The sequence below is a fragment of the Poecilia reticulata genome, chromosome 17 (assembly GCF_904066995.2).
Source record: "Poecilia reticulata chromosome 17, P_reticulata-male-v2, whole genome shotgun sequence".
In the NCBI taxonomy this organism is placed as follows: domain Eukaryota; kingdom Metazoa; phylum Chordata; class Actinopteri; order Cyprinodontiformes; family Poeciliidae; genus Poecilia; species Poecilia reticulata.
The window spans coordinates 3,614,600-3,673,565 of NC_088846.1; the positions used below are offsets into that span (position 1 = coordinate 3,614,600).

General features: G+C 39.9%; 4 protein-coding genes across 5 annotated transcripts; 2 read left to right on the top strand and 2 right to left on the bottom strand.

The window, feature by feature from the left end:
• Positions 1–18,299: 18,299 nt before the first annotated feature.
• pif1 (PIF1 5'-to-3' DNA helicase homolog (S. cerevisiae)) lies at positions 18,300–29,706 on the top strand. The gene is made up of 12 exons (XM_008433387.3): positions 18,300–19,188; positions 20,073–20,196; positions 20,298–20,423; positions 20,786–20,939; positions 22,273–22,387; positions 22,716–22,822; positions 23,991–24,130; positions 24,675–24,781; positions 24,863–24,950; positions 26,130–26,275; positions 28,981–29,172; positions 29,310–29,706. The coding sequence occupies exons 1-12, from the start codon at positions 18,637–18,639 to the stop codon at positions 29,346–29,348; spliced, it is 1,890 nt and encodes a 629-aa protein (XP_008431609.2). The 5' UTR covers positions 18,300–18,636; the 3' UTR covers positions 29,349–29,706.
• Positions 29,707–30,923: 1,217 nt separating this feature from the next.
• LOC103479132 (cytochrome b-c1 complex subunit 6, mitochondrial-like) lies at positions 30,924–34,183 on the bottom strand. The gene is made up of 4 exons (XM_008433383.3): positions 34,025–34,183; positions 33,641–33,694; positions 31,935–32,096; positions 30,924–31,235 (listed from the first exon to the last, which is right to left on the bottom strand). The coding sequence occupies exons 1-4, from the start codon at positions 34,070–34,072 to the stop codon at positions 31,203–31,205; spliced, it is 297 nt and encodes a 98-aa protein (XP_008431605.1). The 5' UTR covers positions 34,073–34,183; the 3' UTR covers positions 30,924–31,202.
• nsun4 (NOP2/Sun RNA methyltransferase 4) lies at positions 33,630–40,061 on the top strand. Of its 2 annotated transcripts, none has more exons than XM_008433386.3 (8): positions 33,630–33,760; positions 35,129–35,342; positions 36,556–36,736; positions 36,832–36,986; positions 37,089–37,249; positions 37,325–37,449; positions 38,555–38,687; positions 38,805–40,061. In XM_008433386.3, the coding sequence occupies exons 2-8, from the start codon at positions 35,162–35,164 to the stop codon at positions 38,946–38,948; spliced, it is 1,080 nt and encodes a 359-aa protein (XP_008431608.2). In that variant the 5' UTR covers positions 33,630–33,760; positions 35,129–35,161; the 3' UTR covers positions 38,949–40,061. The 2 variants fall into 2 exon arrangements, with proteins under 2 accessions (XP_008431608.2, XP_008431607.2); XM_008433385.3 differs by lacking the exon at positions 33,630–33,760 and adding an exon at positions 34,261–34,447.
• Positions 40,062–45,492: 5,431 nt separating this feature from the next.
• dmbx1a (diencephalon/mesencephalon homeobox 1a) lies at positions 45,493–56,486 on the bottom strand. The gene is made up of 5 exons (XM_008433382.3): positions 55,571–56,486; positions 52,162–52,331; positions 50,978–51,156; positions 49,560–49,950; positions 45,493–49,157 (listed from the first exon to the last, which is right to left on the bottom strand). The coding sequence occupies exons 2-5, from the start codon at positions 52,313–52,315 to the stop codon at positions 48,715–48,717; spliced, it is 1,167 nt and encodes a 388-aa protein (XP_008431604.1). The 5' UTR covers positions 52,316–52,331; positions 55,571–56,486; the 3' UTR covers positions 45,493–48,714.
• Positions 56,487–58,966: the final 2,480 nt, after the last annotated feature.

Sequence of the window (58,966 nt, forward strand, 5' to 3'; positions counted from 1 at the left end):
GGGAAATGAACCTCATCAGAACGCTTATTCTAATTTATTGAATGTCATTGTTCAGTCCAGGTGTTCAAACACATTAACCTTATTTAGACCTTAATACGTTTCTTCTGTTGATAGCTGTTGTCGAACATAGCTGAAACCATCCATTAATTTCCATGCATTATATGATTAAAAAGCAAAGAATAAGTTCTTGGAATAGTAGAGGCTCCATTTGAGTCATTACCTAGTCAGAGTCAAGAGCAAGCTGCTGTTCGCTGCTCAGTGAATTTGTGGTGGAATTGGAAAAACCATTTATCCACCTCCTGCTTAGGAAAGAGCAAGTGAAGAGCTGAGCACAAGAGTGATTGACAGCAGTAAAACCCTCCTCCTGCCTCTGATTGGTTGTTTTTCACTGAAAGGTACATTTCTTCACTTACTACTGGGAGCACTGGGTGAAGGCAGAGGAGCTAGATCTTTTCACAGAGTATCTCTTATACTGTCATGACATAATTATAATTTTAACAAATGTGTAAAATATATACATATACATTTAAATAAAAGTTACATACAGCAGCTTTAATGTGAGGAAATATGGTGTTTTTGTTCTATTTGTCGGGTGAAAAGTAGAGAGATTGAATTGTTTCTGTGGGCAGTTTGTTGGATAAATGAGTGTTATTATTAACAGGTAACTTCATTTTCTCTGCAGTGGAAAGACTGATAATTATTACTACAACCTCAACAGTCTGCAAAACCGATGAAATGCTAATTTCTCTGTGTGACTTGGTGTATCACTTTCACCCACTCTGAATTAGTAGGAAACTGATAGGAAGTAATGCAGTTAGACAGAGATATTTGACAAGTTTTAGAAGAGAAGCTTAACAAAACCAACCTCATTAAGGATTAGCATTGTATTTCATACCTATTATAAAACAAATTTATCACCATTTGTTGCATGGAATGGTTCTTTGTAGAGTATTTACACATATCCACAGATGGTGCACACAATCTATAAACACACACACATATTGCCACATGCGTATTGCATATAGAGTGGGCAGTGTGTGGGATGTTCACATTGGATCTTAAAAAGCCATGACTCCAGGTTAAGACGTGAATTTAGCAGCCAAACCGAGGCTCAGTTGGGCTGATATTGCAAGTGTGTGAGCAGATTTGGTTTTCCAGCTCTTCTTTTACCCTCTGGACATATTAGATGGAACTGATATCGTTGCCTCTTCATGAGCTCTATCATGTTCAGTGGAGGAGAAAGTACTCAAATAATTTACTTAAGTAAAAGTAGAAATACACAGACAAAAATGTACTCAAGTAAAAGTAAAACTAACACATTAACATTTTTACTTAAGTAAAAGTAAAAAAGTACTGGCTTTTAAAAATACTTAAGTATTAAAAGTAAAAGCACTTGCTGAATGCATTACCTAATCCCTAATACAATATCATTCAGTGAACCAATCGTATTTAATTTTAATACATTAGAAATGTGGCATTTTAATGAACAAGGCCACAGATAAAGCATGTTTTTATTATGTTTTATTATGTTATTATGTTTACTTATGTAACATAGATTAGACTTAGATATGTGACTTTATGCATCATAATTTCAGGGATGGAAACATCTTGTCTCCTGTCCTAACATAGCATAAACTTCACTTTTTTTGCCACTAGTGGCTTTTATTTTGAAAGAAAACCAACTGGCAGGGGAGGACATGGAACCAAGGAGCCACGTAGCAGAGTTGTAGTCAAGACCACCTACCCAAGACCAAGTCAAGACCAGCACCCTGCGCTACGTGACGTGAAAAAAATTACGTTTTACCTATCAAAACTGCTTCTCAAATTGATCTGAAAGATCCACATTCCCATAAAAAACTAGATATTAAATACGTAGAGCTGAAATAAATTTAATCAGTAAAGATCCGTCCAGAAGAATCGGATCATTCCTGAATGTCATATCAATGCAGACTTTGGTCACAGCGTTGTCCCATATTTGCGACACCTCAGTCAACACCTCCACACAATAATTCAGTGCATGAGTGACAACTTTTGTTCATCGCAGATGCAACATGTGTCTCAGTACAGCTAGCTTTGCTGGCGTCACGTCCACGGAGCTTACCTTTCTTTAAGCTTTCCTTCCAAGTGACGCTAAAAGTTGGGCGCAGTCCCCACCGTCTGTGAAAGCGAAGCACTGCTGATTTTACATGTCGCCATATCTTATGATTTATGCAGTTATTACATTCCTGACGATTTCCTTTCCACTTTTTAAATCTTTAGAACTTAATAAAATCTAATTAATTTTAGAAATTGAAAACAATTCTGTTTACTGCTGACTGATGCAAAAATAGATCAAATATTTTTATGTATTTTTGAATATTGAAAAAGTTTCGTCAGACTTCAAATGATTAGCAAATTAATTTACTTTTATTCTCCTTCCTGCACTGCTGCCAGTGATCTCATCAGTATACTTTCATAACTCACCTGGTTCTGAGTAAATTCAGGTTCAATGTTGATCTTGAACTGAATTGGTTGTTGGTAATAATTTATATTTATGCGTAACTGTGTATTTTTATAGTTTTGTTAAAATATTGAGTCTTAAGTCATGTAAACAAATATATAATTTAATCATAATTAAAGTGAACTGTCTGAATTACTGTATGGTGGTACCGGTGTTAGTCTTGGAGCAGGAAAATGCAGAGTTTGCCTGGGATCTTTTAGCTCTTTCTGCATGCTGTTAGTTCTCTTTGTGCAAATATGAAGAGAACAAACAGCAGGTTTGCAGGTTTGTAAAAATGTAATTTCATGAAAATAAAATAGCAATAGCCAGGAGAATTCTGACTGGTCCTTTAGGATTTATATGTAAGTTACTTTTCTTTTCACTGACAGCCTCATTCAGAAGTTGCCTGGTTTACTGTACATTCATATATAATGTACCGTCAGTCATGAATGCTAAGCTAAAGTTTAGCTTTAGCTGCTAACCATACCTGACAGCATTTCATTAATATAATTTGCAGGAGAAAAATTTAACTAAATGACAAAATCTATACTTGTATAAAAATGACACATGTTACATTTTCCTTTATAGCAATTATTAAACAGATATAAAGTTTCACCACGTTTGCATTAGAACAATAGGGAGCTGAGTTTTCTTTCAGGTGCAATTAAAAGTTGTCTGAAACATCTGATTAACAGAACAGGTCTGCGGTTTCAGAGGCGCATTGAGGTTTAATTAACGGATAGGAAAAAAAAAACAGCTTGCCTGTCACCTCCCCCACATGAGATCATCATCTGCACCTTCAAATTTATCAGTCGTTTAAGTTCTCTAATTAAATATTTAGAACTGCGAAAACATTTGTGACATGAGCCACAGACAGATGACATTCCAGTGTTTCCTGAGTAAGTTTCTGCTGCTGGTTTCCTTAAAGGCTCTCGAACATCCAACTCTCACTCTGCGTGTGTTTTTATTCCTCTGCTGCCAAAGACTCTACATCCTCTAGCTTTATTACTGCCAGCTCTTTGACACCAGCTCTGCCAACTGGAGAGGAGAAAAAATATGACAACTAAACAATTAAATAAAAACTTGGTGTCACAGCTCTGAGGTTTGTGACTTGTGATTGTACCTTTTAAAAGTTTGATGTGGATATGTTGTCATGTTACAGCCACAACCTTTAATTAATATACGTTTGGAAATATTTTGTGATCAACAAACACAAAGTTGTTCACAACTGTGAAGTGGAAGAAAAAAAGATGTTCAACATTTTTACAAAGAAAATCTGAAAAGCTTTGTTTTCAGCCCCATTCAAACCTAGGAAACCATTTTTCTTCAACATGAAGTACTTAGTAAATAGAGTCCACCTTTGCATCATTATATTTAATCTCAGTGGTGGGCACTGCTAACTAAAAACGTAGTTGCCCTAACCCTAATGCACCAATCCTAACCATTAGTTCCACTAATGCTAAAGATAAATAATATTTCATGGAAGCTAATGCAGAACATGAAATTCATCCATGTTGATACCAGCTATGTGTCAGTGACACATTTGCTGCATCAGCATATATCACTCTCAATAGAGTCAGACTTGTTACTGCACACCGACCTGAACGGTTGCGCTACAGTAATTAATTCTTTGAATCAGCTCTCACTTATGCTAACAGTTCTTGAGTACTGACCCAGACAGGGTTTCAGTCTGAAAGCAGGCAGGACATCAGTAGATTTTACACTGTTTATTTATTTGACAGTTTTCTGACTGTAAGGGGCAGGCATGCAGCAAAGGAACTGAGGGGCGACTGTGTCGGGCTCTGTAGCCTCCTTCGTATTCACGGGACACCGTCTCTTTCCACTGAGCCATGAGACACGCTGCTAGCTACTCAAAGAATTCTTAACCAAAACTTCCACTACCCTCATGCCAAGAAAGAATACTTCAGATGCAACTTCTGCTGTAAGGATACTGATGGAGATGTACAGAAAGACCAGAGGGAGCTTGTTGTGGAAAAAAATAATTGCCAAACACTGTCAAGGTAAAAATAACTGAGTTAGGTTTATTAATATTCTGCACAGGATATGAGAGCTCACAAATGATACACCAGTGGTATCAAACTACATTCCTCGAGGGACATAGTCCTGCAACTTTTAGATGTTTTCCTTGTCCAATATGCTTGAATTAAATGACAAAACTGCAATTAAGCTCCACAGAGCTGTGCTAATGAGCTCATATTGGAGAAAGGTTGTGCTGAAGCAGAGGGACATCTAAAAATGCAGGACACCAGCCCACGAGGACTGGAAGTTGAAACCTCTGTGGGACACTGTTGGTCAAAGCAAGAAGTTCTGTCAGCAGGATGAGAACACATCTGTCCATCCATCCATTTTCTTTACACCCTTGTCCCTCAGAGGGTCACTGGTGCCCATCTCCAGCTAACGTTCCAGGCGAGAGGCGGGGTCACCCTGGACAGGTCGCCAGTCTGTCGCAGGGCAACACAGAGACACACAGGACAAACAACCATGCACACACACATTCACACCTAGGGGCAATTTGGAGAGGCCAATTAACCTGACAGTCATGTTTTTGGACTGTGGGAGGAAACCGGAGTACCTGGAGAAAACCCATGCATGCACAGGGAGAACATGCAAACTCCATGCAGAAAGACCGGGGCCAGGAATCGAACCCAGAACCTTTCTTGCTACAAGGCAACAGCTCTACCAACTGCGCCACTGTGCAGCCCCGGATGACAACACATCAGTTTAAAAATAGTTTAAGTAAGCATTAAAAGAAAAATATGACAAGATGACATAAGCATCAGATGAACAAAGTTGTGAGATACAACACTGAGGGTGTTTTCACACCTGATAGTCTGTTAGACTCAGTTTGATTGGGGACCAAAATTGCAACATTTGTTATATTTTCAGCTGTTGCGTTTTGTTTTCACATTGTACTGAACCAGACCTTTCGAGCAACCTGTTCCTCCAACCTTCCTGTAGTGGCACTGCACCAAACCCCAGCGCATCAGAGTTCACTTCAGCCAAATTGAGACTGGTTTATAGGTACACCAGTTACCTTTTTTGATCCGCATCAGTGGTAACTCTGTTGCCTTACAGCAAGAAGGTTCTGGGTTCGATTCCCAGCCGGGGGGGCTTTCTGAATGGAGTTTGCATGTTCTCCTTGTGCATGCATGGGTTCTCTCCGGGTACTCTGGTTTCCTCCCACAGTCTTACTTGGTCTCTCTAAATTCTCCTTAGGTGTGAATATGTGTATGCATGGTTGTTTGTCCTGTTTCTGTGTTGCCTTGTGATGGACTGGTGACCTCTCCAGTGCGTAACCGCTCCTCAGTCTACGGGCCACTGCTGGAGATAGGCACCAGAACCCCTGGCAACCCAGCAAGTATAAACATGTTAGATAATGAATGAATGAATGAATGAATGAATGAATGAATGAATGAATGAATGAATGAATGAATGAATGGAATGCAAGCTCAATCCATTTCATCTGCTCTTGGCAGGAAACTCTCCTTAACTAGGAGGGAGTTTCAGTAGCTGATTTCCTTTACAAATGTGTGCAAAACTTTGTCGATATCACACTAGTTTTGAAAAAACACAAATTTGCAATTGCGGTATTTCCATTGAATAAGAAATGCAATTAAAATTGCTCATGAATAAGTTTGTTCACAGGACAAGTCATTAAAATACATGCCACGCAAACATTCACCAACTACTTTCTGTCGTCTTCTTCTTCGTGGTTTGCGTCAGTGGCAACGTCCAGTGGTGGATCATGTGACTGGTGTGATGTGAAAAAGTATTTGAATTGCAGTTTTGTGAAATAAACCAATTTGGATATGGCCAAAGAAATCACTTCATCCTAGAGGTAAAAAATGTTTTGTTAAATTGGTGTGTTTCTATTGAGCAAAATTATTTTCAAAATGTTAAATTGCAGCATTATATGGTTAATGAAACAAAACTGAAGTTATTATCTTTGGACCTAAAGAGGAGCGAACCCGAATCAACGCACAGCTTCAGTTATTACAACTAAAAACCAGTGATCAGCCCGAAACCTGGGAGTAGTGATGGACTCTGACCTGAACCATCAGAGCCACATTAAGACAGTCACAAAGTCGGCCTTCTATCACCTGAAGAACATCTCTAGGATTAGAGGACTTATGTCTCAGCACGATCTGGAGAAACTCATCCATGCATTTATCTTTAACTGCATTGATTACTGCAACAGCGTCTTCATGGGTCTCACTAACAAATCAATCAAACAGCTGCAGCTGATCCAGAACGCTGCTGCTCACGTTCTCACTAAAACCAGGAAGATAGAGCACATAACACCAGTTTTAAAGTCCCTACACTGGCTCCCTGTAGCTCAGAGAATAGACTTCAAAATACTGTTGTTAGTTTATAAATCACTGAAGGGTTCAGCACCACAATACATTAAAGATCTGTTATTTTTGTACCAACTGTCTAGACCCCTCAGATCTTCTGGTTCTAGTCTGCTCTGCAACCCAGAACAAAATGAGGAGAAGCAGCATTCATCTTCTACACACCTCAGATTTGGAACAAACTTCCAGAAAACTGTAAAACAGCTGAAACACTGGGTGCCTTTAAATCTCAACTTAAAATCCACCTGTTTAGAGTTGCTTTTGGCTAAATTAGGGTTAAAGTGCGGGTTTTGATGTCTTCCATGTTTTTATGTCTTTAATGTTTTTAATTTCTTTTAATTTCTTTTCTACGTTTTAATGATGTATAGCCCCCCGGAAAATGTCCCAGTTAAACGACGTTTAACTAAAGTTCTACGGGGTTTAGAGTCCCAGTTGACGGAGTTTCAACTAAAAACCTAGAGGTTGGAGTCCTTGTCAAACGGTGTTTTTGACTAAAATCCCTGAGGGTTAGAATCCCAGTTAAACGGCGTTTAACTGAAGTCCTAAAGGGGTGCGGGTTTTAATGTTTTAATTTTTTTTTTTGTTTGTTATTTTGTTTTTTTTAAATCTCTTTCTCTTTCTCACTGTTTATTTAATGTCACATGCTGTTTTTATTTTAATTATTTAAAGCACTTTGAAATGCCTTGCTGCTGAAATGTGCTATACAAATAAAATTTGATTGATTGATTGATTGATTGATTGATTGATTGATTGATTGATTGATTGATTGATTGATTGATTGATTGATTGATTGATTGGAAAAACAGCTAATTGGGGTCAGGAAGCCAAGCAGAGTAAATGAAATCTATCCCTTCTGCTGAGAAGAGAAGGTTTTGTTACAATTTTGAAAATTTAGATTGAAATATTTTTGCACTGGCTACATGGCAGGTTATTTCTGACATTGAATTTTAGCCATTCTCTTGCAGTCTCCTCTGTTTCAGTCAGCCACTATTCTCTACATGTAAAACCAGCCTGAGGGTTATTTTTGAGAGGAGCAGATTTACCCTGAAACCTCTTTTTTTTAACTCTTTGCTTTCCATATTTGAGGATTTATTAGTCTCACTTTTAAAGATCTCTACCACTGAGCTTCCTGCATTAATGAGGTGGGTCTCCATCTCTTCGCTGTCTCTTACAGTGAAGATTTCCATATAAAGGCCTGACATAACCTGCAGGGAGTTGGCAGGAGTTGAGGCTGGTGCTGCTGCTACACTATGGAGGTAGAAACTGCATTAAAATCAGAATCAGGAGAACTTTTCTTCTCTTCTGGTCACAACAGAAAAAAAATCAGAGGCTTGAAAGAACAGACGGAAAATATTAGCCTAATTATAATGACTACCAGCATACTGTGTTGCATCTGTTGGAAGCTCCAAATGGGTGTCCTTTAGAAAAAAAACGTGAACAAGAATGTATACGGGGCTTTTTCACTCTACTTAAAGGGTAAAAAGGAATCTCAGTTGCCTGCTGTCAGGATTTGATGGGTGAGGAAAGCTTCAGGTGAATACTGATCTCCAGCATTGGCTGGAGATCAGTATTTGCCTAGATCTTTAGTTGAGATCTAGGCAAATATTTTTTCTAGTTCTCAAAGAAGGCCTCCTATTTCCCCTCTGTTTTCATGTAGGGTGGATATGAATGGAAAACTTTCTGCAGAGATTTCTAACTTTATTTCAAGTGCCTCAAACCATACCCTGCATTCAGAGTCATCCCAGTGACACGGGGTCTTTTCAGATGAACTCGTTGTCCACGACACCAATGCCATCCATCCATCCATCCATCCATCCATCCATCCATCCATCCATCCATCCATCCATCCATCCATCCATCCATTTTCTTCACACCCTTGTCCCTTGGTGGGGTCGGGAGGGTTGCTGATGTCCATCTCCAGCTAACGTTCCGGGCGAGAGGCACCAATGCCACTTTTTATATTTCACTTTCTCAGCTTTTCTTAAAGGCAACTAGAAAACAAACAAATGAATTCCTTAAAGGTATAACAGTATTTTCACCCCCCCCCCAATAAAATCATATGATACTATTCATGTTAATTTTCAATATGTGTAAACTGCACAAAAATATGTACATCAGAATAAATGATTTAGTTGAGTTCCATTCTCACTGCCATCCTGCCTAAACATGGCAACCTATTTTCACTTTGTAGCACAAACGTGCAATAAAAAGGAAAAGAAAAACTCCCATATTTCACTGAAACGTTTTCTGTGCTGGGATGAGGTGGCTTTTCAGCTGTATTGAAATTAGTGTATTTCACAGAACTGCAATTGAAATAAATTTTTCACATCACACGAGTCCCATGATCAACAACCTGATGTTGCTGGCAGACACCTACCACTTTCTTGACAAAAGGAAGTGGTAGGAGGATGATGGCACGGTGTGTTGAATTATAGGATGAACAAACTAATTCATGTGTTTCATTTTATTTATTATTTAATGGAAACGGCACAATTGTGTTTCCATTAAATCCACAATTATGGGAACACCACAATTGCGAATTGGTGATATGTCACATTCCAGTCCTGATCTGGTACGACCCCCAGGATTCAAGCTTGCTGAGGTCCAGCTCACCAAAGAGGATTGTGGTCTTTATTCTGGGTCCAACTCGTACAGAATTCATTACCCAAACTGCTAAAAAACAACAACAACAAACTTCTTTCTGGGAAAGAGATATTATAACCAGCCAAATCAGAAATCGGCTATGTTTTATTTCTCAGGTTCACTGAACTGCAATTCTTGAGGAGATGGAAGGTGTACATCTCTTTTAATCTTATTTAAAAAGTAAGATTGTGATTCTTACCTTGGATTCTCTGTCCCTTAAAAAAGAAACATGGTGACTAAATTCCTACACCGTAATTTCCAAATTCTTTCTGATATTGATCAAATTGCAGTGACTAAAGGTCACTGCAATTTGATTTGGTTCATCAATCCTTCAAAAACAAAGTGGCCATCGAAGGCACGCTTAAGGAGGATTTGTTATGAAGCAGTTGAGATCGGCTGATTGTCTCTGGGGGCTTTTCATCCTGATCACCTCTATCCATCCTAATTTACCCGCCTCCCTTCTCTTTCCATGACTTTTCCTTTTCTCAAAGGATCTAATTGCCGGAGACATTCCACAGTGTTTCTAAAGCATGGCTTTATTATGAACAAGGCTCAGTGTCACAGTGTGGATTTGCGTTTTCTGTTATTAACAAGGTGAGTCATGAGCTACACGGCTCCCATTCTCAAATAATGAGACACTTTTCTGATGGAAAAACTCTATAGGGTTTTATAACTGAGAGCTCAGTCCTATCAGCATACGTTTTCTCCACTTTACATAAAAATATCATCTCAACGTCCGGGTTGTTTTGAATTGTTTTTGAGGTTTGATTAATGTATGTTCCTTATAGTCTCTTTCTTTGATTAGATCAGCCTTGTTCCTGTTTTACTTTAGTTCACTCCTTCTTAGTTTTTCTAGTTTATTATGTTTATTTCTTATCTCTATTTATTCTGTGTTGCCATAATTTAATAATGTTTATAGATCTAGTTATTCTTTAGTGTTAGATTAATTTCCTAGTCTGTTGTGTGCTCTCCCTCGCCCCCGGTGACATTTTCTCTCTCTCTCTCTTCAGTTGGCCTTCTGCTCTCTCCCCTCACACCTGCAACCCATTAGCTCATCAGCCCAGATCTTTTGTTATAGCATTCACCCTCACACCATTTCATTCACCCTCACACTATTTAACATCACAGGGAGTCAGAGCAGACCAAAAACTATAAATCCAAGTTAAAAGCCAGCAGGGACCACAGAAAAGAAACAGGGAGAGTAGCAGGGTGTAACAGGAGGAATCAGCAAGGAATGTGAGCAAGAGAAGCGTTTAAACATGTTTACATCTGTCTAAACATAAAATCTGAGTTACAGTGATTTAGATCAAAGTTGTTAGAATGGCCTAATCTAGTGGTTCTAAGTTATCTTCTGTCAAACCCTCGCTAGGGATCATAAAGTGTTTTATGGATATTTTGTATTCACAGTAAACCCAGAGGGTAATTCAGGCTTCATGTATTTCCTGGTCTTTTTCTGTACTCAGCAGTCAGCTTACAATTATTAGGGCCAAATGAACAGGGTTTTCATATTACAAGAATATAGTCATGATACCAGAAAGTTTTATTACCACAATAATATTGTATAAGAATATTGTACAAGAGGCATTACACAAAATTGTTAAAATGAGGAATGTTGAGCATTAACCCGCAATTTTAACACATCAGCATTAAAATATCAGTAGCAGGAATTTGAAATTATTTTGCAAATGACTGAATTAATTTCAGAGAAAGAACCACCCAGACTTTCTGTGCTAATCATTTGAGATATTAATAACTATCTTAGCTTTTTTTCCTCATAAAACAACTTTTATCTAATAGTTTTATGGGTTTCTTCTGATAATATTTTGTTTATTCTGCTCATATTGTGACTTTTCTTGTAATATTATGTTTTCTTTATTTTTTTACTAAAACTGAAAATCTGTTAGTCTTGCTCTAATTCAATCAATAAAGTATATGCTATTTTATTCTTCTCTATTCTCTCATTTTTGTTTTCACTGTCACAAACTTCTCCAGTTCTCCTCCGTCAGTTGTGTGTTCTTCCTCCAATGTATTTCTTGTTCTACTGGATTTAACAGGCAGACTGTTCACCGCTGCCACCTAATGAGTGGAGAATTGTTTATGGTCAAGTAAAAAGACAAAAAACGTCCACCTGCCGCTTGTGCACTCCATTGACACCTCACTACTGTACTAGGTAAGTACTGTACTGCAAATACTGACCTAGTCCAAACCTAATTTGAAATGTTTTAGTGAGAAGAAGAATTTCTCTATATATGTAAAGGTAGAATGGACAAACCTCAAGACTTGCAGCTGGAATTACAAAAGAAGAGATGGGAGGGGCGCACAAATGTTTACCACACTGAAAACCATAAGTCATTTTCTTTTCACTTTCACAATGATATGTGATGCTTCAGTGTTGTACCAACATGTAAAATCCTAATAAAATCTATTAAAACTGGTAGTCATGTTACAAGGTACAAACTTCTACAAGACACTGTATATGTGTCCATGACATAGAACAAAACAGTGGTTGATCATACATAACCTGTCAGGTTTGTACTCTGGACCATTTGTAGTATTTTCTTTGTATTTTTTTTATTGTTAATTGTGCCGCCTCTTTAAACGGACAGATCATTGACACAGTAAACAATGAATGTAATCTCCAGCTGAGATGCTCATTGATCATCAGGTGTCTGTGATGGAGGCTGGAGAAGAAAACCACTGAGTAGATTACAGATTGTTTGTGTTGTTCTGCTGCATTATTGCAAAGCAATACATGTTTACAAAGAGACTAATTTAGCTCTGTCAAAGCATCATTGAATTATTTACCTTGTGTTTTTACAGTCAAACATAAAACATAAATTGCTGCGAGTTAAATTACCTAATAGTTTTTTCTTACCTATTACTGTTGGTCTGCCAGAAACAAAATTCAAATTCAGCTAATCCAACACCAGTGCCTTGTTTGGCTGTTTTAAAAGCTGTTTCTTCATAAACAGTAAAGTTTCATGCTTCACCCTCTGGCCATCTCTTCCTCTCCAACAGGTTTCATAAATAATGACTACATGGGTGATGCATTATCCTGCAGAAAAACAGGACGGGAAAACAAAAGAAATGATTACAGGATGTTTAGGTCTTGCCTGGGAGAGAGATTATGTCTGCAGAACAATATCTGCTTTTTACAATGCTCAACATAACAAGACGTTTTTATCTTGTGAGGCATTTTTATTTGGCTCCTAATGTGAGATCAAAATCTTTTCCATAAATCTGCGTTACAGGGATTGATGAGATACGCCTATTTTCATCACTTGGTGGGTGTTAAAGGGCAGGCTGAAATTGCAAACAACGTCCTTCGTCTCTTATGAAAACTAGTCATAGCCACGACATCCACCTTTAATGAAAATGGGCTTTAATGCGTCTAGCGCCGTTGAATAAAAGTTGTTCTGTGAGCTCCAAACGCACCTAAAAAGAACATGGTGAATGTATTACTTAAAGCTCTCAAATGAGCATATTTAATGGATATTAAAACACATCACATTTTCATCTGCTGCTTTAAAAGCAAGCAATGTTGCAGTTTGCTCTCTGTTTAAATGAAAAACATAATTAAAACACAGAAAGACCTGTGATGTCTGGTAGTACAACACACAGCTGTCTGTGGCTGGATCAGAGGCCAGTGTTTACTATAAATGTACCATCAGTACATCCAGCTCAAAAACATCCACTCATGAGAGTCCCCACATCATTAAATGATAATGTGGACAAGGTCTGGTGCAGAACGGGTTAAATTTCATGGCCATCTTCATGAATAATCTAATAGAATAATGGATTTATCTGCATGCATAAAAAGCTACTCTTGTTCCAGTGAGCACATTCTGGATGCTCACAAAATTTCACCGTTAAGACTTAAGATGTAAAATGAAAACCACTAATTAACATTTAGCCTGAAGTAAGGTCATAGCGGCTACATTTCAATTCATAGCAGACCGCTTAAGAATCGATCAAAAGCTCTTCGGCTCAGGAGGAGGAGCAGGTGAGTCATTAGTGGATCAGTCTCTGACTTATGCAGCACCAGACTCTTGTCAAACTCTTAACTAATGCATCTGATACTTCCATGTAAATTTGGCTAAAATAAGACAACAAGGTTGTGTTGTGGGTTGGATCAAGTTGCTTGTAGAAAGCCATGCATGAGCACTTCAACAATTCAGAGATTATGAAGCAGGACTTTCCCTCCAACATCAGTTCCCAACATCATACGTGTCTCTGGAGAACCAGAGACATGTATGATGTCTTTAACCAGCATGTTTATTCATTCACTGTCTGTAATGGTGGCAGCATGTTGGAGTTGCTCTGTTACTTTCATTCTGATTTATTCTCTTTTAAAATTTTTATTTCTCCTCTTCTGGCTTAAACCCTTATTTTATTTGAGAATTATTCCCTCTGGTTTTTGATGCTGTGCTTCTAGAAATAATTTCTGATTATGCTTTTTGACTTACTGCCGAGAGAGAGAGAGTGAGAGAGAGATTTCAAAACATACTTTATTTCGAACAAAGAATATTACAATTAAAGAGCTTGAACACAGCACAAAGTCATTAAGTTATTAAGAGCTGTTGCCTTGCAGCAAGAAGGTTCTGGGTTCGATTCCCGGCCCCGGTCTTTCTGCATGGAGTTTGCATGTTCTCCCTGTGCATGCGTGGGTTTTCTCTGGGTACTCCGGTTTCCTCCCACAATCCAAAAACACGACTGTTAGGTTAACTGGTCTGTCTAACTTGCCCCTAGGTGTGAGTGTGTGTGTGCATGGTTGTGTGTCCTGTGTGTCTCTGTGTTGCCCTGCGACAGACTGGCGACCTGTCCAGGGTGACCCCGCCTCTCGCCCGGAACGTTAGCTGGAGATGGGCACCAGCACCCCTCCCGACCCCACTGAGGGACAAGGGTGAAAGAAAATGGATGGATGGATGGAAGATAAGATAAGATAATTTTATTAGTCTCCCATAGGAGAAATTTGTCTTGGAAGAAGGGGCCATAAATAAATACATAAAAACCAAAAAATACATAAAAGCACAAATGTCAGATTGGCAGTACATCCCCATAACCATTTACATTCACATGTAGAGGATAATACATCCTCTACATGCTACTCTTGATCACCGTCTGGGCCTTGATTAGTCCAGGCCCTGCTAGTCTGCCATTTATCAGGTTAATGGAGAGTGTAATGGACAATTTTATAATGTGCTCCTCACCCCTTTTGTGCTTTAGATTGTATCTGGTGATGAGATCATGTATCTTCATGATCTTATCATGAGATCGATCAAGCTGCTCTCCTATAAACTGCCACAGTGCTTTATAACAGCAGATGTCCTTGATCCTGGAGACTATCTGTTACTTCTCCAACCCAGGACTTATCTGCCTTCTTTAGCATCCTTAACAATAGACAAATGGCCTGACCATTTGTGTTGGGCTCAACAGAATTCTTGGTACATAACAATCAGGGATTCACACCTATTGTCCAATCAAGTCTCTCTTCTCTGACAAGAACCTATCAAAGGAAGCCAGATCCACTGTTAGTCAGAGCAGACTTGACAGACTCCTTTGACTCTGTATTTCTGCTGCAAGGTTTTAATAAATTAAATAAAGTAAAACAAAAGTGAAATGAAGTCATACACAAATAAGTAAAATAAAAATAATATGCATCTTTTTAATCCATCCATCCATTTTCTTGACACCCTTGTCCCTCAGTGGAGTCGGGAGGGTTAATTCCATACAAAAATTTTTTGTCTTAAATGTACTGCAGTGGGCTGCACAGTGGCGCAGTTGGTAAAGCTGTTGCCTTGCAGTAAGAAGGTTCTGGGCTCGATTCCCAGCCCTGGTCTTTCTGCATGGAGTTTGCGTGTTCTCCCTGTGCATGCGTGGATTCTCCCCAGATACTCCGGTTTCCTCCCACAGTCCAAAAACATGACTGTCAGGTTAATTGGTTTCTCTAAATTGTCCCTAGGTGTGAGTGTGTGTGTGCACAGTTGTGTCTCTGTGCTGCCCTGTGACAGACTGGTGACCTGTCCAGGGTGAACCCTGCCTCTTGCCTGGAATGTTAGCTGGAGATGGGCACCAGCACCTCCTGACCCCAATAAGGGACAGGGGTGTACAGATTATGGATGGATGTACTGCAGTGCATAATTACATTCAAGTAGATGTGACAAAGCAGCTCCTCTGTTACAACTAAAAAAATAAAACCAAAAGACATATATTTTTTATTTATTTTTCTTTATTTATTATTTTTCTTTCTTTATATTATAAGAACATTTGGTCTATTATACACTTAATGGATGCTAATGGTTACATGTTAAATTACGAATAATTGTGCAAAATATCAATTCTTTCCCCCAAAAGCTGAATTTACCAGATTATATAATGTTTTACCAAAACAATTTATTAGTCATATTAAAAATGTAATGACATATCATCCAATGACCCCACAATTACCCAATTTATCTATTAATGGAATATCATTCACTTACCAAAAATTCAATAACCACACAATTAGAAGCTGTCTAAACAAAACTTTATTCCCTGGGAAAATAAATACAAATAACATTGTTTGCAAATTTAGAAAAAATAAATAAAAAATTAATTGAAAGGTTAAGAACTCGTTATTTAAAACTCCTCTTACAACCAAAAGCTAAAGAAACACACTTTAAAGTTTTAAATGCAATTTACCCCTCAAAAGGGCTAAATCGCTTCAATATTGATAAATGCTCATTCTGTGAAAGCGATATAGAAACGATAGACCATGAATCCAATCAAACCAAAATATTTTGGAATTGCTTAGAAAGGTGGGTCAAATCGAAAATTGCATTTCCTGAATCTAAACCTGGAGTGTTATTGAAAAACAAAACAATAGAACTCTGTTGTAACCTAATATTTTGTTTGGCAAAATTCTTTATTCATAAACAAAGAGTGCTGAGATCATCCCCAGTTTTTAACATTTTTTTAGTCCGTATTCCAGTTATATTCGAAATCAAGCGTGTAAGAAAATGGATGGATGGATGGATGGATGGATGGATGGATGGATGGATGGATGGATGGATGGATGGATGGATGGATGGATGGATGGATGGATGGATGGCATTGGTGCCGTGGACAACGAGTTCATCTGAAAAGACCCCGTGTCACTGGGATGACTCTGAATGCAGAGTATGGTTTGAGGCACTTGAAATAAAGTTAGAAATCTCTGCAGAAAGTTTTCCATTCATATCCACCCTACATGAAAACAGAGGGGAAATAGGAGGCCTTCTTTGAGAACTAGAAAAAATATTTGCCTAGATCTCAACTAAAGATCTAGGCAAATACTGATCTCCAGCTAAAGCTGGAGATCAGTATTCACCTGAAGCTTTCCTCACCCATCAAATCCTGACAGCAGGCAACTGAGATTCCTTTTTACCCTTTAAGTAGAGTGAAAAAGCCCCGTATACATTCTTGTTCACGTTTTTTTCCTAAAGGACACCCATTTGGAGCTTCCAACAGATGCAACACAGTATGCTGGTAGTCATTATAATTAGGCTAATATTTTCCGTCTGTTCTTTCAAGCCTCTGATTTTTTTTCTGTTGTGACCAGAAGAGAAGAAAAGTTCTCCTGATTCTGATTTTAATGCAGTTTCTACCTCCATAGTGTAGCAGCAGCACCAGCCTCAACTCCTGCCAACTCCCTGCAGGTTATGTCAGGCCTTTATATGGAAATCTTCACTGTAAGAGACAGCGAAGAGATGGAGACCCACCTCATTAATGCAGGAAGCTCAGTGGTAGAGATCTTTAAAAGTGAGACTAATAAATCCTCAAATATGGAAAGCAAAGAGTTAAAAAAAAAGAGGTTTCAGGGTAAATCTGCTCCTCTCAAAAATAACCCTCAGGCTGGTTTTACATGTAGAGAATAGTGGCTGACTGAAACAGAGGAGACTGCAAGAGAATGGCTAAAATTCAATGTCAGAAATAACCTGCCATGTAGCCAGTGCAAAAATATTTCAATCTAAATTTTCAAAATTGTAACAAAACCTTCTCTTCTCAGCAGAAGTGATAGATTTCATTTACTCTGCTTGGCTTCCTGACCCCAATTAGCTGTTTTTCCAATCAATCAATCAATCAATCAATCAATCAATCAATCAATCAATCAATCAATCAATCAATCAATCAAATTTTATTTGTATAGCACATTTCAGCAGCAAGGCATTTCAAAGTGCTTTAAATAATTAAAATAAAAACAGCATGTGACATTAAATAAACAGTGAGAAAGAGAAAGAGATTTAAAAAAACAAAATAACAAACAAAAAAAAACATTAAAACATTAAAACCCGCACCCCTTTAGGACTTCAGTTAAACGCCGTTTAACTGGGATTCTAACCCTTAGGGATTTTAGTCAAAAACACCATTTGACAAGGACTCCAACCTCTAGGTTTTTAGTTGAAACTCCGTCAACTGGGACTCTAAACCCCGTAGAACTTTAGTTAAACGTCGTTTATCATATGAAAATCTGACTGAATTATTACTGTAATTACCCACCGATGTATGTTAATCCTAACATATGAATCCCCTTGTTGCTATTTTAGTTAGTTTATTATTTATTTTTCCTTTATCAATACTACTTTGTATTTCCATTTCTAAATCTGCTACAATGCCCTCTACAGAGTTGCACCGTTGTTATTGCCTTTCTTGTTTGCACTTACTTTGTTTAAATAAAGTTTTTAAAAAAAAATCCGTCTAATAAACGTCACTGCTCACACAGCCAGTGATTCGTAGTTTCTGCAATAGGGGGCGTCTCATCTCGTCTCTCATTGGTTGGAATGTTAAACCTCCCTGATATGGTTGGTCGGAGAGGTCGGCGTGTGATTGGCTGATTTCACTGCCTTCAATTTTAAAAATGTTTTGCTGTTGATCGCTTTTCTGAACAGCTGCTCCAGAGTGGCAGAAACACAAAGGTCGATAGATCTTTTATCTTTTATCATTTAAAGTGCTTTCACTTCATCATCTAATCACGTTTAGGTTTTAGGAAACATGACTTGCTTTTACTGAATTCTGCTACGCTACAGTGCGCCAGATCTCAGTTTCACTCACTTCAGCGTCTTCGCCTTGTTCAAGACCGATCAGGAGCTAATGTGAGCTGGTTTTTGTCAGCCTGTTTCTGCTATGCTAGCCGGAGAGGATGGCGCCCAGCTGCAGTGCTGTGTAGCGGTGGAGAAGCTGAACAGCTGCGGCCAGGCCACCCGGAGACAGCTCATCCGCAAAGCCTCCGTTATCCTGGGCCGCAACGAGTTCCAGGAGCTCATCCTGCGTGTGCACGACGGGAAACTATCCCACAGTTACCTCCTGAAAGAGTTCAGGCTCTTCACCAAGTTCGCCAGCGATGGGAAATGCACCGTGAAGCTGCTCCCCGAAAACACCCAGGTGCTCCTCTCCAACTGTCCCCCCGACCGCCTGAAGCTGTTCCTGAAAACGCTCAGCATCAAGCACCAGGTATGGCAGAGCGGCAAAACTCTGACCGACCGAGAGAAGCTGAAGGCCGACCTGCCCCGCAGCTTCGAGGCCATCAGCCCTCTGCAGCAGAAAGACATCCAGAGGGTGAATGAGCTGCTGAGCAGAGCGGCTCCCTCCGGCCTGACAGCCCGTATCAACAAGGGGTCAGCTGCGGGGACAGGTCAGCAGGTCAAACGGTCCCGAAGTGATGCCAGCAGCAGCCCGGTGAGTTACTGGACACCACACGCTGGTAAACTGGTCCAAAATGTACTTTAATGAGGGTAACATTACTGGAATATGCTTTTATAAAAGTAGAAGTTGATAGTTTTCCAGTAAATGACTCTAGTAAGGGTAGAAAGGCAACTGAAGTGCTGTTTAATCATCATAGCATCTGACTGAATTTGTGAAAAAGAAAATAAAATCTAAAACTATGTGCCAATTCTGGTATTTTAAAGAAAAAAAGGGTTAATAATATACATTAAAATGTACAAATTTAGAAATAAATCCTATTAGAGATTGACAAAGACTTGAAAGGGATGTAGATCCCTCTCCAGCAGCACATTAACATATAAGAGTTAAAATGAAGTGTAGCTTGACATATGTTGTTAAAATGGCCCAGTCAAAGTCCAGCACTAAATCCACTAAGAGTCTGTGGAAAGACTTTGATTTCTTGACAGAAGCTTTCTGCCCAGTTTGATTTGGGACTAAAATCTTCAGAATAATTCAGCATACATGAAAAGCCCATTTATTACAGGAACTTTTTTAGTAACTAAAAAATATTACACCTCGATAGATCCGCCAAATTAACATTGGAAGGCGTATTCTAATTTAGTGAATGACTGCACTTTTCTTTCAGAACTTTGCTCTTCTTCCTGCTGATCACATTAAATCCTAATTAAATACATAAGTTCGTAGCTGACAAACTGTCAGAAATTCAGACTATAAATCCTTTTTTTTTCTTTAATTTCCCTTCAGGGAATTATTAGCAGAAGCTCTTGCATTATTAAAGTCCACTTACTCTGCTTCCTACTTCGATCTCGCAGCACTACGATTTCTGTAAGGCCATCTGGGCTTCAGAAACTCATCAGACGTTTTGGTGGTGATTACAGGTGAAGGGAAACCCCAGTAAGAGAGCCATCTTGTCTTTCCCGATACGGAAGCTCAGCAAAGAGCAGGCTGCTGTTCTCAGTGCGGTGTTGAGCGGCAAGAACGTCTTCTTCACTGGAAGTGCTGGTAAAATGTACAATCGTCCCTGAATGTCTTCTCTAACGCTCTGCTGAATCGCTCTTTCACACCTTAAGATCTATATATGAGGATTTGGGTTTTCTCTCTAGGTACGGGGAAATCCTTCCTGCTGAAGAGAATCCTGGGATCTCTCCCCCCGAAGAGCACCTTTGCTACGGCCAGCACAGGAGTGGCTGCATGTCACATTGGAGGAACAACATTGCACAGCTTCGCTGGTCAGAGGAAACAATTTTCATCTTTAAATGAAATTACGTCTAACGGCTTGGGCTGTGCACACATTTTGTTAAAACGATGCATTCAGGGTCTTGGTGGAAAGTGATAGTAATAGAACAATTTTCAAATTTTGAGTAGAGACGCTGCTCTGTTAAAATTAGATTTCTCCATGATTTCTCTTCCTTTTGGCCTAATAAACTGTCAATGCATCCTCTTCCTGTCTAATTCTAACTGGGTTTTGTCACTTCAGAGTGTCCATGCTGACGTTTACTCAGGCCCGGAAGAAGAACTAATCTGGGTTTCACCTAAGACCCGCTTTATGTATCATTAACTGATCTTGGCTCATCTGCTTGCTTTATTCCAGGTATTGGCTCAGGCTCCGCCCCCTTGGAGCAGTGTGTGGAGCTGGCCCAGCGGCCTGCTGTGCTGCAGCACTGGACCAGCTGTCACCACCTCATCATTGATGAGGTCTCCATGGTGGAGGCCCAGTTCTTTGACAAGCTGGAGTCCGTAGCCAGGTGGGATCAGGAGTGTGACAATATCAGCCGACTCCATTTTTAGAGTAATGATGAGTTTGATCTGGGAATGGCATTTATGTTTATGCAACTCCCAAGCCAATTCCTCATTAAAATGATAGAAATCAATGCTATGTAAATGGCATTGTAGACTAAAGTGCTGTGTTACATGGTCTAAAAAAAGACCATGTAACACAACTACATCAGCTTATTGGCCAAAATTGGTGTGCTTTGTTTAAAGCTACAGTAGTTTTTGTTTATTAGTCTAGACCAGTGGTTCTTAACCTGGGTTCGATTCAAAAGTGTTCAAAGCAATAAAGGGTTTTTGAACCCATTTTTTTCACACACTTGGACAGAGTATTAGCACATTTCATAATATCTTTGCCATTTCTACCACATTCTCTGAATCAAATGCTTTATTCTTCTAATATCTGATTGGTGAAGACAATAATATCTTGCTTTTATGCAGATGATGTACAGCTGTGCTGTTTAAGAATTAGGAGTTCTCCAAACAGTCTAAATTATTGCACAGTCACAAACAAAGTTTCCTGGATTCAAATCCCATTGGGTTTAGGATAGGTGTGCGTACTACAGAGAGTAGATGGAGAACCTAAAATAAATTGACTGGTTTAAAATATAACTTTTATTTATTCTTTCTAAACAAACTCTGAGAAAGTCCATGTTTAATTATTGATCCAGAGAGCATGGTTCCTCTGATCAACTGGACTTTTGAACTCAGCTGTCAAGTGAAATTTAAGGAATTTGTGGTGCGTTTTTGACTAAATAGTGGAATCTTTTTTTTTTTTTTTGTTATCATAGAAGGGCGGGTAAAGCGCATGCTGATGTTACTGTCCTCGATGCAGCCGTTCTGGGTTTGATTACCAGACCTGGACTATTAAGTGCATATCAGAATTTATGACTTCTTTGACAGTTTTAAAACTGAACCGTTAGTGTTTCAGCTGGTCTCTGTGCAGCTCTGCTCCCACACAGTTTTCTGAAATTTGTGTACTGGGAAAGTATCATGACACGTAGAGCTGCAGCAGCCTGTACAGTCCTGCTTGTGGGGGAAACCTGAATGAATTAAGCTTGGTGGAGAACTCAGTTTTAAAAGACGTCTTTTTTTTTTTTTTCTTCAATGGTTTAACTGATGTCCTTGAAATTAACTCCAACTGTTAAGAAAGCTTGAAATTACAACGGAACAATCACTCCTCCTGACTGATGGGGGTGCCTTTCTGTAAACGCAGGCTTTATTATTCTCATGTCAGATTAGTTAAGTTGCATTAGTTAAGGTCTGACCCAGTACTGTAGAACTGAAACTCGCTGTGTCTCTTGTCAGGTCGGTGAGGAGATCCACACAGCCGTTTGGAGGCATCCAGCTCATCGTCTGTGGAGATTTCCTCCAGCTACCTCCAGTTCCTAAAGGAAAGGAAAAGGCCAGCTTCTGCTTCCAGGTTGGCCTTCTGCAGCATTTCTTTACTGACCTGCTGAAGCCCTGCAGTAGTCCTGCTGACCTACACTGGATCTTATTTTCGTTACTGGAGATAAAGCTACATGTTAAATAGATTAGGGCCCTCAGTATTGGTTTTTCCTGGTATACAGATGCATATGCTAAGGCTGGTCTGAGTGCACTTGAGTCATTGCTGCTGTCTGTATTTATTAATAATACAAACAATGTTCTTTAGTGAGCATCTTCTTTCTCTTTTCACATTTTTCCTTCTCACATTTTTTGTGAATCATTATGGAAATTCATGGAAAACCTTCTGATCTGTGAACTTTCAGGCCAGGAGTTGGCGGAAGGTCATCCAGGTCAACATGGAGCTAACAGAAGTGAGGAGGCAAACCGACCAGAACTTTATCTCCCTCCTGCAGGCAGTGAGGGTGGGCAGGTAAAACAACCTCATGGTTGGCTCTCCATTATACCTGTCTGAGCCAATCTGAGCCAATCTCACAGGAATTCAATGTGATGCTGCTGCTTTATAATACATTTCATGACTTTTTGAGAAATTCTTTAATCTCCCATGGCAACCATTCAGCTGTGAACAACACCTGGTTGGACTTAGCCCCGCCTTCGAGGCGCAGCTCCTCCTCTGAGCTGCAGTTTCCAAGCTTCCGCCTCGCAGGAGTTTTAAAAGAGACAGAGGCCCAATTTCAAGTCAAATTTCATTTGTCATGTTTGTGATAGTGGTGTTTTATCTATCTATCCATCTATGTGCCTAGAAAGTACATAATACTGCCCCTTTAAAGTATTTAAATTTGCATATCTAAAATTAAGATCTTAAAATGTCTTGAATTCATTTTTTTAAAATAAGTTGGATGCCTTAATCAAAGGTCTTAAATTCTACATGTCTGTTTTTTTTGTTTCTCATGGGAATTTCTACTTCAGGCAACTCTTTGAATCGTGTTCAGACATGTTCATTGCATTCTGTGACTCTAGGCATGTGAGGCTACTGGTAATTAGCTGCTAATATACCCTTGCTAACTATTTATTTATTTATTTTTTACCAATCATGGCAAATTCATCTGCAGTTGGCTGGAGGATGTTTGTCTTTGCCATGGGCGCATTTCTGTTGCCAACCCATAAGAGGCCAAGCACATTCTGTTCCAAAAAGCTTGGCACTTCAGTATATTTCTGTGGTGATACAGGTCTTAAATGCCATTCATACATTTAAGTTGGTGAAATGCGCAGAAGCCCTGTCAATGAGTGACTAAGTTCTACAGTTTTTATTTCCACATGGAAATCGACAAGCTGTGACAGGATGAGGTGTGATGTGTCTCTTAGCGTTGTGTGTCATGTTCCCTTTAAAAGGTAACGACTGTGGAATGTTTTCTTCATTTCTTGTCAGTTTCATGTTGGATTTATACAGTTTCAAAACATGAGGCAGCACCGATCTCGCTTCTCTTGCTAGAATTAGAATTGGTGAATGTATTTTAGTTTCTTCTTTTTCTTTTTTTTCCCTCCCCTCCAAGTTATAAATGTTACACATAGAGCAGCTCCATCTCCGGTATGAGTTTGAGCTTTTCCTGAAGGAAATGTTCTGTGTCACAATAACTCAGGGTGTCTGAGGAAGTTACAGCTACGCTGCTGAAGAGCGCCTACCATCAGATAGAGCGGGACGGGATTCTGGCCACCAGACTGTGTACGCACAAGGACGACGTGGAGCTCACCAATCAGAACAAACTCCAGCAGCTACCAGGTCTGAATGCTAACTGCCTGCTCCTCCATTAACCCCTTAAACAACGTCTTTACCGGCGTTGCACTGAGAAGTAGCTCTGATGCGCAGTTCCTCCAGTTGTTTGCTAATTGGGGGGGGGACAAAATTGATAATTATTGGAAATTTTCTCCACTGTGCCACTAGAGTATCAATCACAAAATTAAAAAAATATAATTAAATGCAGCTGCTATGTGTAGTTTGGTGATACAAATCACTTCTTGAAGCATCATCCTGAAGAAGCCCATTTCAAATGATAATCTTTTGTAATAACAGTATTTGTGCTTATGATGCTATGAATGCTGTGTTGTAACCCGTATTACTACAATGAATAATGTGTTAACAATTTAAGCTTGTATCGCCCACCCCTAGTTCTGGAATCTTTTTAATTTTGTAAGACACGATTTCATCAAAAACCCTTTTAATAAGATAGCAGGGGCGGAGGGCGGGTTTCAGTATTTAATTTTTTTTCGTGTTTATTTTCTGTCGGTGACCTACTGTAACCGAAGCGTTTCTCCTCGTCCTGCAGGGTCGTCGCGGGCGTTTGAGGCTCTAGACAGCGACCCAGAGTTGGTGAGGACCATAGATGCTCACAGCCCAGTGAGCAGACTGATCCAGCTGAAAGTGGGAGCCCAGGTAGACTTCAACTCAATGCCTCCTGCTGAGATCGACTGTTTGAATAAAACCACTTTTTAAAATCTTTTTGCATCCCACAAGGTCATGCTGACCAAAAACCTGGATGTAGCTCGAGGTCTGGTGAACGGCGCCAGGGGAGTGGTGGTCTCATTCGACTCGGGAAAACAAGGTTTAGATCAGTTTTTGTTTTTTTTTTTCCTTCTGTTGGCACAATACTTGAACAGGAGCACAATGTTTGATTAAAAGTCAAGTTTGATGGGGTTTTTTTTGTTTGTTTTTTTTCCCCCACTTGTCAGTGTGTGACAGAAAAGCTCCTCATATTTTCATTGAATTAAAACCAAATGAAAATGAGCTTTTGTTCTTTCAGTGGGAGAACAAAAGTGTTCAGAATGCCACAGTGATGATGGTGAGTAGGCTCATCACTGTGACAGTAGTGGCTCCATTCAGCAACTTTCCAGCTCCAGGAGATCAGCTGACCCTGCTTAATTTAGAACAAAATAAACTTCAGAATTTCATTTTTTGCCAGCTTTTATAATTGTACTGACCTTTTGTTTGTAACGTTCAGACAGGAGAGGTAGAGATTTCAATTTCATTATTAAACCAATTGTCTTTATTCTTGTTCTTAAACTTTGTACCCCACTATTAAAAACAGAATCCTGACTTGACACCATGTTGTGAGATTTGGAAATGTAGGGGCGTGTAGAGTTGTTGTTTTTCTACCAAACATATTTTCTTGTTCGCCATCAAACTCGTATTGATTATTGCTGTTGTAGTTATGTCCTAAAGCTGTGTCCCAAGTGGGAGCAGAAAACCACAAGCCTGTCTCGATGTGGATTTCTGGAACAGTTCTGGGTAAACTGCCACAGACACGTGTAAATAATCTTCATTTTTAAGTGGGTCGTACCAGCGGTGCTGGCAGAACCTGGTCCAGGAACACAGTCAGATTAAAAAAACTAAATATTGGATCCAAAGTGATTTGACAGTGTGACTTTAAAATTAAGATAAAGAAAGTGAAGATTCTGAGGTGGTTTTTACTTTCATGAGCATCAAAAGTAATTCTACATCAGTTCATCAGTCTCTTCTTGTTCCTTCTGCTCTCTCTTCTTGAACCTCCAGTTGGTCGTGGCTGATGGCAGCTCATATTGAGCCTGGTTCTGGTTCTGCTGGAGGTTTCTTCCTGTTAAAAGGGGAGTTCTTCCTCCCCACTGTCGCTTCATGCATGCTCTGTATGAGGGATTGTTGTAAAGTCTGTACATGAAGCAAACAGCTACCTGTCAACGACTCCATGTTGTGCCAATAGAGAAGACTTTTTCCTGATCCACTGATCTCCTCCCTCGTTTGTTGTCAGGATTCCCATGCGTGCGCTTCCTGTGTGGGGTCACGGAGGTGCTGAAGCCGGAGCGCTGGGTGTTTAAATCCACCGGCGGGATCCATTTGAGCCGACAGCAGCTACCGCTGAAACTGGCCTGGGCCATCTCCATCCACAAGAGCCAGGTGAGTCCAGCATCTGCACTGCAAAAACACAAGTCTGACCAAGTAGTTATCTAGTTTCTACTGCATATTAGGGCTGTAGTGATACAATAATCTCACGATACAATATATATATATATATATATATATATATTACGATATTCAGCAAATTATACAATTTAATACTTTTGCGATTTTCTGAAAGATTTTAGAAGGGCAGAGTGATTTTGGTGACATTTTGTGACTGTTATAGAGTTGGATTAAATTTATTTAACTGAAAACTGATTAAAAGCACCAACTACCTGGCTCTGGTTGGACATGGACACAGACTTAAAGTCGACAGCTGGACAAAACGAATCAAAGAAGTAGTGAGAAAACATGTTTCTTTTAATTGAAACAGTACAAACTGTAGCTTAAAGGCATTTGTAAAGTAAATAAAGTGCACCAAGTACCCTGCTCTGAATAGTTTGATACCGTTTTAACCTTGACTCTTAACATCTGAAGGAATCACTCTAAGCCTGATGACCTAATCACTCTCCCGGCGAAGCAAGCAGTGAGTGAGCAAGGTGACAGTTGGGTGTTACGATACTTGCGGATGAATATCGTTTTTTTTTCTAGGAAAGAAAATATCGATATCGCAAAATCAATATTATTACACAGCCCTACTGCATATATCTTAGCTTTGTCTTCACTTCCGGTAAGTAACTTTTCATCAATATATATGTATATATATATATGTATATATATATTTTTTAAGTAAATAATTGTGTAATATTGATAAAGTACTAGAAAATAGACACAAATTTCATGGTGAAATTTTGATTTTGTAGTGACAGATGGGCTGTGACTTTCCCACTGATGCTGAAGTGCAGCTTTCACTAGGAGTGCAGGGAATTTGGACTTTACTTGAATTCAGTGATATTACTAGTTTCAGGGGACTCATGTTGGTTCCTGACTGGTTTCCACTAAACCACCTTTTTTTTCCCAGAGCACACTATTAGAGACATGGCCATGTTCCTTTTTCTCTTGATTTCCTGTTGCTCTTCAGTAAATGCAACCCAACTGTGCTCCTGCCAAGTGTTTCTATATCCTGTTGCTGGTTGGGAGAGGGGTGGGGGGGAGAAGAGGTGATATTGGTGGCAACAAATATATTTGGAAAGGAAATGACTGTTTCACCCTGCAGCCGCTGCTGCCATTACATCCTGACCCCAATAATTGGCTGGAGAATGGAGGAAGAGGCCCTCTGGATAATTGGGATCACTGGTTGTGAGCACTGGGAGCAGGGGTGGTCCACAGCGCAGGTGACTGCAGATATAACACAATTCATTAACAGAATTTAAATGACCTTTTTTGTTTTCTACTCTGTATTTAAGGTGGGTTCTAGAGTAGAAATCCAATAGTTGCAGTAAAACTGAGCATGAGGGGAGAGTGATGGCAGCTTCTGCACCAGGAGACTTGGCCTGTATTCCAGTTGTAGCCAGAACTGGGAAATTCTAATTTCGCAATCAGAAAAATTTGATTTCCTACAGGGAACAACTCCAACTACCCCCCGTTAGGTCTTGTAAGGCCGAGGTCTCAATACGGCCGCTCCTCACATCAACATTAAGCTGTGGTAGAAATGCATTTATTTTTGTCTGACAAAAGTGTCTGGAACTTTAAACTGAACAAATGAAGTGGTGTTCATTTGTTCACCACAGCGCCCCCTTTAAGCGGGCACTGGAACATAGCGCTTAAAGGGGCAGTGTTATGTAAAACCGACTTTTTGAGCTTTACATCATGTTATGTCATTCTGTCCTTGGGGAAAAAAGAAAACCTGGAGTGTTGTTGATTCTTTCATGCATGTTTGAGAAACCATTTGATCTCAATGGCAACCATTCAACTGTACAAAACGCCTGGTAGGGCCCAACCCAGTGCAAGTCAGAGCAAAGCTGGAGAAAACCTTGTTAAGGAGTTAACAAGGTTAACTTCCTGAAGGCAGAGTTTCAGAGAACGTTTTAAAACGACAGACCCAATTTCAAGCTAAGTTATGAAGTAAAACTTCTTTTGTCACATTTGACATAGCATTTTTTTAACAACTGAAGTGAACATACTTGCTTGATGGTCCAATAAAATGGCACTAGGTCCGTAAAAACACAAACACCCTGGCTCGGGTCTTTAACCTACTAGCATCGTGCTGCGTTTTGGAAAAACTGGTCATGGCTCATTAATTACAAGTTCACAATTGATGCTTCAGTTGCAATCATTTAATTGAGGAATTTAGGGTAACTGTGCCGTTGGGTTGTTTTAATATGGTACCGTCTTAACCTGCTGAGTAACTGCACCGGTTAAATGCTTGATTTTTTTTTTTTTTTTTTCTTTTAGTCTAATGTGCTGCTGCAATTGGGCCTGAATTTATAAGTAGATTTTGCATACCTTCACCAGAAATGTGGCTGGTAGCTTACATAAAGAAGGAATATGGAGTGCTAGTTAATGCCTGTGAATTTTGAATGTTGCATCATCTTCTGGTACATTTTCAAAACGGGGAAGTCATGGAGACAAAGCGTAATAATCCACTTTGATAAAAACCTGTTTTTTTTTTTGTTGTTTTTTTTATCCTGATTCGAGTCTCAACTAGAAAACGGCTTCAGATTCATTAGATATCAAAGTGCTGCTCTCTCGTTGTTCCCCCTGCTGAGTGTGTTGCTCATGTTGAACAGCCTGTTTATTCCTTGTCTGTGTTTCGTGTGAAGGGAATGACTCTGGACTGCGTGGAGATCTCCCTGGCTCGGGTGTTTGAGAGCGGCCAGGCCTATGTGGCCCTGTCTCGAGCTCGAAGCCTGGAGGGCCTCAGGGTCATGGACTTTGACCCCCACGTTGTCCGGGCGGATCCAGATGTTCTCCTCTTCTACAAGAAGCTGAGGAAGGAGCGGCTGCTCATGCAGGTGAGTGCAGAGCTCTCCCTGTCTTGCAGAGTTTGGTCTTGACTAAAAGATTTCATCTTCAGTGTCACCAAGTTTGCAGAAAGTGAGAATTGTGATGTTTTTGTGTTCAGAACTGATTGAGTGGGTTTTCCCTGCAGGCCTCCATGGATGATTTCTACAATAAAGAAAATTCTTGAGGAGCATCTGCATCTCCTGAGCCACTATGCACCATCTCCATGACTTATGCTTTTAATACAAGCTGAATTTTACTTAACTCACTGGCTGAGTTCCACTGCCACCTGCAGCTCATTTCTGCAACTTGCAGTTTTTATTTTTTAAATCATCGCATGATTTGTAATTTATTGTGGTTTGTATTTAAATAAACTTTTAGCCCTACTAACAAAATCTTGTCGACATGTAGTTTGCATGAACGAGAAATAATTGAGTATGTAAGAGTTTATGAAAAAGCTGAGTCATGTGTATGGCAACCAGAAATAACTGGATTTACCACTTTGGCTTTATGGTGATTATTTGAGTAGCTTAAAATCTGAACTAAAGCGACTCAACAGCTTCACAGGCTTTATGTAAAATCTAAGGCAATTCAGGTGAAGTAAAAGTTAAAGAATTCTGGGGAAAAAAACTTTATGAATCAAAGATGATGTGAACAGCAAAGCCACTGAATCCGGTGTCACTTTTGCCACATTAGGTTAGCCTTTTACTGCAAAATGGCTGACATTTTCCCTGAAGACACAATTTTTATATTGACAAAAATTATAAACAAGTCTTCAGACTTTGCCATGAAGTGAATTGTGTTTCCACCAATTGTCTTTAACATTTCTGCAGCTTGGTTTGGGTTGACCTTTCAGTAAATTCAGTTGACTGAGCAGGACTGGCTCAGACACACACCTCTGAAAACGCTTCATGTGTTTTGGATTGATTGGTGACGCCCTAACCAGCCGGCTGGCTAGCCTGGAGTTAGCCAAAAGACAAATATACTTTTAGTATGTAGTTGTATATAAGTAACTTCACATTGTTATTGTGGGATGTTGCACAGAGAAAAATTAAGGTGAAAAGATAATTTTATTTATAGCACATTTTCAGCAACAAGGTGCCTGGTCCACCTGTAACAGAAATTCTGAAAAAATGAAAGGCCCAAACGCATAAGAATTTATTCATCTACATGAACTGTTTATCACTAAAAATTAGAAAAACTAACAAATGGAGATTTGAGTCTTGCACATTACAGGCACCAATATATCTACATACTTTCTTTGACAACTGAGATTGTCTTGTTTTATTAACTTTGTATTATATTACTCTAAAAGTATATCCACACAAATGAACCTCCTGGCACCATGTTTAATTAATAACAGGAAGTTGTGGTTGTTTTGAAGCAATCTGATTGTGCTACACTGCCCCCTATGGGTTTAGCATGTTTGAAATGACACCAACTGGTGGATTTGTTCAGGTTAATGTGGAAGAACTTTTCTGAAACGGATAAAGTGTAACATTTTTAAAACAATGTGATGCCGATATTGGTTTTTGCATGTTGGCCTCAGACTACAAGGCTTAAAATTAAGCATGATCTGTAGCGTGATTAGGCTGTTGTGCCTTTGCAGAAATCCTCAAATTGGAGTTAAAGATTTAAGGGGGTTGATCTCTAGCATCATTAGAAGTTCTTTGAAATCAAAAATTTAATTTCATATGAACTTATTCATTGCCAAGAATAACAAAGAATGACTCGTTCAGACAGACTGACGAGGAACCAGAGATAAGAGGAAAATATTTATTTCTAAGTCGGAACAGTGATTCCAAGGCCAAACCCTGAGGTAAACGTTTCATCCTGGAGCGCCACCTTAACTCTGGACTGATTTCTAACACTGCTGCACCAGGGATGGGAGCAGCAGTGTTGATGAATAACAATGGTATTAAGAGCACATGATTACAGAGGACATGCATCAACCCTAACATGATTATGAGAAGCATGCATCATGGTGGCTGCTTAGTCGATCAGGATCCTACAGCTGCATTGGGTGGGGTGGGGGGGGAGGTCATTTCACATTGTGGAACAACTTGTGTGACACCTGAAAGCAGAGAAACGTGATTAGATTCTTTACTGAAACACAATCAAAATCAGCTTCAGCGTGTTCAGAAAGGATAGAGACCAGAGCTTCTGTTCTCAACCAATAAATGTACTGAAGGACTTAAAGTTTTTTTTTTTGTTCGCTTTTGTTTTTTTTTCCTGGCTGCTGGTGAGCTAAAAAGAAATAAATCAGTTTTTCAGCTGCCGAATCCTTACTATGTGTTTTACATACAGACTTTATTTTATTTTCTTCCTCCTGCTTTGTGTGGATAATGTGAGTTTAATTTTAACCAAAGTTATTTAATTCTACTCAGACTTGTCTGTTCATAGTCACGTCTTGCAGTGTTTGCCTTTAAAAGGAAAAGAAAATCTTTTGGACTTGAACTCTGGCTGAACTGAGATCAGTTTTATTTCGTTTCCAATTCATTCATCATATTTGACATTCTGAATGTGTGTGGCTTTTAATTTGCAAAAGCAGAAGTAAGAGATTTATTTTTGTCAAGTGACACTTTATTCATACATACACTCTTGTGAGCAAAAGTTCATATTTTAATTTGTTTGATGTAAAAAACTGCAAAAAAAGTAGAATAAAATTATTTTCTAGTGATAGATTTTAACAAAATGGATGTGAGTAGCAGCTCTGCTAGTAAAGCTCAGTCTCTCCAAACTTCTCTGTAGTTCAAACTGCTGTAACACTTACACAGTGGTCCCGTGCGTGCAGGAAGTCAAAGAGCTCTTCTGTGCACTCCTCCGTAGTGCTGGACCTGGAGCTGACCCTGGCTTCACACACCTCCAGACGCTCCTTCAGGTGCACACAGTGCTCAGTCTGCTCACATTTGGATCGTATCGTTTCCAAGGGGTCCTGGAAGGCACCAGAGACGGAATGGCAGCAGCAAATCAGTATAATTTCCCCTCTGACCCAGAGTCTGAGGGGAAACCCTCAGCCAGAAGCAGACAGTGTCTCGTTACGGCTGCAGTAAGCGATTTTAGTTGTCGATTACTCTGACGATTAATCAAATTAATCAAATATAAAATATTTGAAATACATTAAAACGGTGGTTCCCAAACTTTTTCTCCTGCGCCCCCCCCAGTGGTTTCCAAACAATTTCTGGACCCCCCCCCCTTCCTGTTCCTGCCCCTGGGGGGTCAACTTTTTTGGGACCAAAATGAATATACGTAGCTGAACATAAACAACAACATTGGTAGCCTACAGGCTACTTTTTAAGCTTAAGGTGCTGTATTGATATTAGCTAGCTAGTCATCTTTTAGCTAACATTACCTGCATCCAGCAACTTTACTCAACTCAGTCAGTTACTTTGGGGGAAAAACTTAAAAGTTCTTTGCGTTTTGCTGGTTTGCTGCCATGATTCTAACACACACCTGCGTAGCTCTGCACAGCAGCAGCAGGTCTCCTTCACTGCCGTACAGGTCTGTACCTGCGACCTAGCGCGAGTGTCATAGCGCTCATGTTGCGTTTAAAGGCGGCTCGGAAAAAACAGGTTACCACATGTTAACAATGGTAAAAGTGCTGATAAAAGTGACAGAGGACACAGATATGGGAAGTGTAGAAGCCCCTACTGTATCAAATTGACATAGGAATAACAGAGAGTTGGCCATTCTACAGCGTTCATGTTTTTTTGTTTTTTTTCATCCCTGGAATGGCACGGTGCCCCCCTAGGGGACGCGCCCCACAGTTTGGGAACCTCTGCATTAAAAGATGCAAATAAATAATTATATTGCATCTTTTAATGAAACACATTAAAAGATGCAAATAAATGTAATTATATTGCTTTTTTTAAATAAAACATTTTGTTGCCTAAAATACAATAACAGCATCCCTTTAGTGAACTCTTTATAATTTGTAGCAAAGGATGCATCTGCATTTAAAAAATACATCAACATGTGAAAATCTATAACCCTTTCTGCTGGACTTATCAATACAGTGTATGGTTGATCTGGTGATCAGTTTTGGATTAACCAATTAAGAAACATTTGTTACAGCATTGTCTGCAGTAACAAAGTAAAATTGTGCCATACAGACATGATTTTACAAAGCAAAGTATTGGAATTATCAATCCATTTCCTGATGAAGCTTTTACAATCAAATCTGTAATAAGTGGTCTTAGGTTTGTGTGGTGATATGAAATATGTTATTTTAGACTGAACATGTGAGCTTTTAGGCAGCTGAACACATGTGGAATCCTCTGTAAACTAGAGAATTGTGGTAAGGAACAAAGAGTTTCTAGAAAATGTGAATGTAATGAATAGAAGAAAACAAATGTTGAAGTTCAGTGTGAAAGCACACATGAATGGAAAAACACTCCATCTCCCTCCTGCATGTGTGTTTCTGTCCCTGTTCTTCAGCAGCCACTCCTCTGCTTCCGGACAGAATTTTAAGCCACTTACCACCATTTCTTCCTCCTCTTCTTCCTCCTCTTCTTCCTCAGCAGGAGCATCCTCCTATTCAACGGCAAGAAGAATTCCAGTCAGCTTAAACTGAAATAAAAGCCTATTCAAGAACTCAAGGTGAACTTACACTGACATTTTAAAACTCACTGGTAGCAATCTTTTATTAATTATTCATAGATAAATCTCTAATATCTAAATTCGGATATCTTTGCCCTGAATTCGCTTAAACAGAGTCGATATTAACATGTCTACGTTATAGTTGTTCCAGCTTAAGAGCTGACCCTTCGCTTATACGGTCCACCGCTGAGCTATTAGGTTACACAACCCGGTACACTACTTTAATTTGGCTCCTGTTTACATATATTTGTCTATTTACTGTACCTCTTCGTCGGGGTCTCCGGACGTGAGCATTTTTCTCTCAAAAACCATTTCTGCGAGTTTGAAACTAGCCAACAAGTTAACTACCTGAAGTGAAAGCCTGAACTGATGTCCCTGTTCGAGGACGCGAGGTCGGTCACACGCCGGAAACGAGTAGAACGCTCTCTCCGTCTGCAGTTTTCTATTGGCTGAAATATTTGATCGACGTCTATTTTGTCTAATCGCATACAGAGTTTTCCTAAGTCCCGCCTTAGTGAAAACAGGAAGCGCGGAACTGTTTTAGAAGGGTGCAAAGGATCTGTCGGATGAAAAACGTTGTAGCACATCGTGATGGGACTGTTCCTGGACACTTCCAGAGTGATATTGAGCAGGGTTAAAGACCTGAGAGCCCTGACTTCTAAGCGACACCGAGTGAAAGGAAAATGGGTAGGTCACCAAAAAACAGGCAAACAAAATAGCTTTTAGTGTTTTGTGTCTGAGAAAACTTTTATTTTTAAGGGGTTCGAGTCAGTGGGTTCGCACCAATTATCACCCGGCGAAGCGGTGTTCAGGGTGGGCGGAGTTTGGACAGCGACAAGTACTCGGTTCCGATCCACCAGTTCTAATATGTGACTGGCATAATAACCATAACAGTGTTTTGGAGAGAAGATTATAACATTTCTTGTTAGATATGTACAAAATGTGTGTATAAAATAAAATCAGGTGATTTTTTTAATTTTTAATTTTGTCAGCTATTGTGTGGAGCTCGAGCGAGTGAGGGTGGATCAGAAAATTAATATCTTACATATTTAACATATGTAAAAGAAGCTACTGGAAATGATTTAGTTTTTAATACTTACCCACAAAGCATAGAAGTTCTCTTCTGGCTGTTATAATGCGTCTAGCTCAGTTTGTCTGAAAAAAAATATACATACAAAGCATCCTTTTATATTTCAATAAGATTTCACATCTTTTATGTAATTACCAAGTCACATTAGAACCTTATATAGCTATGAACTTGTCTTTTTTCCATGTCTTTTCTTTTTTTTATTCAAAAAGACCTGTCAGTTGGTCATGAAGTTAACTCAGAATTATTGCTAAATGTGTTTAATCTTTTCTCTCCTACAGGCTGCCACACAACCCAAACAGCCTCCCACCAAAATGGCTCTGCAGCACTTCGATGCCACCTACAGCACCCAGCTGGGGGCGCTCTGGCCCTCAATCCGAGTGGCCCTGCTGTCAGAGAGGAAGTACGGAGCCCTGCTCAATCATTTCTCCCATAATCCAGATGTGGAAGAACTCCAAGGTCAGGGATGCAAAGACTTCATCAGCAATGGAGAGGGTAGGTGTGCATTTCAGTCCAGTGTTTGCTGCGACATCCGATGATGTAGTACACACAGCTTCAAAACACAAGCTCCATGATAATCTCCTACTGAGAAGTGTTGTAGAGAACCACGCAGGCTCTGGTGCAGAGCTTAAGCCAGCACTGGCAGCAGGTGGCTGTGGGAGCACCTTCATGCACAGCGAGGCAATAAAGTGTTGCAAAACAGCCATGTGGCATGAAGTGAAGAAGACACTTCTGTCCAAGAAAAACATGGAGAACAGAGTTCAATTCAGCATTAGGTGTGACGTTTGACCTGAGTGAAGTTGGCCCCCCCACCTTCTTCAAATCAGACAAAATTGGTGTCAAACGTTTGTGCTACGTTTGTGCTGGTTGTGCAGCAAAAATTTCCGTTTGTGCCGCTATCATTTTAAAGATGTAAAGAAATGTTTCTAGAGGTCATCCAAGGTCAACCAGCCCCCCACCTTCTTCAAATCAGACAAAATGGATGTCAATCAACTCAGCTACGTTTGTGCTGGTTTGTGCAGCAAAAATGTCCGTTTGTGCTACTTTGGCTTTGAAGATATTAACGAAAGTGTAAAGGTCAAAAGGTCAACCAGCCCCCCCACTTTTATGAAATCAAACAAAATTGGTGTCAAACGTTTGTGCTACGTTTTCTGCTGGTTTGTGCAGCAAAAATTTCCGTTTGTGTCGCTATCATTTTAAAGATATAAAGAAAGTTGGATTTCATAAAAGTTGAGGGGCTGGTTGACCTTTTGACCTTTACACTTTCATTAATATCTTCAAAGCCAAAGCAGCACAAACAAAATTTTTTTGCTGCACAAACCAGCACAAACGTAGCCGAGTTAATTGACACTCATTTTGTCTGATTTGAAGAAGGTGGGGGAGGGGTTGACCTTGGATGACCTCTAGAAACATTTCTTTACATCTTTAAAATGATAGCGGCACAAACAAAAATTTTTGCTGCACAAACCAGCACAAACGTTTGACACCAATTTTGTCTAATTTGAAGAAGGTGGGGGGGTTAACTTCACTCAGGTTGACTTTTGTTCTCCAATGAATCCTTCTGATTGTTGTGGAAATCTGCGATGCGCTGTCAGATGTGATAAAAGCCTTTAAAGTGTTTCTGACACAGAACCCAACAGGAGTGTCTCTGGTAGATCTTTCGGTTGTCTTGTCTACAGCTAATTCCCCCTTTTTGTGTTTCCTGCAGCCTTCATGTTTCCTGCCTCCGCTGATCACCACTCTGAGTTTAGACCTGAAGAAGACTCCAGCAGTTTGTCTACAGTGACTCATGGTGGGGGTAGTCGGCAGCCTTCTCCTCTACGGCTCAGTCCCAATATCAGGTGCTTGGTTTTTCCGAGAGGAGATATCACACGGTTCAGGCCTGCAAGGTGAGCGAAGGTCTCGTACAGTCAAATTTAAAAATCAGGTCCACCTGAACACATGAAGTATTGTCTGAATCTCACTTTTCTCCTGTTATCTTAAGACCTGACAAGTTTGGTTTGTTGAGTTACTACCTGCTGGACGCGGCGTCTATGTTGCCTTGTCTGGCGCTGGATGTTCAGGAGAGTCACACAGTTCTGGATCTGTGCGCCGCTCCGGGTGGAAAGGCCCTGGCTTTACTTCAGACGCAGTCCGTCAGTGAGTGTCCTGCTCTAAGCCGGTCTTCATCAAACTCTATCCAGTCTGGTTAGTCTCCTGGCTCCTCTGATAATTATCCACCGTGTTGTTTTTATGCCTCAGGGTTTTTGTGTGCCAACGACTTGTCCGTGTCTCGAACGTCTCGATTGAAACGGGTTCTGCACAGCTATGTTCCAAAAGCGCTTCTGACCGATGACAAACTGTGCATCACATCATTTGACGGCACCATTTGGGGGGAGATAGAAAGGAACTCCTTCGATAGAGTAAGCTCAGGTCACCCAATCATCTTCTTCCTGTTGCTCTGGCGACACACTGATCTGATACCAGCTTCACTTCAGGTCCTTGTTGACGTCCCCTGCACCACAGACCGACATTCCCTCATGGATGACGACAACAACATATTCAGCAGGAGCAGAGTCGGAGAAAGGCGGAGCCTACCACAGCTGCAGGCACAGCTTCTGCTGTAAGAATGATGGAAACACAGAAACAGACCAAACATTTAATCATCAACCACTGATGATTAAATGAAAAAATATGCAAACATAATGTCACATGTCCCAGTGATTCCTTTTCCCCGCTAGCTTCACATGGCAATAATCGTCAGGAACGCTTCTGCAGCTGTCTTGTCACAGTGTTTACCTGGACAGTGACCAAACTCACTGTAATCAAATATTTCTGGTAAAGAAGTGTAAAAAAAACCTAAAAATAAATTCATCTTTATTCCCGTAGCATAATTTCACATTGAACAGTTTAAGGAAAATTTAACCTTTTCCCTTAAGTAAATTTGCACAATAAAAAAAAATCTCTGGTGACATGCAGAGATGCAAAAAGAATTCTTTAAAAATTAATTCCTTACATTCTTTTTATTTTAAAGAAAAAAATTCTTTAAACATTATTTTAAACAAAATGTCTCACTTTCTCATTCAAACTCTCGCTTTCAGAATCACTTAAGTTTAGCAACAATAAAACATGGAAGCAGTTTGCACAGCGGATGACAGATGATTGGCGATGATCATTTTCAGTCACATTGTCATCATGCAGTCATCATGCACAACCACGCTGTTTTTATTAAATTTATTGTTTTTGCTTTTTCACACTGGGCCAGTTGGTTTGACTTTTATTGTTTAAAAATGAAATCCTCATATAATTGTCTTTGACCGATGTTAAAGTGTGTGATGGTGGTGCAGGGGAAAAGCATGTAACCCATATACAGAGACCTCGGTCCTCCATGAGGACGTCACAGGTTTGATTCCTGGCCGGTTGACCTTTGACACATGTCTTCCCCCTCTTATAACCGGCATTCCTTTATGACCAGCCAAAGGCCACTGGAGCTGGAAAAAACCTTTCAAAAAAAGCATTCAAGAAACAGAAGAAATGTTTTCCCAGAACTGAATTCAAACCAGTTATAGCTCTTAATATCTTTGCCATGTTTGTATGAAAAATGAAAATATATATATTAATGAATTGATGAATTGATTAGTTGATCATACACATACAGTTCATCAGAGCTATAGGACTATACTGTTAGTCAGGTGAAACTGTAATCTAAGTGTGTACTCCCTGTGTAGAGCGGGAATCCTAGCTGCTTGTCCTGGAGGCGACGTTCTGTATTCCACCTGCACCCTCTCTGCCAACCAGAACCAGGCTGTGGTGCAGCAAGCTGTCCAGCTGGCTGAGGAGCAGCATGGCATCCAGCTTCAGGTCTGTGGACCAACCACACAAGCAGAGGAAATGATGGAAAACTGCCGCATTGACTGATTAAATACACTAAATATTAAGGCAATAATGTACATTTTTTTCTTCCTTTCCCCCCATCAGGTCATCAGTCTCCGCCCTCTGGCTCAGATGTTTAGCAACACATTTCACTTTGCTCCTGACCTCCACCTGGGAGAGATGGTCATCCCGCACTTAGCTGCTAACTTTGGACCCATTTACCTGTGCAAGCTGAGGAGACTCACCTAAACTCTGCTTTGTGGACACAAAACACAGCAAACATCTTCCCACTTTCATCCCAGATGCTTTTCCTCTGGGATTCACCTGCAGTGTTATTTTTCTCCTGCAGATGTCCACAGTAGCTAAGCAGTAAAGGTGCTTGATGTATTCTGCGACCACCAGGGGGCGGTAAACTATCCTCCCGAGTGTGCAGCTCTTCTGCAGCGCTGTTCTGTGGTTATTCATCAGGTTTGATGGCTTTGCCTCATAATGCTGCGTGTTTCTCCACAGAAGCAGAAGATAATGAAAAGGCAGCTCAGAACTTCTTTGACCATTTGGCTTCTCACATCTGAATCTGTGCAACTTCCATTACTGTAGCAGGGCTGATTCCATTTTGCATCAGCATCAGTCAGAGGTGAGGCGCTTCCTCTCATCACCGCCTAATGGGAGGCGTTCAGGGGCCGTCTGCCATCACACCGCCGATGACCCTGTGTGCTGTCCTGGCTAGGCAATGTAGCGTGAAAAAAGGTGTGTGTATGCCTGCGTGTGTGAGAGAATATATATATCTAGTACTGTATATTTGATGAGATCAGATGAATCCACATCCCATCGTCATTAAGCAGCTCGGTGCGGTGCGGCGTGGCGCGGCGGGGACGGGACGCCAGCCATGCGGCTCCCAGATGAACATTAAAGAGGCAGCAGAGAGCTAAAATGGGCCGACTCGCCCTCTCTCCTGCCCCGCCGCTGTTTGATTCCACAGATGAGTGCAGATAATTTCCTGTGCGATTGTGAGTGATTACTGTATTACTGTGGCAAAAAGGAGGGATGTATCTGGGAATGCAGAAGGAATTAATGACACATAAAAACTATATATTTTTTTTGTACCGGCTGCGTTGGTCCCTCGGATGGCTCTTGTGATTACCTAAACGTATTGTAAATATGTGTTTCCGATGGGCTCCTCCATAAATTTCCATGTTTTAGCACTCAGGAGATGGCAGACGGTTAGAGATGAGTTACTCTCTGCAGACTCCACCGGCTGCCTGCTTTATTATTGAATTAGCCAATGAGGCGCTGTGCGTTTGTGTCCGTGTGTGTAAGCCTGCGTTATGCTGTGTATTAAAAAGATGAATATTATGGATTTAACTACGCAGCCTTGCTTCTGTTGTGTTTTCAAATATAATGCTTTTAATAAACATGTAAAGCACTCTAATAGTCTTCAACACTGTGACAGACACACAGCCATAAAAATCAGACATTATGATCTAACTTTATAAGCAATATAACTGAGCTCCCAGTGCACTCTGGTGAACACTTTAATGATTTGAATCCATTAGTGTGATCAGGCAGGATGTGTACGTGTGTGTGTGTGTGCGTGCGTGCGTGCGTGCGTGCGTGTGTGTGTGTGGAGCTTCACGCCTGCAGGTGAAGCGCTGGCAGCGGGAGAGAGGATTCCAGCTGCTGGGGGTTAACGGTCACCGTCACTGCGCCCAGCAGGAACTACGGTCATGGCAAACTAAACTGTAACAATGCTGCAAAAACAAAATGGAGAAAAATTCACCGTTCTGCCCTCAATGACAGCTACCTAATTAACCAGTCATCAGAAAGTGGGACCACCAATACGGAAGTAGTAACCTAGCATTACCTTATGCAATTTTGCTTGATTCTCATCTCCCTCCAGTGCTCTGTGTGGGATTTCTCCCATTGAGTCTGTTTCTCCAGTTGAATTTAAACTGGGAGATGAGAGTGGAGTGGAAGCCATTAGTCAGACTAGGTCCTATGTGTTTGGTTTTCTTCAAACATGGAGCGGCTCATTAGGAGATGAGAAAGATGAAAGCCGAGTACAGCAAAACTGAACAGCTGAAGTTTTTTCAGATGTAACTTTGTAAACTCAAATCATGTTGAGAAAATAATCTTTCTCCTACGACCCTTTTAAACAACTCATTCTAGTCCAGTCTTTAATATGCTGAGCTGCAATATTTAACATGCTGGAGTCATGTTAAAAATGGCCAGTCCTTTAAAAATGGCCTGAATGTTTTTCTCTTCAAAATAATTATCAGAATATCTAGAAATGGTCTTTTAACCCTTCCCAGATTAATGAGGAGCAACAATTCCTGAAAAGGAAGACGGGCTCCTTCCATGAGTTTCAAAAGGAAAAATGTGCTTTAAGTTTTCCTTATGACTAAAAATGATTTTCTTTATGGCTGTAGGCGTTCAAAGACTGCTCCTGTTAAGATCTTCCTAAAAAAAAAAGATGGTATGCTTTGTAAGATATATTCCCTTATCACACATGCTGTGGCAGCTCCAGCTGCTTCCAATTAGACATAAAACCTCTAGCTAACTAGAACTGAACAGTCTTAATGTTAACATATTTTATAGTTGTTGCGCTCCGTTTTGGTTCTGATCAGGCACACTTTGGGAGCGCCACATTAGCTTCAAGCTGCCACCAGATTAAGAAGAGGGAAAATGTTGTGTTTTTTTTTGTTGTTTTTTTAAACCTCTCTAAGAAGATTACCCAGGGAGGGGTGAGATGGCAGTCAGGGTGTTAGAGAGAAGACAAGAGGAGAATGGAAGACGAAGCGGAACTAAAGGAGGGCGGCCCTGGATGCACAGTTAGCCACCTGTTGTCACTCGTCGTCTTCTACTGATTCTGTGCTTTCGAACAGTACAGGGTGGTGGTTTCCTGCCACAGTAACACTTTTTAAAATATTCAGCAAAAAAAACAAAAAGCTGAGTTGAAGTGTTTAGTCATGAGTAAACCCTGCACTTCATTAGCATGTGTGCGTGCAGCTGTGAGGCTGATGGTGCTCGTGCTTCCCTCTCCTCTGAGTTTCCTGCTGGTGGTTTCCAGGAGGGCTTTGATGTGTATCTGAGCAATGCGCTATTAGAGGGATTTCCCCGGGCCTGACAGCTCAGAGAATATGCTGTGAAATGGCAATGCTGCTGGGCTAAAAGAATGCTGGAAACGGGATTAGGATCATATTCTGGCAGACCTTGTCACTTCCTCAATAGGCCGAGGTTTCCAACGCTGGCACTTTTCCATTCTCGCTCTGGTTAAAACCTTTAAGAGAACCATGGAGAGGAGGGAGGAAAAGCACTGATTGAATGGTACACTGTGATTTTTGTGTGGAGCTCTTGATCCGAAAGATGTGTGTGTGTGTGTGTGTGTGTGTGTGTGTGTGTGTGTGTGTGTGTGTGTGTGTGTGTGTGTGTGTGTGTGTGTGTGTGTGTGTGTGTGTGTGCGTGCGTGTGTGTGTCTGAGTATTTGAGGAAGAGAAACACTGCAACCTGTTGGTCATGTGCAAAACACTCTAGCTCACTGCTCACTCTGCTGCGCAAAAATATTTGTACATACTTTGTGAAAGTACGAAAGAGTTTAACAGCCAGAACCTGGAAATAAATTCAGGCGCAGCGCCTCTTTTAAATGAGAAAAGTTTATTTTTATATCGATATGCAAAAGCCCTAAAAATTAAATAAAAATAAATAACCTCATAAGATTTATATCTCATTAAAACCAAAATATTTTTTCTTTTAAATAATAAAGTCTAAAACAGTAAAACAGCAACACCTGGATTTTTAGGTGTCATTAAAACAAGAAACTTTATCATTTTAACAAAATAAACTAATCTCACTAAAAGAACATTTCACATTAAGACGATAAAGTTTTTGTTATAACAAGACAAATCTTGTCTTGTACCGTGAAACGTAGCGAGTTTTGCATCTCAGGTTTTCTCAATTTAACGAGAAACTTTCTCATTTTCATGAGAAAACGATTCATTTTTAAGCTCTAGAGTTAAACTCTCCAATACAAAAGTATTCACAATCCTGAAACATTTTCACATTTTGTGAAGTCACCACCACAAACCTTATTGTGTTTTATTAGGAATTAATGTAATAAATTCACAAAGTAGTGCAAATCATTTGGACTGATGGCTTTTCAAGACTTTTGCAAAAATCTTGCAGCCAATTGTATTCAGAACGTCTCCAACATACCTGAATCAAATGACTGAATAACCTCATCAGCATGTTGCCATGTTCTGCAGAGATCTGGTAATGATGCATTCATTAGACTGAGGTGAGTTGCAGTAGGGATGCATCTGATTGTTGGAGGGAACTGAAAACTGAAGTTTGGAAAACCTTGAGACTGGGATAGAGGTTCACTTTCAAACCATCCATCCAGAGCAGCAGTGGAACTTTAGGGAAAACTCTTTTTGTGTGCGAATGGCACAGTCAAAGTCCACACTTAAATAAAATAGATATTTTGTCAGAAGACTTTAACAGCAGGTTCACAAACAGTTCCCATACATTCTGACCAAGATTGAGCAAAACAAAGAAGAAAAGGTGGAGGAAAACAAGAGCCTGTAGATATGTGAAACTGGTAAATACACATTTTAGAAGACTTGTTTTGTAAACCGTTTCTACAGAGCACTGACTTTAGAAGGTTGAATGCAAATGCACACGTTTTATAGGTTTTATTAGGAAACCATTTGACACATTGAAATTTAGACTCAATGAATGACTGACTCAATGAATCACTGTCAAATGCAAAAAAAAGTTCAGGGGGTAGTAAATATTTTTGCAATACAGTCGCTGCATTTCTATTGACCATATCGTTGCATAATTTGACATGTTGAAAATAAATTTGCTTAATGAAAGCCCAGCAATTTCAGAAAAAAAAATATGATGAAAACATTTTATCGATGGGTTGGGGTGGGTTTATGGTTGTATTTAAATTGGTTTATTTTGCAAAACTGCAATGGAAACACTTTGTTTTCACATCACACAAGTCAAATGATCAACAACCGGATGTTACTTCTGGTGCAAACTAAGAAGAAGAACAAGATTTAAATTGTGTTTCTTATTAAATGGAAACACCACAATTGCAAAATTGTGTTGTTTTTGTCATTATCAGACTATTAACAAGATTTTGCGCCTATTTGTAACAGAAACACATCTACTGTAATGCTCTTGTCTTTATAGGTTTTACCAGCATGCAAACCAGTTTATATCCTCTTCATATTTTTTTTCCAGTATTTAGTGTCCACTGGATCAAAGTAGATGGAGATGCTTGTGCTTCTGTACACGCTGCACATGGTGGAGATGATGGAGGTTCATTCAGAGGCCTGAGTGTTAGAGATTGAAGCACCTGATCCAGCAGTGAGGCTCAACACACTTGACCCTGCAGCAGTACAATCAAGCAATCCCTGTTCAACCCCTGGGGTGTGTGTGTGTGTTTGGGGGATGGGTGTTAAGAATAGAGGGAACATTGTTATGTTCTCTGCTCCAGACCCCCATGGGAGAAAATCCTGCCATGTACCTGAACAGATTCCTCCTCTGGATAACAAGGACACACGCTTCAGATATGCATCCACACTGCGGTCCTATCAGTCACACAATCCGGACGCCCTTGGCTGAGGACACACACACACACACCCGCACACCTGCTTGTGGTGTAATAAAACACAACAAGGTGAGGGTGAGATGTTACACCAATGTTAATGCTGCTAATCTGGTGAGTTCATTATCCTCTTCTATCCGATCTTTTTGGGAAGGACTCGTTCATAACCGTCGCTAGAAGTAACCCAGCTCAGCCGCAGAGGTAAATTAGTCATTTACACACACTGAAGGGAAGCAATGCGCTTAAGGCTCATTAAATTAGAAGCACAACAAAGTCCCACTGCTGCAATAAGGCACTAATATGGAAAGTTTACTGTCAGAGGAGCAAGGTTACTGTTTTAGATGCTGTAAGGTGCATAGTTGTGTGTGTGTGATGTGGTGGGCGGTGGTCTGTACGTTTTGACAAACCATGCTGTTAAAGATATAATAGCAGCATAATCACCGCCCCAGGCTGTCATTCTTCAGGATAATGGCCTTCCTATTCCTTGGGGACGCATTACATCTCACCCCCCACTTTTTTTCTTTTTTTTTTTTTTTACATTTTCAAATATTTTGAATCTGAATCCTATTTCTTTGTGAACATGCTGTGCTTTGCTGAAAATGTTTCATATCTTTTTCTGCTCTTTCTTATAGAGTTTTTTCAGGCGTTTAAAAGTCTGTGGTTCTGTTTGCTTTGACCTGCTGATATTTAAAAACATTCAGAAATATTTTTAGGCTTTGCTGCTTTAGATGTTTAATTATTTAAAAAAGTCAAAATTATCATGAAGCTGACCTGTAAAGCTGGATGTTAAATTTCTTATTAGCCATTAACTTGTTTAGTATTACTGACAGTAAAAAATAAAGTATCTATCTGTATTCTATAAAGAATGTAGATGCTTTAACTCTAAAAGAAAACACCTGCCAATATTTCTAAATGCAGCATGTTCCACAAACAGACTGAGGTTGAAGCTCAAACACATAAAACTAATTTCCCCTTGAAAAGACGTATTTTTGAATTGAAATGAACAATCTCAACATTTTAATTGAGTGATTGATCAATATTGAGATATAATATTGATTATAAAGTCACATAGCAAGATATTAAAGGACAACTACGTTTTAAACTGATTCAGTTAGAGTGCAGCTGTGAGCGCCGCCATGTGGTGTAAATGTTCTGTACAAAACACCGCCACTACAGATCTCCAAGCAAAGCTTTTATTTGCAGTTACTTTACAACAACTCTAGTTCAAGTCTACATTATTGGGAGAAGCAATAGAAACATCTATGCAGATGATCCTGTCCTTCTCTCCTCCTCCATCAGAAATCTATTCATCACTTAAACCAGCAGAATGGACAGAACGGTGAGAGGACAGCATAAAAACGACAACAGAGTCCATACAGGGCGACACAACGGGGCTTGGCTTATTTATGCTATGAAATCTTATTCATAATTATGTTTTTTTTTTTGTTGCTACTTTTCAGTCTAGACTCATTGCACATGAACATCGTATTTGTTTATGTGTTTTTATTGATTCCCAGAAGTAAAGATGTGTATATTTTATGAATGGCTTTCAGCAAATATCACCTTAAAAGCTGGCAGCCAAAGTCCACCATCAGTTATACATCATGATAAGGAGTTATACATTACCTTACAAGTAAACATTAATAGATAGACCTTTTATGTATATCATATTTAAAAAATAACGTGCTTTTTTTTTTTACATTTGAAGAAAGAATCTTGCAGCACACATGAACTGAAAGTGGAAGAAAGACATGAGAGCCCTAATCAAGTACTTACAGTCAGTGTGGCTTCAACACAATATGAGGGGGAGGAGAGTTTTTCCTTCTTTCTCTTTACACAGGATATCGCTGAAGTCATGGCAAAAATCATGTTTGAGGTTTCCAGAGTGCGAGCTGCTTAGAATGGTATGCATGCTTATAATTGCATTTGCCCCAGCTCCCTCAGCCCTGGGCCAAGTGTAATTAAAAGCTCTTAAAATTTAGTCACTGAAATAATTTTCTCATTATCAGGCCAGCGTCTGCAGAAAGCAGCACATCACTGCACATTTAACTAGGAGATGAGTCGCTTTGAACGGTGCTGCTGGGTTTAGATGTCATCACCGTGTTGGGCCGTACAGGACTTGTGCTCAGCCACTTTACAGATCATTTTTGTCACTATTGATTTACTGTATCTTCCAAAGTGCTTTTACTTATTCATAGTATTCTTCTAAACATCGTCACAGAAACAGAGCGCATTCATTCAGAGCGCATTGTTTACATCCCTTTCAGCATAAGTCAGTGTGAAATGTGTTTCTTGTCACTTGGACTGTTGCCTCTTAGTGCATCATGTTCAGTATTATACAAGTTGTATTATTGTTGATATTTTTACAGAAGGATTTACATTTGGACGGCAGTCTGCAGCAGAAGGTGCGAGGACATGAACATCTCACCCAAGGGGACAGTTTGGGATTTTGAAGTGAGGTTCTGCTGCGAGGTTAGAAGCAATTAATATCTTACCTGTAGTTTACTGAGGTGACATTTGATGTGAATTTGTGCAACATAGATAGTCTGAATTTACCAAAAATCCAGATTAGTTGGTACTGGAGGCTGAAGCTAACAGCTAGTCCGTCAGGAGGCGCGGTCAAAGTTGTCTTTAGACAGAGTTGTCTTTAGACAACTCTGTGATCAGAGTTGTCTAAAGACAACTCTGATCACAAAAAGCATCACATAAGAATCCTTTGTCTTTTGTTGGAAAAGCTAAATATGTTGCAAATTGGAGACTGCGACATTTAATGGGATTTCTGTGTTTCATGAAATCTGTGAAATGTTCTGCAATAAATCTAGAACAAAAGCTCTGGTTTATCAAAGTATTTAGGCTTCTCATTAAAACGAGAAACTTTCTCATTACAATTAGTTACAGTTTAGTTTTTTGTTATAACAAGACAAGTTTTATATCTTGCTAAAACAAGAATGTCATAAAAATGCACTCCTCTGATAGTTTACACCTTGTTAGAAGTCATAAAGGAACTCAATGACTCTCCCTCTTCTTACTGTTTCTTCTAGAAACAGTAAGAACATCTTAAAATCCTGAGGTGTTGCTGTTCTACTAATACAACATTTCTATCACCATATTTTTGTTATAATAAGATGCATATCTTATTATAAGGAAATATTTAAATCTTATATTTAAATGTTAATTTAATTCCAAGCTCAGTTAAGTTCACTAAAGTTGAAGAAAAAAAACACCTATGCAATTACTGTTCTATTTTATTTCATTGTTTAATTACTTTAAAAGAATCATTTAAAATGCAACTATTCAATGAAACATAACAGAATTTCTCAGATAATAAAAAAGAATCTCTTTAACCTTCAAGCCGTCATCCAGTCTGCATTGTGCAGTTATTTACATTAAAGCCGATCATGATTTACGCTGGAGGACAAGGCTGGAGGCAGTGCGCCACCAATAATGCTCCTCTGAGACACATATTGAGACTGGAAGATGTAAAGCATTTCTGCTCAGAATGGCCATCTAAAACAAAAGAAAAGCAGCTTCAAAAGCAAAAAATTATTGTGTAATTAAGGGAAATCTATTTAATGGATTTTACAAGTTCTGTCTTACCTTCCTGTTGGGTGGCTATTCTGCTTTACATCTTCTGTTCTCACTATGAGTTTCACACACACAACGTCCTCCCTCCACTTCCCATGTAAATAATCAATCAATAATCATTAATTGATTATGTTCATGGGATTATTATTCTATATGAATGACATCTTAAAACATATGTGAGAATTATTTAAAGATTCAAATGTGTGTTTTCATAAAGTACTGCTTTAAGATGCTTGAATAGCTGTTGGCTTCAGCTAATCTGGATTTGTACTAAAGAGAGCAGAGATGCAGAGACTTTCTGACTGGTATTGATTTCTGGTTTTCTTTTCAGTCTGACATGCAAGTTCTGATTTCGACTGATTCCAACTTTTTATCCTAAGAACTACTTTTAAACAAGTGCATCATAGTACATGTTGTGCGTTCATGCAGTTAAAGGCCAAAACAATTCTTAGTTTTCATATTTTTATTGAATAAAAAATATATATATCAAACACCGATCAGAGCTAGTCAAGGGAAAATTTGCCGATTCCCAACTCTGACCGACTGATTGGTGCATGTCTACTAGAGAGTTATCCTCTGCTAGAAGGATATTAACTGTTTATGTCATCTTAACAAAAGCTCAGTTCTTAAAATCCCAAATGACCCGTTTTAAGTCTGATCTTCCTCGGTCCAAACCCTCCTGGCAGGCTTACTGGAGCTTTGCATGGGTGCTAGAAATCTATGACAGTCACACAGACATACAGCAGGATGTGTAGGTGTGGTGCAGGTGGAGCTTCTCGCCTTATACACAGAGCGTCAGAGCGTCTCGCCAGAGCATCAGTTGGACAGCGTGTCCAGTCCCAGCGAGGCGGCGTGCTGCTTGGCCCTCAGACGCAGGTTCTCGATGCTGGTGGTTTTGCTGTTGTGGCTGCTGAGTCCACCTGCAGCTGAGGCCTGCAGCAGCGGGCTGCTCCACACCTGCTGGGCGTGATGGGACAGAGACTGGTAGTAGGACTGGCAGGGCAGGGAGCCCAGCGGAGCCGGGGGCATGTTCACATTCACTCCCAGGTAAGGGAGCGATGATGGGGCGGTGAGGTCGAAAGCCGCCGGGTAGGGGACCAGGTTGTTGGTGGCGGCCATGTGCTGGCGAAACTGCTCCTGCAGGCGAAACAGGCTGAGGGGGGAGGACGAGTAAGAGTGGCTCTGAGAGAGAGGAGCTGCGCCGGCCAGGCCGCCGGAGGACGAGGAGGGCGTTATGGACGGAGAGACCAGGGGGGAATCTGCACAGAGAAACGAGTTCTCATCAGTTTAAAAAGTTTTTCATTAGAACTTGTTGAACCTCCCACTTTTCTGTAAAATCACCGGCTACAATTACCCCAAAATGTAGCTGCTCCCGGTATGAGAGGCTTGTCACTCAAACGCCTGAATAAGACAACCATCAGATTATCTGATGGCTGAATTATAAATACATTTAATGTAACTGTTTACATCTATCACTGCCATGATTTTTATTGACATCGCATGAACAAACTTTTTTACGTGATTTTAATTTTGTTTCTTATTTATCAGAAACACCTTAATTGCGAAATTGTGTTTTTATGACATTAGCAAAATATAGAGGAAGATTTGTGCACCTTTGTAACGGAAATGTAACTAACATGGTTTCTCTCTGTAAAACTTACCCGGTTTGGGGCTGAGCCGTTTGCAACCCGGGGAGGGATCACCCGGGGTCTCGCACTTCATCTCCTCTCTGACAGACTTAGTCTCGTCCTCCTTATCGGTGGCGTTGTCCTCTGTTGCCGAGTCGCTGCCCGAATGCTCTGCGGAGGTCACGTTCAGCTCCATGTCCAGAGGAACGTGGCGGACCAGAGGAAGGTCTGTTTCCAGTGAGGAGGAGGAGGGAGAGGAGGATGATGGTGGGAGCTGGGTGTCAGGAAGAATGGTGGCAGAAGGAGGAGCTTCCTCCTTCTCGCTTCCTCCTTCCCCGGACACATCCTTCTGCTTCTGAAGCTGCTCCTTCTGCAGGCTGCGCTGCTTCTTCCTGAACTTTGCTCTGCGGTTTTTGAACCAAACCTGAAAGTTAGGACAGGAGAAGATTTTACACAAGAACAACCCAGAGCATCCTCTTCATGAGACTGACTTAGAAAGACACAGTGTCTTCAGTCAGAGACTTCTTCAAATTCACTGTAATACAGACCGCTACAGGAGGTCTTTCCTGCCCACTATATACAGCTAATAATAACTCTGAAGAATATTGAACTAATATGATATTCAACAAAATGTAATTTCCCTTTGGGATCAATGAAGCATTTTTGAATTGAATTTGAATCATGTGAAATTACAATTTCATAGAACTTAACAGAGATTATTCTATTTGACAAACATTTTTCAACGTATGTGAAATTTATGAAGATATTTTCATATTTTGATTTTAAAAGATTTTTTTTCCATGTTAGCCATCCTAAACAGATGTTATTTAGTTTTCTATCACAATAATCCATCTTTGAGACAGTTGAATTTTGAGCCAGTATTCACCTAAAAATTCTTATTTAAAATAATCCACCACATAAACAAGCTCAGTAAGATCCCTTAAATTCTTAAATGTTTGCAATAAGTTCTAAACCTGGGGTGTCCAAGCTTTTTGTCTGCTGGGCCAAAATTGTCAAGTGAAAAGAACTTATATTTTTAACAAAAACTTCTACTGTAGTACATTCCAACTTGATAATGTACTAAACAACTGAAGTAGCCATTTGTTTGGAAAGAGATGTGTAAACTATTGTAGAGCCAAAACTTAAGGGTTTTGCAGATTTTCCACATTAAGGGAAAGATTTGTCAGGTCCTGAAAAAATTGTAAAAGTGTTGTCAGTTTGGAACAAGGCAGGATTTAGGTCACTCTGGATTAGAACTGGATAGATTTTGCCCTTGCAAAAAATGCAAAAAGTGTTTATGTAAAATAGAATTCTTTGTAGTTTAATAAGATCTCATATTTGTCTGTAATCTCTCTGAAGATAGACATTTTTAAAAATAAAAGTTTCAATCTTCATCAAGTATCTGTGCTGAATGTTGTGAACACTAAATTCCTGAGGTCATTTTTGTCTACCTGCACCCGGGCCTCCGGCAGGTTGGTGCACATGGCGAGGCGCTCCCTCATCACCACGTCCGGGTAGTGGGTCTTCTGGAACGTCTTCTCCAGAGCCTCCAGCTGCTGAGCGGTGAAAGCCGTGCGGCTCCGGCGCTGTTTGCGGTGCTGTGAGCCGTAGCGAGCCTCCAAGATGATGTCTTGAAATGTGCAGCCGTTGGAAGAAAAAACAAAAAAGGGGGCAAGTTTTATTTCACTGTGCTCAGATGGCAGATGGTGTAGTTTGTCCAGGGAAAGATTGATTTCTTGGTGCAAAGAGGCACAGGAACCATGAGCTAATTACATTATGAATGTGTTTTTTCTCATAGAATGAATTACATTTTTAAATCAGGAATTTCACACTAAGTTAGAGGTATGTGATAATGCATATTGATCTGATACCAAATAAATAGTACTGATAAGCACTAACTTTTTTAATTTAAGTTTGACATATCAAACTTCTGACCTTTCATTTTCTTTTTTTGTTGAATTATTCTGTTAAAATCTGGGACTTATAATTTGTACAAATTTGAACAAAGTTAATAGCTATCTATAAAATACTTATACAACATGATAAAGATAAACAATATCAAAATCAAACAAATTTGTATGGATTTTTTTCTAAGCAAAGTGCACAATGATTATCATTTCAGTGAAACAACACAAAAACTTGTTTGAGGTAGACTTGAGAAACTACAATATAGAAATAAAAAAATCAGGAGAGAATCTGAAACTAAAATATCAATCTTACCATGCTGGTATCAATCCGATACTGATACTGATATTTTGCAACGATATGTCTACTTCTCTATGTAATACTTTAATTACATATTTATTCAAATACAGTAAGTTTGCATTTATGTCTTATGTCTATAGTATACTCAATTAAAATTTTATAGCCATCAATATGATTAATTATTTACTATTTATTTATTTATTTATTTATTTATTTTGTCCACATTTAAGACAACTGTGTTTATTAAACACTGACTGTCACACACTCTTTGTGTGTGTGTGTGTGTGTGTGTGTGTGTGTGTGTGTGTGTGTGTGTGTGTGCGCGCGCGTGTGTGTGTGTGTGTGTGTGTGTGTGTGTGTGTGTGTGTGTGTGTGTGTGTGTGTGTGTGTGTGTGTGTGTGTGTGTGACAGAGAGCGTGCGCTCAATTACCAGCTAGTCTTTCGGCCAGTGTGAGCGCGTGCACGGAGGGCCGGTAGTCGGGCGCGTGCTGCGCCTGTTGAGCGGCCTGCTGGTGCAGGTTGTACATGGCGCTCAGGGAGTTCATGGCGTGCAGAGAGTAGCCGTTCACCCCGTAGTGCTGCATGATGAGAGGTCGGCACCTGCGGAGCGCAGCAGAGCAGAAGAGGAGAAGTGAGTTTTCCTGATGAGGCAAATGGCAGCAGAGAGGCGCTGCGCTTTGGACGCGCTGCGGTTGTTCCAGAGAGGAGGGGATCACGGGCTTTAACTGCGCGAGCTTTTTATTATAGTTAAATGACAGCAAGGGCTCCGGGGGCCAACACATTTTATCGTGCGCACTCAGACTAAAATGTTATCCATTAACATCCAATTATCGCTCTGTTCAATTCATTAATTATACAAAAGACTTTTAATTGGGGTAATTATAGCTCGTTCCAGTAATGAACCGTGACGGATGCTTTATTCATGAACGTATTCAGCCGTTCTCCGAGAGGCCTAAATCCTCACTGAAAGCGGCACACTGACAGATCAAGGCAGTGATGAAATGTGTTGGGAAATAATATAAGGTGATTGGTTCCGCGTCTCGGCTGTAGAACCCGCTAGCCAAACCATTTCATATCAGACTGAGATCAGATGTCAGATTTCTAAAATTTAACTAAAACTAACTCAATTTATTGGCCAATGTTATTCTTCAAATAAAACATTAATGAACAGGCCACATGAAGAATATATTAATATTTCCCGGTGTATGACAATTGTTTTATTTATTTACTTTTTTTTTTTTTGAAAGTTCAATCCAGCGTTTATTTGGTCTTGAAGCTTCAACCTTATTCACAACTACAAGTCGTTTAGATGCAAATCAAAAATATATAAACAAGTACTTTTATTAAAATTAGCCATATCAAGTGGATTTTGTTTTTACTTGACATGCCACCAAATATAATGACAATTTCTAAACTATTCATTGATTTGTTGGTGAATTTAAACAAAAAATCGTCACAATTTCAACTTCTTAACTGATGCTCGTGTTGATAAAAATCTTCTCTGATACATTTGTTTAGATCTATCAGTTTGCAGTTAATTTGAGCAAATGTGTTACAAAAGATTTTTCATCTGTTCTCAACACACTTAGTGGTTTATTGTAACTGAGAAGAACATTAAATAAATGTTTTCTTTATCGGGACTGGAAATGATTTTTCTGCGCAGTGAAAATAAATAAATAAACATTAGTAATAATAATAATAATAATAATAATAATAATAATAATAATAATAATTCAGTTAAGTTAAATCTAAAATGTAATATTGTACATTGGTTTTCCATGAGTTTCTTAAGTTGTGCACGTGTGCGCGCCTGTGTGCGTGTGCACGTGTTGCCTGCAGTGCCCATTCCCAGCCTATTAAGTGGCTGCGGCGGCTGATGAATGTGATCAGAGGGCAGTGGGGAATAGTTTAATTCGCCGGGACAGAAGGTGCTTCGCTAAACATTTACTTTGCTCCCTGAAGTATTCCAGTTGAATGCCCGCACCCCCCCCCCCCCCCCACCCCCTCCCTGCCTCGCCGTCCCCTCCCGCCGCTCTCTGGCGGCCTCTTATCCGACCGCCCTGGGGCAACGTTTTGGCTGAGATGTATGGCTTCTCCGCGGGTAAAAAAAAAAAAAAGAAATATGCATGTTGATCCCCATTTGGCTCCCCGTCTAATGGAAGTGCAAATAGGTTTCGACTGCGGGGCCCTCCATTTATCATCAACGCTGACGCGGACGGACGCGCGGCCGGGCCGACAGCGACCGATTGCGCGCTGTCGGCCCGCAATCGGGCTGCACGAGCGTTCTTCGTGCCCATCACCCTGCACGAGCGTCCTTCGTGCAGGGTGATGGGCATGCACTTCCTCTCAGTTGCTTTTATCTTCTTATCTATTCAAACCCGCTTCTCGAAATGGAGCAATTATAACTGCGAAAAGATTCTGTTTTCACCTGCAAGGCCCACTCAAAGTTCACGTAAGAAAATCGTAATTCAGCTAAAAATAATTACTTTTTAACTGTTTTGGGGCCTTTAAACTGTCCCATAATCACTGGCAGCTTCTCTCGTCCAAAACAAATTCTGCACAACAGCTGTCAGGGTCGTTATTGTCATTCATAACCCGCTCCGAGCTTCAGGCGCTGACTTGGGCCCTGCTACCGGCTGGCTTCCTCAACGCTTCCATTATCAAACCGTCATTATGGAAATTTGCCTCGTACAGTGATACTCTTTGATCCTACCAAATTAGGCAAAATGTTATTTGCTATATCCTCTCTCCGGGGCACGAGGCGACCAGACTATCTGTTTTTTTTTTTTCTACGTCATTAAGTGTAAACTATCAGCGCGAGGGATTCCTCTTTAATTTGAACAGTGCAGCTTTGAAGGTTACGAACATTATTATTATTATTATTATTATTATTATTATTGTTATTATTATTATTATTATTATTATGCTTTTTACGCAGAGTCAAAATTTCTATTTGAAATTGTTGTGACGTCAGTGTCAAACTAAAGTAAGAGAGTGTTTCTTTAACCTGTAGAAAGTTGAATATAACTTCACATCAGCACGCTGTAGACATGAAATACTCGATGCATGCCTGCAGAAATTTTGCATTGACTCTTAACCTTACTATAGGAAATATGGTCATGAATAGTTGACATTTTGAATTACTGATACTGCAGCTTTTCCTGTTAATTTTCAGGTCTAGGTCAGGGCAATGGCTCAGTTTTAATTTGTTCCTCCAAAATAAAAATGAAGAATAAATATTATTTATTAAAAATCTGTCTTTTGACGGAGTAGTCTCCCATTAAGCTGCAACTTAAGTGAGATCATGCCCCAATAAACAAAAATTAATTTAAAAAGCGTTTAATTTATTTATGAAACGCCAATTCAACAATGTAACTTAAAGGGAAATTTCAAGCTGAACAGGCTCAATTCATATAAAATTATATCGAATCATAGTCAAACGAATACACTCAAATTACAACCTGCAAAGGTATGTTTCAGGTTCAGTCATACGAAGCACAATCCGATCATAATTAGCATGAAGAAACCACAGATTTAGTTCGTCCAATCATGTTGGTAGTTGGCGAAAAGTTTTTTAAGGACATTTTTATATATATATATATATATATATATATATATATATATATATATATATATATATATATATATATATATATATATATATAAATTGGCACATTAAGGAATTAAGGACAAGAAAAACAAAAAGTGTCAGAGTATAAGTGTCATACTTCTTCAGGCTACTTCGACGACTTTAAGAATCTGAGGCTATCGAGTAAAAGGTCAAATAATAAACTATGATAATAATAAATAAATACGGTAAATAAATTAAACTTAGCTACCTTTAATTCAAACGGCTCCTTCTTTTCTGCCCTCTTCTCCTCGGACAGAGTCACTCCAGCTTCCAGAACTCGGTGTTTCTCCGGTTTCCGTTCTTTATTTACCACCTATATATCGTGTTCGGTTCCTACAACAGGGTCAGACTCCGTTCGGCTGCTTCACCTCAGTCAAACTCGCTCGCGCGCGCTCCGCGGTACCCCTGTGATCTCTAGTTGCTGTGGGAAACCGCCATCTGCTGGTGCTCGAGACATCCCTGCGGAGGCATTTTTAAGGAGAGCAGCACCGGGGTCGTCCAGGCTTTTGATTGGCTCCGCGTTCTGTCAGTTGCGTGAAGCTGACGTCCCTGAGTTATTTTCAAACGTGTTAAGTTTTGGCACATTATTTTCACTAAGATCCTCCTCCTCCACTTTAACTGTTATGTCACTTTTTTTTCTAAGCTGATAAACAACTGAAAATGTTGTAGGCTACCTTAATTTATTTGGCCGCTAAATCTGAATAAAACTGATTATTTATTTAAACAAAAAACATGTAAATAATTGGTGAATGGGTAAAACAAAAAAAATTCTCAGGTTTACCCCGATAAGCTATTCTCATGAATATGAAGAGTCCTCCCTCTATTTCTGAGGAGAAAAACAAGCACCTTATAGTCTGTTTGTTTTTCGGCTTTTCCCTGCATGCCTCTGGAGGACAGAGACTCAGATGGCCCATAGATGCCAGGGCGCTGCCTTCACTCTCTATGCCGGGACTGGGAGGATTTTGGGATGGGATAGGAAAGACAAGACGCCATCCCAGCCTCCAAAAAAAAAAAAAAGGAAAAGAAAAACCCTGTCTTGAAATGACTGCGGGTAAGAGGATTAAGGCAATAATGCCCTTCTCTTCTTGAAGGGTTTTTTAGAGAGGATTTCTTCTCCCGGAGCAAAACCGTTTAGGTAGGGAATTAAGGGCAGCGCAGTAGCCTTTCAATGTAAGGCTTGCATATTTTGTTGAGAGCTTCCCTGAGAACGTGCATGGCCTATAGTTACTTTAATTTTTTTTTAGCAGCAGTAGGTGAAATGTTTATTTGAAATTATGTTAATATTTAAGCAAAGATGTCCATGAGATTTGTCTTTTCTTGTGTTACAATAAAACGGGGCTGAAATAGGGAATACATTTTTTTTTTAATAAAACCTAATCTGGTTTGTAAGTTTAACACGTTTTATTTATATTCTCTCATTTTTCAGTTTATCAAATTTAAATGATATTTTTTTAAATAAATATTGTTTTACCTAAATATTTAAATTTGGAGAATTTCAAACTTAATTCGTCTGGTATAAAGTAGAGTAAAATCTAAAATAACAATTAATAGTCGTGTTTATAAATGATAACAAGTGTACAAAAATTTTCTACTGAGGTTTAATTTGAAATTATTTACAATTTGCTCTATGTGCGCTTCAAAGTGGGGGGGAGAGAGATCAGGAAAAAAAGAAAAAAAACTCATGCGCCTCTCTGGTTCTGTCGCTTCGGCATTGGGCTTCTATCACTCGGGTTTTCTCCGAGCTCTGAGAGAGAAAGAGGATTAACTTGTGAACCAATGGAAATAAGAACTTAAACGGGAGGTAAATCTGGCCACTGTCTCTTTGTGAGCACCGTCTCTAAAGCAATTAAAGCGAGAAAGAGTTTCTTCTCAGCGCCTCTCCACCTAAAGCTCCTTAGAGCGACCAGAGCTGTCCAGCGCATCTGATGGGCTTATGAGACGCCACTGCCCCCCCTCCCCCCGCCCCCAGCCCCCTCCTCCCCCACCGGCCCCCAACCCCACCAACCCCCTTCATTGCCTAACGCAATGTGGACATCCAACACTTTTATAATAACAACAAAAAAAGTAATGCTTAGAAATGCCCAAATTACAAATCAGCTAATGAACAGTGAAGGCCTCACAGGCAGACTATAATCAATAATTTGATCATTTTTATTTGAGCTTTAATGCAAAAAACAAAAGGTATACATGTATTTGTACTTATTTTCATGTGCCAATATGTAACAAGCTCACTTGTTTAGAATATTTCTTACCATTGCATTCTGCACCTCCAATACCTAATTAATGCTGCTAATGACGCTTTCTGCTACTTCATTAATATATCAGGCGGCAGGCCGCAGCCTCCCCTGTACCATTCAAGGGTATTCCGGCATCTGTTCATCCCACAGCAATTAATCATTTTGATTTGTGCTTTAAAATGGACTTCTTGCAGGGAGGACCTTTTTGACAAGAATAACAAAGCAATTTTGCCAGCAGGCACCTCTCAGACACCTTATTAGCAGCACACCTCCACAGTAAGACCTGCTCCCCTTGTTCTTTTTTCCCCCTCAAATCCAGCCTATTATAGAAATGAATTTTTAAGACACAGCAGCAATGTTGTGGTTTTATTGTCAGCAGCGTGCCTCTGAGTCCTCCTGAAATCCCTTTTTATTGGTGACAAGATCTCGGAATCTCGTCAGCAAATCCCTCCTCTAAAAGTTTTCAACCTGTCAGTTTCCTGGAAAAGCTGGATAATTCCCCCCCCCCTTCTTTTTTCCTGTCTCCCTTCATCCCCTTCTCTCTTTCTCTCTGCCCTCTTTTCTCCCTTGTCTCAATCCCTCTGTCTTGTTTCTTTTTCCTTGCCTTCCCTGCTCTCGGTCTTTTTCTCTCTCTGGCCCGGATCCCTCTGCACAAGGGCCCCCATTGTATAGTCTTAATCCAGAGGCAACACAGCTTTAGGGACATGCAGGGATAAAAGGCCCATCAAGCCCACAACTTTATGGGGGCAAATCTCTCCCTAATCCTTCGCTTTATCTAAACAAAAGCCCCTCTGCCCTAATCCACCTATATGCGTTTGAAAAAAAAAAAAAGAGGGGAAAAAGCAACGAGAGTGGCACAGAAAGGAGAGGAGGAAAGAGAGAAAACAAGAGATTGTCAAAAGGGGAAAAAAATCTCACACTCTCGGATCAACCGGGAGAGTTCATCATGGGAAGGTCAGGATTTTTTGGAAGAAGGAAGCTCCGCTGGCGGGCTCTCACCTGCAGACGTTTGAAGTGTGCTGACCTCTGACGAATCCTCTATTCATGAACACATTGGCAGTCGTTGCATTAACAGCATCCTGCAGGACGCCTGATTCTGAGATCAAAACAGAGTTTTGATCTCAGAACTCTGTTTTGAGAGTGAACGGTAATTCAGGTCAAGTTTGACCCATCTAAATTTACTGTTTCGTGAGAAGAAAAAGAAAATAAATATGTCATTTACTGTCCCACAGTAGGGAAAGTTAAGCATACATATTCAAACTAAGAAACAGACAAGAACAGGAGACTGTACATTAAGGGTACATCTATGTAAATAGGAAATAGGCACTGTTCTTGCTTGTTAAAGATGACCCTTTCACCAAAAGAAA

Excerpts from the sequence above, each read along its gene's own strand:
- pif1 (XM_008433387.3), top strand. The coding sequence starts at position 18,637 with ATGCTAGCCGGAGAGGATGGCGCCCAGCTGCAGTGCTGTGTAGCGGTG. Across the intron at positions 24,951-26,129 it reads ATTCGACTCGGGAAAACAAG|GATTCCCATGCGTGCGCTTC; the intron begins GTTTAGATCAGT and ends GTTTGTTGTCAG. Across the intron at positions 29,173-29,309 it reads AGGAGCGGCTGCTCATGCAG|GCCTCCATGGATGATTTCTA; the intron begins GTGAGTGCAGAG and ends TTTTCCCTGCAG.
- dmbx1a (XM_008433382.3), bottom strand. The coding sequence starts at position 52,315 with ATGCAGCACTACGGGGTGAACGGCTACTCTCTGCACGCCATGAACTCC. Across the intron at positions 51,157-52,161 it reads ACTGGCCGAAAGACTAGCTG|ACATCATCTTGGAGGCTCGC; the intron begins GTAATTGAGCGC and ends GCACATTTCAAG. Across the intron at positions 49,158-49,559 it reads ACGGCTCAGCCCCAAACCGG|ATTCCCCCCTGGTCTCTCCG; the intron begins GTAAGTTTTACA and ends TTCTCTGTGCAG.
- nsun4 (XM_008433385.3), top strand. The coding sequence starts at position 34,352 with ATGGGACTGTTCCTGGACACTTCCAGAGTGATATTGAGCAGGGTTAAA. Across the intron at positions 37,250-37,324 it reads AAAGGAACTCCTTCGATAGA|GTCCTTGTTGACGTCCCCTG; the intron begins GTAAGCTCAGGT and ends GCTTCACTTCAG. Across the intron at positions 37,450-38,554 it reads CTGCAGGCACAGCTTCTGCT|AGCGGGAATCCTAGCTGCTT; the intron begins GTAAGAATGATG and ends CTCCCTGTGTAG.
- LOC103479132 (XM_008433383.3), bottom strand. The coding sequence starts at position 34,072 with ATGGTTTTTGAGAGAAAAATGCTCACGTCCGGAGACCCCGACGAAGAG. Across the intron at positions 33,695-34,024 it reads CCGGAGACCCCGACGAAGAG|GAGGATGCTCCTGCTGAGGA; the intron begins GTACAGTAAATA and ends GCCGTTGAATAG. Across the intron at positions 31,236-31,934 it reads TGCACGCACGGGACCACTGT|GTGTCACACAAGTTGTTCCA; the intron begins GTAAGTGTTACA and ends CTCTGCTTTCAG.